The sequence below is a fragment of the Anarhichas minor genome, unplaced genomic scaffold (genome assembly GCF_050575085.1).
Source record: "Anarhichas minor isolate MPS153535 unplaced genomic scaffold, ASM5057508v1 ptg000155l, whole genome shotgun sequence".
NCBI lineage: Eukaryota > Metazoa > Chordata > Actinopteri > Perciformes > Anarhichadidae > Anarhichas > Anarhichas minor.
Window position 1 is genome coordinate 2585311 of NW_027466601.1, and position 72089 is coordinate 2657399.

General features: G+C 46.0%; 1 protein-coding gene across 3 annotated transcripts; it reads left to right on the forward strand.

The window, feature by feature from the left end:
- The first annotated feature begins 6503 nt into the window (after nucleotides 1-6503).
- arhgap12b (Rho GTPase activating protein 12b) lies at nucleotides 6504-56593 on the forward strand. Of its 3 annotated transcripts, none has more exons than XM_076085445.1 (17): nucleotides 6504-7178; nucleotides 41748-42020; nucleotides 43190-43330; nucleotides 43464-43544; nucleotides 43996-44118; nucleotides 46448-46528; nucleotides 46910-46980; nucleotides 47067-47148; nucleotides 48663-48764; nucleotides 48857-48955; nucleotides 51759-51861; nucleotides 51949-52068; nucleotides 52187-52285; nucleotides 53308-53385; nucleotides 53564-53698; nucleotides 53827-53932; nucleotides 55030-56593. In XM_076085445.1, the coding sequence occupies exons 1-17, from the start codon at nucleotides 6504-6506 to the stop codon at nucleotides 55202-55204; spliced, it is 2544 nt and encodes an 847-aa protein (XP_075941560.1). In that variant the 3' UTR covers nucleotides 55205-56593. The 3 variants fall into 3 exon arrangements, with proteins under 3 accessions (XP_075941560.1, XP_075941558.1, XP_075941561.1); XM_076085443.1 differs by having other exon boundaries at nucleotides 46448-46522; nucleotides 46919-46980; XM_076085446.1 differs by lacking the exon at nucleotides 46448-46528 and having other exon boundaries at nucleotides 46919-46980.
- Nucleotides 56594-72089: the final 15496 nt, after the last annotated feature.

Consider the following 72089-nt stretch of genomic DNA (forward strand, 5'->3'; position numbering starts at 1 on the left):
ACCGTTGTGTTTGGCTCCGGGTTTGTTTAGCGGCGGGGTAACATTCCACGTGACAGCATCAGTCTCTGTGTGGCACGCACCTACAGATATGGTGGAGCTTATGTTTTCTCGCGGTGTGTTTTGGGCGATATTGGTCCCCCGTTCGGAGGGTCGGCGCTGTCTCCGGGTAAGGAGCGTCCCTGCCCTGCCCTTGCTCCTGGGAATCCTCCGCGGTGTCGACTCGGAGTCCCTTTGTTGTGAATGCGCATGGATTAAACTCCTTTTGTGTTGTATATTGTGTCCGTGGGGCTGGAAGGGACCCTGCCCCCCACCTATGCCCCCCCCCCCCCCCTCCCCCCTTTCACCGTCACCCACCCAAGGCATGCTCTCACCGCTCAGCCCCGCCTCCCTCGATTTATAGACCCAAGCAGCTTGTTGGCAGGGCTTTTCTATCGCATAATTACAAAAGAATGGCATTTTTCATGCAATGCACATCCACGCATGCAGCAGACAACCCCGCATAGATGGAGAGAACTGCATCAGCACATGTTGGAGTGGATGCTGCTCGGCCACATCTGTTTTGAATGAAGCACAGGGGACAAAGGCAGTGCGGGTCTCAGGGTGTTCTGCTGCTGGTCTGCAGATGTAGACGCAGACAAAAGCACAGGTCGTGATCTCTGTGTTGACGCATACCACCTTCTTTCTCTGCCAGCTACACATCCCGATTGAGTGCTATGTGACAGTGCTTTGCCATGATGCCATTTAAACACAAGCATGTTATGAACTGAATGACACGTGATTTCAACACGTCGCTGTCATGAGGATCAAGGGGCTCAGACATTGTTAAATTAGCATTTTCTTCACCATTAGGACGTTTCCTCGGGAACCACTTCTGTCATCACATGTTTGGTTACTGGTTGAGGTTTTAAGGATTGCACATCTGTCTCCACAGGTAAAATAGAATCACATCTGGAAACGACTTTACACAACAATCAATATCATGACGAATCAGGTGCAGTCGTTTTAAAAAGTTGATTTGAAGATTCTGATGAACAAATGAGGCAAGAACATGCTGTACAGTAAAACCTGATGGTTATCATGAACTGATTGTCATTGTCTCCTTGGGCCCCACTTTGAAAACTACTCATCGATTCCTGAATAGTAGAAAAGAAAAGTAAAAAGGGACAGTGGGGCTTTGTTCCATGTAAACAGATGGACAGTCGTCGTTCAGTCTCAGGGCGGTGCTGAGCGGTGCCAACCTTTTTTTTTTTTTCTACACACGATCGTCATCCTTTGAATCTCTGCAGCGCAACAAGTTGGCCCACACTCTCCCCGGAGACTTCACTTGACCCTGACACCATGCGGCGACAGGCCATTCTATTGCAGCAGAATTTACTCTCTCGTGTCCTCCTGCCAGGACCCCGAGACGCCACAGCAGTTCAGAGAGAGGGAGGGGGGAGGGACAGAAGGGGGAGTGTAGCTGTACATTTCTGCTGTATTGTGCTTGAGGAGCCAGTTTCAAATGGTGTTTGTGAAAAGGTGAGTGATGTCGCGCTCGATCTCCAGAGAGACAATCAAAGCTCGATTATTTAATGTCACACGCTTGCTTTGCCTGTCTAGTAAGCAGCTCTTTGGTGCTGTGGGGACTGTGGAGTGGCTTGGTCATACACTGGTGTATATTTGGGGGCCTTTATCTTTTTGGATAAGTGTCTCCAACTCCGAATGCTAACGATATGAAGAGGACAGTTGCTGCAGATAGAGTTATCTTTGGACGGACTTAACAGCGTGACATTCTCACTCTCCGGCAGCGTCATGTCACTTACTGCAGGTTTTTAACCTTTATCTTTAGAATGCGGCGCACACAGCTTCAACACACCGGAAACACGGCCTGTATTTACTCCAGCGCTGCAGTCTTCATGCAGCATCGGTGATAGCGGGCCGCTATCGTGTGCGTGACCGGGAGCTCCGACAGACTACATCTCTGGCACCTCTGGGGATGGTGTGAGCATTAGATTGTGATCGTGTGGCGTTACACGAGGACTTGTAACTCGCCACACAAACTAAATCAGACTGTAACGGATCCTTGAGAGACAGTCATTCACAAAGGCTTGGGCTGGACATGCGTGTGTGTGTTTACATCATGGCTGAAGCTGGTATTGGGGCAGGTTTGGACTGGCCTGCTGTCAGGCACACACACACACACACACACACACACACACACACACACACACACACACACACACACACACACACACACTAAAAGCCCTGGCGTGATGCAACACTGTTTCATGGTGTTGAAACAGTTTAAGTCCATTATGAAAAAGCAGCCCATCTCTCATGGGCCCAGACGGCTCTCGCCACCGTAGATCTATTCTGGGTGTGTAGCTGTCAGTCTGAGCTCCAGAGCCTGTGTACATATTCCTTTACGTAAGGGCGGACCCCTTATAGATTCAGCGGCGTGTTCTAACGCCTCACTAAAAGCACCTGCTTTTATGTCAGTCCACGGCGGTGGCGCCGGGGGCGGCAGCTATTTCAGGGAGGAAGAGGGAGAATTTGATATGAGGGGAGCTCGGTAGCAGCTCTTCTGCCATGGGAGCGCCCCGGTATTTATTTAGGCTAATCGGTGATGGGAGACTCTCTGGAAGACGGATCAATGACAGGCCTCGTTCTGGGACAAACCCTCCAGGAATGGCGAGGGCCACAGCTGTCCCCTGACACGGGATAACTCAAAGCTTTTTACAGGTTTCTAAATTGCATCTGCATTAATGAGTAATGATGCCAAACTGCAGAGCCGAACTCCACAAAAAGACACGCACTTTTATTTTTGGAAGCATTCTCTGACGGAGTGCAAGCTCCGGGGAGTCATTGTAGTCGGTGGATTGCGTGCAGGATCTTGGGGGTCACGTTGTCATCAGCTTCAGCTCTGCGGAGGGCGATCAGGTTACGGGCTGGATATCCTTAGCAGTGGTGTCGTTTACCAGAGCACTCAGGGTTGACTGTCTGTTTTGGTTTTGGGTGATCACAGGGAGGGTTAGTCATTTGGTGGTCTTTATTCGACTCACCAATGACTGTCTGGTGGGGGATCGTGTCATAATGAGCGTGTTACAGCAGTAGCACTTTGCGGTTGTGGTAATCGGGTGAGTAATGGGTCATTGACAAATAAGGCTTCTAAAAAGGTAATTTTAAAAATTATCTTCAAAATGGATGTAATGCATATTTTTGTGTCTGGAAAAATGTGTTGAAACAAGTCTAAGTTGTGAACCAACTTTTCATAGTATTTTAAATAGTTTTTAACAGTATTTTTTTAACTTCACAGGCTAAAAAATGTCAGGTGGCACAACCACATATTTATAAAAAATATATATTTTCCTAATATTTATTCAAACTGAAATTTTTGACAAGTATCCCTTAGAGCACACGTGTCAAACTCAAGGCCCGCGGGCCGAATCCGGCCATCCGGTCATTTTATGTGGCCCGCGAATCCACCAGCAAAAAAAACAAAAAACTTATTTTTTTTTTTTTTTGAAAAAAAAAATTTAAGTTAGACTTGAAAATAAAAATATCCCCATGGTCGAAATTATGAGATAGAAAGTTGAAATTATGAGATAGCATGTTGTCTGTGTACCGACATTAAAACTATCACAACAGGTGGACAGGAGAGGGAACAGCCCGTAAAGAGGTTTTCCAACAAGTGATTGAGTTGAAAAAGATCGACAAATAATCCCAAAATGTCCACGAAGAGAAAAATTGATGCAGAGGGAAGAAGATGTAATTTAAGATGGAAAGCGAATACATGTCTGTGCTTCAAGGAGAAAAACGGGTCTGTCTTCTGTGTTATGATGCGTGTCGGTGATGAAGGATACAATTCACGTCGGCATTTTGACACCAAACATGGAGCTAAATTTAGCCTCCAAGAAAAACATCAAATTGTCCAAGAATTAAAAGGCAGAGTGCAATCACAGCAGAATATATTTACAGAAGCTACAGCCCAGTGCTGCTAAAGGTATGTGAGCAGGTGAGCTCCGACCAGATACAGACTTTTACAAATGTCAGTTTGTGAAGAAACACCATCGCAGACCGAGTTCAGGAACTAGCAGCAATCTAACAACACAGCTAGCTAAGAGACGAGATACATCATCTATCAGTGTTTGTAAGAGGCTCAAGGCAGACCTGACTGTCAGTGAGGAGCTCTTGGATGTAGCTGCCATGCACGGGACGACGGCAGGGACATTAGTGATGCAGAGAGGTGACAAAAATAGCTTTGAACAAAGTTAATGTAATAACTTGTGTTTGATGATATTTGTCTTTGTTATTTTCTTTAAAAGTTTGATCTTTGATAGAGTAATGTGGGTTTCTTAACCCTAAATTAAAATGATTTATGTTATAATAACAGAAATGTGCTTAAATATCATTTTACATTTATATAACTGCATGTACAATATTTTTACACTTGAATAAACAATAATCAAAAGCAGAGAGAGTTATTTAACAATATGTTAGGAGTAGTTACAGTTATACAGTCTTACAGTTACAACCGGCCCTTTGAGGGAAACATGATGCTGATGTGGCCCGGAGTGAAAATGAGTTTGACACCCCTGCCTTAGAGTGTCTACTGTGTCTAACGCATCGTATTTTGTATTTTTCGTATTTAGTATATTTAACTTTTGATTTGACATTTAAACAGAGAAACATAATAATACAAATATTCAAATGAATACATTCAATACAATAGTTCTTCACATCATATTAAGCAAATTCACTTTAACCTATTATTTATTGCTTTAAATTAATATTTTACCTGGTCGCACCACCATGACATTTATCAGTTGTGCCACCTGACAATATTAGTAATCACAGCAAATATGCAGAAAATTTGCATTTTTGTTTTCAAATACAACAACATGCTTTTAGTCAACAGTCTCTTTTTAAGTAAAAGTAGTAAATATTTCATAGTAATCATGTTTAGCACATAACTGGAACAGGCAAAATCACAGTCTCTTCCGCCTGCGTGTTGCAGCTTCTACCTCATTGTAGCAGCGGTTTGCACACACTCCATACATGACTTGTTGTCTGCTCCCTGCGTCCTGCTGGTTTTTCTTTACTTCACAGTGGCATCCTTAATAGTTAAACAATATTCATTAATATCATGAAAAATAGTTTGAAAGTGTATAATATTGTTAACTTAACACTGTGAAACTTTAGAATTTTTTTTTATGTAATGTTAGAGCTTTAAATATAATATCATAGAGTGACATTCTCTGCAGTTGCACCACCTGCCTTACTGGTTGCACCACCTGACATTTGCAACTGATTTCAAATTAAACAGGCATCTACTAGGACACGAGCATTAGCTTTTGTTCTTGCTAACAACTTCATACATATACATTTAAAATAGAATAAAGACATTTATGATAAAATAACATTGTTCTAGTTTTACATTGGTTGTACCGCCCTGACATGGAAAGTGAACCACTCTACCTATAAGTTGAAAGTAGCTGTTTTTATCAATATTCAAAAGAGATATAAAAACATTTTCACTCTGCTATAAAGGTCAGTTGAGGTCCTCTTGATGATGCAATAACCTGTTTACTGTTTTCCACTTTCATTTCATAATAAAAGTCCCATCTTTACAGCTGTGCCACCCTGACATTTGAGAACATTCAAATTGCTGGACAAAAGTTTTTAAATTATCGCAACAGCTTTAAAACTATTGGTATTTGTAAAAATTTGGTTTATTTGAATCGTTACAACAATAAAAGCATGCCATAGTATTTTATTTTGAATTTATTATCATTTAAATACCTTTTTTAATACTTTTCTTAGTCCGTTCATCTGCTAGGACAGGTGCACCGCCTGACATTTTCATTACATTACATTACAGTCATTTAGCAGACGCTTTTATCCAAAGCGACTTACAATTCAGAGTCTATCACATTTCTACACCGTAGGTACAACTACGGGAGAAATTTTGGGGTTAAGTGTCTTGCTCAAGGACACATCGATATGCGACTAGCAGAGCCGGAGCCGGCCCTCTGATTGAAAGGCGGCCCTGCTATCCCCTTAGCCACAGTCGCCCCTATGAGAAGCCAAAACATAAAATAATATATATTATTTGATTGTACTGAAAATGTATCAAAACTGGATAGGTTTTATAGAATGAAATGATATATGTCACGAATTGATACAATTATTTTAAAAGGAAATGGTGGACTCGGACACAAAAATATGCATGTCATGTCATTGACCCTAATACCTCGGGGTGTGACCCGCTGGGAGGTTTGTAGGATGAAATGTAAGCATGTTGATGTGGTTTCTGCGGGTGAATGGGCATGTGTCGAAGCTTGCTGAAGGTCTTGCGCCTTTAAAAAAAAAAAATAAATAAAGCTTGTGACATTTAACAGTCTGTCTTGTCTCCCACAGCCCAGCAGTCCCCCCCCCCCCCCCCCCAGTCAGACATGAGGAGTCCCCCGGGCCTGGGTCGCTGAGCAGCTGAGGTCAGAGTTCAAGTGCGTGTTCCGGCAGCCATGGCCGACAGGGAGGGGCCGCCCATCGCCCCGGGTCAGATCTACATCGAGGTGGAGTACGACTATGAGTACAATGCCAAAGACAAGATGGTGGCCATCCGCCAGGGAGAGTGCTACATGCTGGTGAAGAAGACCAATGAGGACTGGTGGCAGGTGAGGAAGGAGGAGGGCATGAAGGCCTTTTACGTGCCGGCGCAGTACGTCCGGGAGGTGCGCCGGGCGCTCATGCCCCCCCAGAAGCCCACTTTGAGGGCCAAGCCCACCGTTTTGGATATCTGCCGGGCGTCCAACGAAAACCTCAACAGACCCCAGCCGGAAATGTCAAGCTTTGGGCGCCCGTCGCCTTCCTCCACCCCGTCGCCATCCTCTGATCGCGTTACGCCGCCGGTCCTGTCCAAGGACGCCAACCATAACGTGGGGAGTCCCCTGCACTGCAAGGTGGTGGCCGAACTGGTGCTTCTTCACAACAACAACAACCATCACCCCGCCAACAATTCCACGTTGCCAAGGACTCGGGCAGACTCGCCCCCGCTCAAAGTGAACAACCACGACAAAAGTCTGGACAGCGCTAAGGCCTCCCCGCCAGCCGACCTGCCGGGAGATCGGCTGAACAAGCTCCATAACGACTCGGAGTCTGGGGATGAGCTGAGCAGCAGCTCAACAGAACACATGCAGGTAAGGTGCTACTTAAATCCTTTTAGAAATGGCGTCCTGGTAGAATAGATATCATGCAGAGACCACTTTATTTTTAGCTTTCGGTCTAAAGGACCTTCATCAGAGCATGCATGGTTCAGCCGAAATGGCAGGTGTAGAAGCAAACAAATCACATCCTACAAGGATCTGCTTCATTTGATGCATTTGTAAGCTTTTGCTTTTTCGTGCATTCTTTAGTAGTTTAAGAGAATAATCTGCACACAAATCGGTCAATGCATGGCAGCTCCTTGGAGACAGGAAATTTGGAGTACAGGCTCTCTTGAGCACCGATGGTTTTGTTCCTCTTTGTGCATTCCTTTCCTTTCTTCCATTCTCCCCGATTCATTTCCCACCATGTGCTCATTTTTTCCCCTCTTCGGTCGGCTGCAGATAACCGCCCCTGTCCCCATCAGATTCTGCCATATTGGGTGCGTAGAGATTGCACGCTCTTCTCTCTTCGTCTCTTACCGAGCTGCATTCATTCATCAGCCCCTACACCGCTCTACCTCCAAACAATTTGTGTGCCTCATTTGCCAGATTTGACGAAAGTGGCAACAGTTGCAGGTCCTTATTAAAATGCTTCTGTTGCCCTTGAAGCGTATTTCGTCTGGCTTGTACAGATGTGCATATTTTTTGGGGGGTGGGCCGTTGCACTTGGGTCATTACAGACTAAACAGTGTGTTCCCAGCTTCACTGTTAAATGGAGGGTTCTGTAATTGAGTCTTCAGGTACATTTAGTCCAAGGAAATGCCACAAACTCAACTGCTTGGATGTGTAGTTTTGTAGCGCTACAAGAATGCGTTCAAAGGTATCATCACACCAAAAACGAATGCTTTGTGGTAGATAATCTCTGCAAGGGGTGTGGTATCTGTATCAAGTGACTAAGCGCTATGCAGGGTACCGAACTTCCTGTCCGTCCCTGATGAAAACGGCCAATAAATCCTCTCCCTGTCCCTGCAGTCCCCAGGTTGATAACTCGGGCCTCCTCCCACCCTCCGTGATATCTGTCTCATCACTCAGAGCCAGGAGAATGGAGGGCTGCAGGTTTATCCTCCCTCGTCTGCAGCGGAGGTAGATCAGAGTAGAAAAAGGAGCCACCGCTCTTCCCGGGGCCATTTTTGGGGCGCCTGTAGCTAGGCAGGGTCAGCTTGTTTCGAAGGCTGCTTGTGTTCTTTGTTCCACAGGCTGCAGCAGCCTTCCTCCACCACCACCACCACCACCACGGAGTGAACAAAGAGAGACGGGCTTGAATGGAAAGTAGGTCATATCTGCTGAGGATCAGTCTGTAGCCCCCGGTCGCCCCGCTGTGGGGACCACTGCGCTTAGTGTGAATGCCATGTGTGATGTGCCACGTGAGGGAAAAGATAAGTGAGAATGGAAGCACACCAACACAGTTCACAACTTCAGAGCCCCCACATGCGGGACGGCTAAATGGTTTATGGGTCGGAATTGACAGACCTCCAAAAGCCCCCCCCCCCCAATGAAGGAGAGAAAAGGGTTGTTTTCCGTGTTACCGCCCGCCTCTGCCGACCTTTTTTTAAATTAATTTCACGCTTGTCAAATCACACGGGCCAAAATAAACACACATTTCACTCTCGGCCATTAACATTTGCATGGGCAGCTCTTTGGGGTGTCTTTTTATTCGGCTACAGTCGTGCTGGAGGGGCGGATAAGAAACAGACAGCAGACAGGATTCAGCCTAAAACTCCCCGTCAAGCTCAGCGCCGTCTGTGGTCGCCGGGGCAGGTGGAACCGACTCCCTCGCTCTTTGCGATGTTGTTTTAGTTTGTCCTGTTTGGCCTGTTGCCAGGCAAGTGTTAAAAAAACATCACTTTCTTTTATCTCCCCTACTTCCACTGGTTCCTGTCATTGCAGGGGTGCAGACAAACTGGGCCTGAGAGAGGAGAGAGTAGGGCTGGTCATTTCATATCTTGATAATGATATATATCACAATATAGCATGTTTAAGGTGAGGTCAATAAATAAATAGTCTATATGAAATAACCACATGACCACAGTAATGTAGTGCAAAATAAATATGTTGTAAGTGAAATTACAGAGAAACAAATACACAAGCCATACACTGACCGTTTACATGCACAGACATACAGAGTAATACCGTTTGATTTAACTGAGTTTAATCAGATTTTTGAAGAAAGTTGAGTTGTATGTGCTTGTATCAATGAATACTAGATTCAAGAGCCAAGAACATCTGATTCATCGGTTGTCTTTTTAACAAAACTGTATCTACAGAAAGATGAATGAGAATCCCCTAAATGAAAGTATTGGGTAAGTGTGAACAAGATTCAGTAAGTAATTCAGAGTAGGACTGAGCGCACAACTGGGCTGAGTAGAGGCTCTTTGTGACAATAAACTGAACCTGATGCGTCAAATAGTTCCCTCATAACGTCATGAAACAAAGATTCATGTTGCCATCTTCCCCGTTATCCATCCACCAGGACAGGCCATCTTCAGCCTCCCCTCCACAGATGCATTGAGCTGTGAGTGAACGTGCATATGGCTAGATGGATGGATCTGTGAGGAGGGATTTGTCGCTGACATGCTTCCTCTCGAGTGCCAGCTGGCCCCCCTCTTAATTGATTAGATCTGATCCCGGGGTGTCGATTAACGCCTCTGCGTCCCTCCGTGTGTAATTCGCTTATCTCAGGGGCTGCGGCGGCAGCGAAGCGCGACGGTCCGCTCCCCCCCCGCCTCCCCGGCACCTCGACAGGCTGCTTTGGTTTGTGGTCACACAGCCGTCCTCCTGAATCTTACTTAGTTACCCCCCCTCTCCTCTAAGAGCACTATGCTCTTAAGGGATTGGCAAAATAAACCTCTTTTCCTCACTTCTCAAGAACCTGGCAGTGGCGGAGAGTGTTTATTTTCTTGAAAGAACGTGGCAAACCATATGATTTAGAAGGCTGTTTTTCACCCAGGCATAGTGGCTTTCTCTGCGGCCGTTCGGGTTTTTTAAGACGCTGCCTTGTTGCCTATTTTCAAATTCAACAGCAAAACATGACCACACAGATCCCCAGTCGCCACAAAGACGGTTATTTTTAAGTCTTTGGGAATACTCGCGTCTTCTTTAGAGCGGGGAGAGTCGCGACTTGTAACGGCCGCCGTTACTTTCCCAAAGCGCAGTGACTTAACGAGCAGATGAAGGCTGCTCTGTGGGATTGTGTGAGAGGCCAGATTGTTGTCTCTCTCTGAGCTGTGTGTGTCACCGAGGGGGGAAGATGTGGCGAGGGCCCCCGGACGCGTTTGCGTCTGTGGCTTCGTGTCCACGGAGCCAGCGAAGGGCCGCCCTGTGCTCACTCACTCTCTGATTAGAAAGACCTTGAGAGGCCTTCACCGTTTTCACACCATCACACTCCAAACAAGGTATCAGCCACCAAGGAGGACCCACCCCCGCCCTTTCTTTCACAACTCCAGACACATTTATCTTGTTAAGTAACTCCTCGTAGCACTAACGCGCGGCGCTCCGTGTTAATAATAAAAACCAGTAATTCCCCCGGAGATTACAAGCTGGATCAGTCGCTCCCCCGAAAATAAGCTGCCTTCCTTTCCTGTTTCACAGAAAATGTCCTGGTGAGGTCGGCTTTAAGGATGCCCGCAGTCACAATGACATAACCGGCTCGTAAATGCATCTGCACGGATCCTCGAAGGGTTTGGAAAACAAAAGGAAACAGCTGAGTGGAGGCCAGAGTCTGTCTGCCTTCAACCTGCTGTGTGGTCGTCCTGCTAGCTGGCGAGGAGGAGGAGGGGGGGGCGCAGCTAGACAGGGACAAAGTGCCAGGACCCTGAGCCCTGACAGAGCCACGGTAGTCCCCGTGGGACGGCAGAGACCTGGGGACAGGAGGCCAGACAGATATGTTGTCATTTTTGGGTGAATGCGGAGAAAAAACACCGGACGGCCGCCACGAGCGAGACGAAAGACTTGAGAGGGCGACGTTACAAGGCCGCCATGGATCGCTCATCCTTCCTTTCATGCGTGTGCTCTTTGTCTTTTGCTAAGTTGTGTGTTTGCGGACTTGTGCAACAGAGCAAAGGCTGAGAAAGTGCACAGGGGGGGGGGCTCCAGCAGAGCGTTGAAATAGACTGCTGCGTGGGCGTGGCTGGGACTCCTAAGGGCACTTTGAATATGTATTCACTCCTAGAGAGGTTTGATGGAATGAACTGCTGCTATTTTGGGGCGGTGAATCAGATCTTTATTGTCCAGTGACGCGGGTTTTCTCCCACGTGACGCAGAATGTGTGTATTGTTAATTTGAAGGACAGCGCGGTGGCTGTTGAGGGAGCCTTTCTCTCGCACTTGAGCGTCTCGGGAAAGCTCTTAAGTTTACAGGGCAGAAACGACCTCCTGTTCCCGAACATCCCAACGCCGCAATAACCGGCTAATTACATGTCGTGCTAAATGCATTCTTTGCCCGCGGAGGCCAAAATATTTAGCTGCAGAGCAATTTCCAAATAAGCTGAGATCCCTTTGAAGTTAGAAGGTCCGTGCTCCTATTACATAATGGCCCAGTAAATACCACCGAGTGTGAGCAGTGCTGTAAAGTGCAACCGGGTCCCGTGTGCCGTGCCCTGTAATTCTGGAGCTGCGCCGAGAGTCTTGCTCCCGGACCGGCTGAAGAGGAGGCCCCCCCCTTGTTTTCCAGTGCATGCTCGACATTCCTGCCTCAGTGCCTGCACACTCGCACACAGTGAGGCAACAGGCGAGTAAGCTAAGTCAATGAGCGCCCGCTTTCCCCTCCAAAGCGAAGCGCCGAACCCTGTCAGTAATTTGATATTAAACTCCAGCAAGTTGTGCATCCATGTGAGAGTCTGCTACCTCTCTTCTCTTTCCTCTGTCTGCGCCTTTTAGTTTCTCTTCAACTTTTTCCTGCTCGCTCTCGCTCTTGTCTCTCTTTTTTGTTTTTGTTTTGCTTCCTCTTCCTTTGATGGCCTCGTATTCACCTCTCCTCTGTCTCTCTGAATCATGTTGTCAGATGTGGTCCAACTAGCTCCTCATCCAACCTGTGACCACCATTTTTTTTTTATTCTTGTCTTCCCCACATCCATCCTGATCCTCTGTGACACAACAAGAGGATTAAACCCCCTCCCCTATCCGAGGGGCTGAGCCTTCGAGACAAACCACAAGAGCTGATGTTGACAAATCAGGCTCGGGGGGGGGGGTTATGGAGACTCATGTCTGTTGTGTAGGGTGCAGGATATTTAACCCTTTAATTCTTCCCATGAAGTGCTGGCTGAAGGTGAGCCACGTGAAATGGTTCACGTCCAGGATCAAGGCGTAGATTTCTTAGATTTCTGAGGCGAGTAATTTTGGATTGAAGCAGCCAGCGATGCCAACAACATGTAATGAAATATTCAGTGTTTACCTCCGAATTCTATTCTTGGCATGTGGTTGAAAGTGGGCAGTGAAACAGAATCAGATCATCATATGATACTCCAATACCGATGAAACGGTCGGAGTAGCAGCGACTTAATGCTGCAGCAGGCAGGTCACAAATCCCCTCCTAGCTGCAATGATTACTCTGGCCTTCTGACATGAAGCTAATATTTAATCACTACCAGATATGTGTGTTGAAGGACTCTGACACACCAGCATTTCTACAGAACATGTACATTACAGACTGAAATCACTTCATCTCAATGGAATCGCTGTGATGAGTGGATCAGCTTGTTGAGAATTAATCTTTAAGCTGTAACAAATGTGTTGAATGCATTTTCTTCTTCTTAAAGCTTTGGCAAAGCTGTTTTTTTTTTTTTTTTTTAACCCAGCATTGTTTATATCCATGTCTTCTTCACTGCCTTTGCTGGCACATTGCAGCATATCCTTGTGCGGAATGAGTACCACGTCAAGTCCTGGTGCACAAGAAAACAATAAAAAGGGGGGGTGGGGCAACTTGTAGAAAAACAGCTCCATAGTGCTACTAGACATGTAAAGCGCCACATGCAATCTTTGAGTAAATGCGCGTCGGCTTTGAATAGAAAACATTTTTAAAAGCATATTTGCGCCATTGACCAAGTACATCCTGACGGCGCTGACCTTTTTGGGGAATAAAGAGAACCAGAGAGTCCAAAATACAGAAAGCTGTCATAGATAGAAGGGTTACATGCGTATACACACAAGGAAGTGAATATAAAGGGCAATTCAGTTCGGTGGTACCGATACCGGCATCAGAAATGCCTCCGATACGGCCTGAAATGCTGGATCAGGGACTGCACATGTGCAAAATAGCACTGCACACCTGTGGTTGAACACTCTCGTCCAGCCTATTTTTTTACCCTGATAACGCTACATTGCTAACAACAAATCAGTGTTGACATCGGCAGGAGCAGAGCTAGTTAGCATTAGCTGTTAGCAGCCAGTGGACAGCACATTCCTGCTTGGCTAAATAACGGAGTTAACGGAGGTTACATTGAGTTGCACTGTGATTTGTTCATGATCTGTTCGGGAAAAATCAGTATTGGGCGAAGGTAGATGATAACGTTATCATGATGAGTTCAAGTGTAATTAGTGACCTGAATAAATCCAGTTATTTGAGTGATATGTTGTCACAGCAGTATAAAGTAGAGTTTAGAGAGTGCATTATGACCTGTTTAACTTCCTCTAAGCAGCTTATGGTGCATCATCAAAATGACCAACGTCAAGATTTGTCAACCGTTTTTCACGTAGATTTACGGGTCTTCCCCGAACTACACAATTGTCGAGAACACAGACATGCATTTAAGGTGGAAAAGCCTGTCACGTGATTTCTTTGAGAGCCCAATCTGCAGCAGTGTTCATGTAACTGAAGAACACAGTTTGACAGATGAGACTTTCCTCTCTCTCTCTCTACCTTGTTGGTTGTAGTTCTCTGCGCTCCAGTGTCCATAGAGCCGCTCTCCCTGTCAGCCCGTGAAGCAGCATGATGACGGGGGGGGCACATCACCTATTTCATTTGCACACTCCCCCCCCCCCCCCTCCTCTCCTCACGCCTCACTCCATTGCTCGCTGTGGTTCACTCAGTCCCTGCCCCGTCGTCTCCTGTCCCTCTCTCTCTTTCTCTGGGCCTGCCTCGCCGCTGTAGCTCGGTGCACTGCGACATCATGTACCCAGAGAAGGTAAGAACCTCTAGTCGGCCTGTTTCTTCTCTTTTTCTTGACGGCACCAGTGATTTATTTCCCCCTTGCTTCCCTCGCTCTACATCCAGCATCCTCCCTGCATCCTCCCCTGCTGTTTGGGACATTTTCGCTTCCAGTGTGATTCCTCTCTCACCACCCTTTCCCCCATTCCACTTAAAACATTCAGACCGACAGCACCAACGTGTGTGTGTGTGTGTGTGTGTGTGTGTGTGTGTGTGTGTGTGTGTGTGTGTGTGTGTGTGTGTGTGTGTGTGTGTGTGTGTGTGTGTGTGTGTGTGTGTGTGTGTGTGTGTGTGTGTGTGTGTGTGTGTGTGTGTGTGTGTGTGTGTGTGTGTGCGCGTGTGTGCGCTATTATGTGGGGGCACACGTTGGCTTTCTTATGTGGGATATATTTAGCAAGTAAATTTACAGACCCCCCCACTCCTGCTGTGTTGTCTCTGTAAGATGCATGTGGCTATTAGCACGATGCCGCTGAAGTCATTTCGATATTTTTTTTGTGTGTGGTGTACCGCGCTTCCGATTTCTCCTATTACCTCTGAATCGGGGATCGGAGTGAGCAGAGCGCAAAAGTGGAGACCCGTCCCTCCTCGCTGTGCTGGGCTTTGTGGTTATGTCTCTCTTCTTGTTTTCGCCCACACTGGTGTTCCTCTCACATAGGGACTGACATTTAGAAGTTGCATCAAAACATGCCTTTAAAGATGAAAATCCCTCTGATCTGTGCAGAACTTTTGCATCTTTTCTATCCGAAACACAGAACGCAACTAATGTGTTTGAGGTGATCCTGTGCAGCTTGTTCTCTCTTATGGAAGAAATCAAACTGTATTCAGCAGGGGGGGTGGGGGGGTGCGTTCTTCCTAATCATGTGTTTTGGCTGCTCTTTGACTTGTTACATTCTGTCGTTCTGTAATACAGCTTGTCTCTCAGGGATTTTAATGTAATAACGCGGCACATCCCTGTAGATGAAAAAGACAGTATCTGTGAGTCATCCAGCGCTTCTCTGCTCTCACCGCTATCCTCAGGAAATAGCCAGCTGCCGGCGCCTTTTTGAGCATCAAGGTTCACGTATCATCTCCGTCTCATGCCCGCTGGTATCCGCCAGGGACGAAAGACCAGCTGGGAATCGATCAGCACTGAAATGGTTCCGTTAGCCGCTGTCCTAACGGTGGTCTTTTATTGTGAAAGGGAGATTTGAATTGGTCCGTCGCCATCATGTAACAGCTGTACCAGTTGTGGGGAAGGTGTGGAGGAGCTACTGAGGTGTGGTGTGTGTGTGTTTAAACTTATTCTGTTGATGACCTTGTGCTGCTCAGTTTATTGATCTTCCATCAGTGGAGTTTGCTCTACTGTTTATCAGTTTGGGTTTTTGTAGGTCATTTGTGCGCCAGTAGTTAAGGTCTGTGCTGCTCCTACAGTCCTGCTGAATTGACTTTCCAGAAAGTCCGTGTTTTTGTCCTCCAAACCGTCCACCAGCAGCTGTCGCTGAACAGAGACACGACGGTGGAAAACAAAAGGGGGATGCAGAGAGAGTGCACTCTATACCGCTCTGGATCAGTCTGGATCCTTCTGCCAGCTTTACAGCTCCGTACCCAAACAGTCATTACAAATGGCGAATCCAATTTTAACACAGCAGCAACACACGTCCTATAATTGCACTCGGATGGGCTTTAGGCCCAGCGGGGAGTCTGCCAAACCCAAGCGCTGCCTTTTGGGGATACAGTCCATGTCTCTGTGCATTTCCTCAAAGCGGGACAGAAATAGCTCACAGATAAAAACCGAGAGACACTAGCAGGCTGATCAGTGTCCTCTCTGGTACACAGGGGAGGCGTCCAAGGCCAGCAGGCTTTCAGTGGCCTCGTATTTGATGGCGTACATCAGTGTAATGGATACGCCAGCGGTAACGGATGTCTCGGTGTTCCCGTCATGCTCCGTCGGCTCCGGAACACCGTCAACTGGTTTGATCGCCTCTTTGTGCGGCTGATTGACAGCTTGTTGATTATTCTGTCACGGAGGGATTACAGTAAATATATAGAACACCTAGCATCTAATGCAGAGGAGAAAGGAGGAACTCCTAAAACCTTGCAGTATTCAGAAAACATGCTGTGAATCAAATAAGGGAGCCGTTTTATAGGAGCTCTTTGTTCCATATTTGTAACTCCACCATCGCCCTTCACAGCACGATATCTTGTTTGCCTCTCATTCGTGATGGACCTTGGTCGGGTCAGCATTATCTTGCCTGAGTAGAAGCAAAACAAACGCACCCCTCTCTGTTGACATAACCCAGCAGTTCCATTTTCTTTTGCAGTGTTCGCGCACCAGTTCTTTAAACCATCAACTCAGAAATTGGACCAAAATGCGTGCGGTGACGCTCGCGTTTCGAATTAAATTGTGTCAATATCACAGTTGTATTAATGAGAAAATCCTTGAAATTGTGTCTTTTTAAACTGGCTGGTCTCGGATTAGCACACCTAATCCCTGACATGCCAATTTTTACATAACCTGCTTACAAAAAGACAAACATGCTAATTCAATCTACGCGAACAAGTACTAATGAAACGCAATCAAACCATGATTATCATACAATAGGCTAAGTGTGTTTCCCTTCTCCTGTCTCCGCTGGGGACCAGGCAGTGATTGTTTACGACGGATGGAGGTTACATACACCAAATCCATTCAGCTAATGTTTCCAAAGTGAAGGGGCACCAGATAGTTGAGCTCATTTGACCTCTGGCGCCGCTAACCATCTGCTCAGACGAGCACAACGTGTTAATGCTTGTTTACATCTTTGCACTACATATAATCTGACCATTCTGACTGGCCTTAAGATTCATTCACTATGTGACTGTGTGGCGTATATACACAGATGCTGTTTGTTTTCCAGTGAAATGCTACTCGAACAGTGTTTTTGTACGGATTAAACCACAGAGACAGACCAGGCCAAAGCGCCATACTCGTCTAAAAAGAGTGTTACTGGGTGAGCTTCATGCACCGGCAACTGTGGAACAGAGGGGCTTACAGGTCAGCCCTATCCCGGACAGACTGACCCCCCCCTACCCACACATACACACACTAGAATGCAATCTTCTTACATATCTGGATTAAGAGGTTGTGTACAGTGCATTCCTGGGTTAAACCCCCTCCGTCCCCCCTCAAACCCCATGTTCATCCCGCACCAACATGTTCCAGCATTTTCTCATCTTGTCGAACAATGCGCTCATTTCCTCTGTGGTGCCGGTCCTGACCCCTATAGCAAAACCCCTCCAGTCCAGAAACCAAGTGTGCCACACACTCGATTCCCAAAGACTGTTTTCGAGAGGGTATTCGCTGCTTAGTTGAAGATCTCCGTTGTTCGCCTAATTCTCTAATTCATTCTCCTCACTTGTGTCTCTCGCTCAATGCCCTCGGTGTCAATTGATTGCGAGTAATCTGTCTTTCTGAGAGCTTGGGGTTATGTTGCTGCTCTGTGGCCCGGGGCCAGGACCCCCTCCCGGTGGCCAGTAGAGAGGTTTGTTGTTGATCTGCCAGCCAATCCGCCAGGCTCTTGAGCCCCCAATTGATCTGAAATGAGTGGGCGTTTGCAACCATGGTGACACATTCAAATCAGGCAGCAGCCACTCTAGTGCCCATTGGGTTGCGGTGCGAGATATCAAAGAGAAAACCGCTACCCCACACAAAGAGCCTTTTAATTAGGGAATAATTAACAGGGAATAAGAGGGGGACCATTGTTATTCATTATCAATGTAATAAAAAGAAGATCGACGTCAGAATAGATCTGCATATGAGCTAAATGTGCACAATATAAGGGTCGCCTGCATCCTGATCAAAGAGAAGGTAGGCCTAAATGTAAGTGAAAGCTACAATTGGCCATTGATTGAAGTTGGCAAAGATGCCCAATCCATCCAAAATTGACCCAGAATCTGAAAACAATCTACTCTGTTCTCTAAAAAGCACATTCAGTATTCCTGTTGATTGTTAGCGCAGCACATAACAGTCCTTTGAGCTCAGGTGTGCTACCTGTCAGTCACCTAACATTGTTTAAAGGAATACTCACCACAAGTTAACTTTGACTTCTTGAAAAAAGCAGAATGGGGAATTCGGAAACGGACGAAAACGGAATAAATCTGTGATGAATTGAAGCAAATTAGCTCCAGGTTCAAGAGGGGTTTTCCTTTTAGGCAGAAAATGAACATGACTTTTACTTTTTAGTTCATGAAATGCCCGAAATAATTCCTGTTTCAGCCATTACCAAGCTTACTTTTTACAATCCTGACTTCATAAAGTAGCTGTCCAGTCCAGGAAATGGAAACAGGTCTCATCCCAAATCCTCAAAACCATCTCTGTGCCCATTTGGGCCCCGATCCAGTATCCCTTTGTTACTTTGAAGCAAACCCACCGACCCTGTTTGCTCCAACCCAGCAGCACGACTCAGCAGGAGAGGACCGCCTCGTGGCTCAAGGTTACCGAGTCCGGCAGTCCCTGCCCACCCCGGTGCACATTCTGTCAATGGACCGTGGACAATTTGGCAAACACAGTTGCCTTTACGTGCCACTGCCGGCTCGACAAAACAATAGCACCATTCTCGCTAACGTGGCAAGACATGCCTAGTGGAAATTGAGTTGCTTACTACAGAGGCAGCCCTGTGACGATCAATTACCCAACCAAGACCTTTTTATGGGTCACCCAGAGGACGAAAGGCAACAAGGCCGTTCGCTTGGATACATTAGAGCCTGGGAAAGTGGGGCTGTATGGGACAGCTGGTTCTGTGATGGTACTTTGGAGCAGCATGATTATTTAGCAGGATTTGATGTGTTCTTCCAGGAAAAAAATGTTTTCTTAAGCCAACAGTTATTATTTCTTTACCCAAATTTAGGCACGGGATTCTGTCAAATCTGAGAGGAAGGGCTCGTTGCAGCAGGTATCGCAGGGCAGGCGTCAGGTCGCCAAGAATATGTTGACGTGTAAATCGGAGTGTAAATCCAGAGTTCAGGACGTGGGCATGTTTTCAGTGCGACACGCAGAACCAGTGACCAGCCGATGATGCAGTTCATTTCTCTACAGCATGTGACTGAGCAGCACAGATGACAAGGCAGCCCTCTCTCTGACAGGGACGCCACACAACAATGGCTTTACAGTGGCTACTGGAACTTTTCTCTGGATGGATGTAGAGCGCTACAAGGGGGGCACGGAGAGGGGAGCGCTGGCCGGCCTGGCAGTCTCTGGGTAGTGGGCAGAGCGACCCATGACCTATACGAATGGGACACAATCCACCTTTCTGTCACTGTACGTCCACCGCCAACACACACACACTCACACAGAGAGGCTCAAACACCCTGAGTCATGGTGGTATGTGGGCCAATGGGAAGATGGGCTGGAGATTTAAATGTGCCCTTTTAATGGCGTGTAGCCCAGTAGCCCACACGGTCATTATTATTCATTAATCTACAACGACAAATGCCCGTCACAAGTAACCAGAGCCCGGAGCAATGTCTACTTACATAAGAAAACAAATGTGAGAACAAATAACCAATGCATGTTTGGTATTCTTACCTGATACATGACCTAAATATTATTAGAAATTCATGTTCTGTTTCATAACCAGTGAGGTGGTCACAGACTTAAACATATGATCTCTGATTATAATGTGCAGTGCAGACGCACACAGCCCCGAGTGCTTGGTGGGAACCATGTAACCACAAGAACATTTTTTATCCCATATCGATATGTTTAGGGTTGCAATTTACATAATCAATTCAACTGGAGATTATTTTTAGAGCTGAAACTGTTTGTCAATTAAAGGGCCAGTGCGTAGTGGTGTGGGGTATCTATTAGCAGTTTACAATCACCTGAAATTACAAATCGCCGTGTTTCCGTCAGCTTAGAATGAGTCCTTCATATCTACACAGGAAGCGGGTCCTTTTCACGGTGTCCGCCGTGTTGCACCGATATGTTTCTACAGTAGCCCAGGATGGACGAACTAAACACTGGCTCTAGGGAGGGCCTTACGTGTTCTTACGTTACCTGAAGGCCGCCGTAGTTCTACAACACGCTTGTGAAACTGTGGTAACGTGAGCTGCAGAGTGTGAAAGGTGGGTGCTGTGAGCCACCGTCTGACTTCCCCTGCTCAAAGTAGTGTTATTATGGTGAGGCTGAAATAATCAGTCAGATGTTGATCAGAGTCCTGTTATTTCATTATTGCATACCCTGTACCAACACCAACTGCATGCCACCCACCTAGTTTGTCCTGCTAGGCCTCGTTCAGTAATAATTTGCAAAATTATCCATATGTCTGAGTGTCGTATGAGTGGTGTGATTATCTTTTACTGCCAGAACAGAAATCTGTGTTGCTGTAAATATGCAGTTTTTGTTGTTCCTCGAAGTCTCCTCCTGTTTCTGAGGCGGAGGAGCGGAATGAGTTGTTCAAACCGCTTTTTGGCTCCGGCTCTGCTCAGGTAATTCCATTTCCTCATCGTGGATTTTGCCGTGAATGCAGCCACCCCCCCACCCCCCCCCCGGCTGTCGGTCTTTACGTTGCTGTCTGCCGGCCACTAAAGAAAAAAGCCGCCCCTCCATTACGTATCTCCCGTCTTTCTCCTCTTCACCCTCCTTCCTGAGGGCTTCCTCTCTCCCTCCCTCCTCTTTCAGCGCTGATGTCTCACTACTCTGTGAATGCCACCATTGCTGTGACTCTTGTCTCTCATAATCCTTCACAATTTAAAGAAAAAGACATCTTTTGTTTCTGCTCGTGAAATATGGTGATCAGTTAAACCTACAGGTCCTGTGTCGTATTTGAATGGAAAGATGCTGTCCTTAGCAACCACAAAAAAACCACATAGCAACTACGCATTTTCATCCTGTTTGCTGGAATACATTTGAGATTAATTTAGGAACTATTTCCTTTCAACCATACTTCCTACTTGAAACTGCTCACAACAAGGTCTGTGGATCATCTTGAGGAACCAGGTCATGATTTCTGGAGAGATTCATGGCTGTTGAGTTTGTATTAGATGTATTGTTTTGGCTCTTTGAGCACCACCAGGCTGAGTGTCATTTAACCCAATATCACTGCATCTCTACGGACAATACTTACAAAAGCAGGCATCTCACACCAAAACTATCCCGGTAAAATGTAAAAGGGGAACATATGTTTGTATTTTAATTTAGGGTGAACGGGAGGCATGAATATCTCAGCCCGCATGCTAACGTGCACGCCTGCACACACACGCAGAGTCTTATATCTCTATAACGCGCCATGCATGCTCTACGTTGGGTTAAAGGGTCATGTTGGAGTGTGGCAGCAGAGGAGGAGAGAGATGTGTGGAATTATGCCACTTGAACCTCCGGGGCGGCTGCGTGGCGCTTATGTGGGTCACATTCTGGAGAGGACGATCATTCAATTTGGAGCATTAGAAAATCGGCTACAAGAGAGCAGACACACACCAATGCATATGCATGGCTCGAACACTGCAGGGAGTACGCAATCTTTTTCTTCATTTCATCGCCACACCCAAAGCCGAAATGGAAATTGAGATAAAAGCACTCTCTGCCGCGTGTTTGATTTTCATTTAACCTGATTCACCGGGGTTAATACCCCCGATGCACCACAACCGAGGCGCTCCCACTCTTCTTCTTACCAGTAATGAGTCATCATCTCTTCGAGCACGTACGGACACACTCGTCTTTGTCTCTGCCATGGGCGTTCGGAGAGGAAATAAAGCAGAAAGACTAATGAACACATCAGCAAGCCTGCTATGGTTGCATATTTGGTCCATCGTTGATGTTTTGTTTTGTGTGTTATTGGGGATATGTTACTTGTATAATGGGCAGTGTCTGGGGATCTCAGCATTTGACTTCATGTCCACAAACAAATATTCATGAACACAACAGAATTGGCAGCGCTCATGACGTCTATTGAGTGACAGAAATCAGCCCTTCACTCGGATGATATTTTGAGCCTTGTCTAGAGAAAGCCAGGGATGCCAGAGCATCCCTTCCAAAAGCAGTTCATAGTGCTAATCACACTTCACGTACTTCTGCTTACGTCCCCTGGTCAATCTGCTGTAGTGCTGATATATGGGAAGTCACCCTGGACTTGTGACGGGCATTTTTACTTTTACCTGTCATCTTATCTATTAAAGCCAAAAATGAAACATATGATTTATATGGAGAATAATAGTTAATTTCATTAAGCTTATATCATACACACCAAAATAATTGTTTAATATTGTCATAACACAAACAGTCCAAATAAATGGACAAAATGAATATACAATTACCATAGACTCTTTGCAAGAAGTGGTCTTAGTCACTGTGAAGTTTGTGGACTACAGTCAAGTTTGGTAGTTTGGCCGTTGCAACCAGAAGCGACAGGAGACGGTGGAACCAAGTACAATCCAACACTGAATAAGACATTTTTAGGCGACAAAATGTTACAATTAACTGTCGTGAAATAAAAACACACTGAAAGGGTTAAAGTTGTCGGACTAAAACACCCAGACAACACTGTGGTTGCGACCTGTCAATCACAAGGTAGCCCCGCCCTAAAGCATAGTCTTTATGTGACTCTAAATGGACCATAATGTACTAAATGAACATCATGCTGTATTGAAGAAGACTTGAAACTAGAGATTGAGACCATAAACTCATGTTTACAATGTTTACTGAGGTAATAAATCAAGAGAGAAGTAGAGTCATTTTCTCATAGACTTCTATACAACCAGAGGAGTCACCCCCTGGTGGACATTAGAGAGAATGCAGGTCAGAAGCACGACAGACAACTCCTCCCACCAATCTGCCACTCGACTAACGAGGTAGATGTCTCTAATCTGTCATCCTGCTCATTATTCAGCGTTCTGGCTGACCTCTTTACTGACAGCCTGGCAGGAAGCAGTGAAAGGGGGCCGCTGGGGATCAGCTGCGATCACTTTGTTTTCACACACACAGCTGGTGGCAGACTTACCCACAACTCCAAAATCTAATCTAGATAATCTTTCCTCCGACACTCGACAAAGGAAAGAAAACTCGGTGGGGTTGTTTTTTGTTTTTGGCAATTTGGTGATTGCAGCTTGTCGGATGTCATTTGCTGCGTCGAAATTGGGTTAGAAAACGCTTTTGTTGTAGCTGTGTTTGTGTCGCTCAGACGTGGCTGAGAACGGGTTGTTTTTGGCTTATCGCTCAGTTACATCCAGAGCAGCGTCTGTCTGTGTGACTGGAGCGTGTGAACCACACACTTTATGACCCCGGGACCGCGAACTCTGACCTTTTATAGCCCGTCGGGTGAACTTTGAGCATGGCCACCCGTCAAGCAATCCACTCAGTCTCTTTCTCTCTTTGCCCTCCTTCATCTGCTCTCTCTTTCTCTCTCTCTCTCTGTGTGTCTCAGAGAGGCTCAGGTCACTCAGCTAATGAGTGCTCCTATTTAAGGCGAGCAGAAAGGGCCTAAATAGATCTCAAGATCCTTTAATCGGCCACCGAGGCCTCTTCTGTTCAGTGTGACGACAGCCTGGATGCAGTGAAGCCTTTATAGTAGCTGAGACATCCGTATACCTCAGGCTCGGGACCCCCGCCAGGCCCCTACTGGACTCCCTCTTTTTTTTTTTTGGACCATGTTTTCATACCTGAGGAGCCCACACTACATCGTGAGTATCTGTCGCTCCGCACTGTCCACAAGCTTAGTGAATGTGTTGGGTGAGTAGCAGCGTCGAGGCTTAGGCTACTTGGCTGAGGGCGAAGTAGAGCAGGTGTTAGTGGGTCTTGGTCTCTGGTAACGACCACAGAGCTTCACTCAGGAACTGTGTTTGTCATTCAGTCGTGTTCATTGGGTATTGTCAGAGCTGGAAATTGGCCAAGGACATCGTGACAGCTTATTCAAGGTCATTTACAGTTCTAGAGATAAAACAGCGTGCTGAAAACAAGTAAAGTCACATTTTCAAGGTTAATATATGGCACTCGTTTTTCGTCATTGTTACCTAGAGAGTTGGACTTTCAGGTCAGACAAAACAAACCATTTAAAGATGTCGCCCTGGGCTCTTGAAACATTTAGATTTGTACATTTTCACAACTTTTCTTTTTTACATTTTGTACCGAGAATGTAATCTGCACATTAATCGAACCGAAAAGGGAGATTTCCTGATTTGAATATGTAACTTTTTCCGCCCATTGCTTCTGTGATTCATGCAGTTTTGTGTCACAAAAACAACTCCTCGTTAGCTCTCAGTCATCCTGCTGTTTCTCACTACACGCTCTGTGACCTACAGTCTCTAGACAGCTATTATAATTAGCTCCACATTGACCAGCTACACCACATCTTGATACATCAGTAATTATAATCCAGTAATATGTATCATAACATATCATATCATGCTGTTTCGTCTTGGTACAAACATTGTAGTAACTGTTGGTGTACTGATGCTAGTTGTACATAGGGTATTTTTAAAGTGGTTGGAGTAGATTGCCCTCAGGAGTCCTGGCAAACCTCGGCCGTCTATTGTGGAGCGTTCTGGTTGCATAAGAGAGGAAGAGGCCTGATGGTTGTTTCCAGTGTCCTCTTTCAGCATCAAAAGGAGTCCATAACTGATGCGCAGAGAGAGCACAAAGAGGGGCCGACCTTCACTTAACTGCAGGGCAAACGCAGTTCAGCGTGAATGGCTGTCTGATGAGGACGGAGCCCGTCAGCGCACAGAGCTGATGCTGCGAGACGTGGCGGCGGCGCCGCAAGGTGGAGCGCGTGGGCGCACACAGGGCGATCGTGACTTCTTCGACATGGAGTGGTTTTTATCTCCTCGGCCCTGACACACACACACACACACACACACACACACACACACACACACACACCTGTCCTCCCGTAAAGGCCGAGAAAAAGCTTGAGCCGCGTTGGCTTTACTCTCTCTCCGCCCACCACCACACTCCATGGTAACCACAGCTGTCAAGTAGCCCCCGCTGTGTCTTCATTATTCTCCCCAGGACCTTTCTGTGTCACAGTGTTCGGGCCCGCTCCCTCCCTCCTGGAGAAGCCAACCCCGTGTGACTCTCTACACCTCTCTTTACCCCCCCAACTCTCCTCCTTACATTGTCAGCTGCTCTGCTGTAGTGACTGAAGGCTGACTGGCCATTGCCTTCCTCTGTACCAAGAGCCCCTGTGTCCCGCGCTGTCACCGCACTTCATGTGCTACGGCACCAACAGACCTCAGGCTGCTGCAACCAGGCATGTTCGCCAGCAATACAGCCCAACACGCCCTCTCACCTGGACCGGAACTATCTTTTATGGAATACACCTGCTCGTGGATGTATGAGAGCCATGCAGTGGTGACAACAGGGATGGTGATGTAAAAGCACATGCAAAGGTGCCATGTGTTTTCCTCTCTGTACAGCGACATTACACATCATATAGTTGTGATACTTTACAGTGTCATAAAACAGTGAAGAAGGCCCAGTGTAATGCTGCGTTCCGAGCGTTCCAGGTCCAAACAACCCCACCGCTGACCGCTGACTGATGCTTCTTTAGCAAGCGTACACACAATTTAACACTCTGACTTTTTTTTAAACAGTTTTCTGGATTAACTTTTATGCAGAGAAGATCACTTTCAGCGTTTGTTTACTTTAATGTACATGCAGAACAGGTTTTACTATGTGATGGTGTGTATTATTTTGATTGAATACAGGCAAATATACTTAACGTTACCTGTTAGTGGATGACTTTCTATTTACAATGTGCGCTTCCGTTGTTGTGTCACACAGCTGCTTCTCAAGGTAGCTGGGTTTGCTCCGCATTCCATAGTATTTTTAGAGTTGTCTGTACACAGGACAGTGAAGGGTATACTTATTTTTTAAATCTTTTCCTGACATTTACGGGTCTGATTTTGCTTTTCCCCATGACGTCTCTGCCATAAGCTTTAAGGCACATGCATGATTATCTGTAGGCAGCCTCTAGCAAATCCTTGGTCACAACAGGTGCTTAGGCCTTTCCCAGTATAGTGTATTCTTTCCCAGCAGACACACAACACACCAATACCCATACTACCGTACTGTTTAGTATATCAGAAGTACATTTAGTACGCCCCGATGCATAGTAAGTCCAATGCAGTATGCTAAAAATACCCGGATGTTCACCTGCATCCGGTCGCTCTTTGCAGTATGCAGGTCAGCGTGCTTTTCTGGCTATTCTATAGATTTCACCACGTGATGCCTCAAGAGAGTTTGACCCCTGACCTCCCCGCAGAGAGCAGCAAGACGTCTGTCCAGAGTGGATCAATACGAGTGCATTGATCCTTCAGTGTCTCCAAACTGATTGAGGCGGTCTGTGTTGGATAGGATGAACAGGTGTAATCTGTGTGCTATCAGCAGAAACGTAGCCTTTAGTAATCTGTGGAATAGTTGCCAGCACTGAAGAGATGCTCCTGCGTAGCGGCAAGTCTCTGTTATCTAACATTGTTGATATCTCCGCTGTGCTGCAGTCCACTCTTGATATCTTTGGCCTTTGCACGGTGATGACAGTAACTCCATCTGTATTTGTTCATTGAGTTATTAGCCGTTTCATCCTCTCATCTACTCCACTGATACCAGCTTGAAATGTAACATTAGTTTTAGATCAGTGGGCCATGCAATCACACTGGCAGTGGACACACATGACACATCCGCTTATTTTCCTCTCCGCTGCTCGGGATTCACAGAAAAGTGATTCATTCAATCTCCAGTAGCTGCAGAGGGTAGAATGTGCTTCCATCGCTGCATGAGACGTAATGATATCAGCGATATGTTGACGGCGGACATTAATTCATCTGTCCAACACAGAAACTTCACAGCTGCACGTAATCTGCTTCTCCTGAAACCTAATCCGCTAAAACAGGAAGTACTGAGAGCTCTTTGTTTCCCGGCATTAGTGCTGTTTTCCCTTTACATGACGGGGCTTACATGCTTTCAGTGGTCTTATGAGACACGTGGAGGGTGTGAATGCTGCAGCTTTGTTGCGCTGCTGAGTGGAAGTAGCCTCCAGGTCAGGTTCACTTGATGTGAAAACGCACCTCGTGATGAACGTGAACACACACACACACACACACACAGGTAGACATACTCTGATTATTACAATATGGAAAGGACTGACCGTCGGCAGTAATTGCGGTGTACTTGTTGGACCAATATAGACTTTGGAAGTCTGATATGTGGAATGTAATTCACACGTTTTAATGGTAGTAATTCTCCAATACATACTGAGCATGATAACAGTGTGGCATTAATATGCATCACACTGAAGATTGCTGCTCTGTTGAGATGCATGCTGTCTCTGTGGTTGTTATAGTTTAGCTAGCTGTAAGTGCAAGCCTGTCACATCTATGGGCCATATCTGATCGTTTGAGGGCCTCTTGTGCTGAAAATATCTGTGTGATGTGGTTTACTGTTTCAACATAACTTAACATATCATTTGCATGATCTATTTATCTATTATTTTCTGTCTGTAAAATGGGAGAAAATGGTGACAAATGTCCAAAGATGACGTCTTCAAATGTCTTGTTTATTCCAACCAACAGTTACAAGATATTCAATTGTAGAAGTGCAAAAATAAATCTATCACAGAACCTAAGAGTTCTGACTTATTTCTTGAATGTTTTATCTCTTTATTGATTAACCGGCTGTAAACATGACAATGCGTGTACAGTTTCACCTCAAAGATGGAACAATCTCTGCTGTATTCAAAGCTGGCTTTAACGTTCTGTGAACTCTTTTATGATCATTTAAGATGTTTTGGTGTGAGAGGAGATTCTGTGGTGGAGCTGAGGGAAATCTCTCTCCTGGCCTCTGCCAGCTCTCAGAAAACCCTGCCGAGTATCTCTATCTGTTTCCACATAGAGCAAGCAGATTAGCAGGAAGATTTAAGGGAATATTAATAAGCTGCTGTAAACCACAGACCCCGGCTAGAGACGGAGAGGGACGAATATGAGCTGGTTCCAAACTATAATGAGCTGTCACAAAGTGATTACGCACTTTCATGATATAGTCTGCGCTGCTCAGTAAGGCATGGCATCCAATGTCAAGTTACGTTTTACTGTAAAAGAAGAAGAAAGAGGGCTGTGGGTTGACCCATGTAGGCTTCTGGTAAAGATCCTGAGACACTCCGTTCTGTATGGTGTCAGAGCTGAATTCTTCTGCTTGTGCCTCTTCATATAGGACCATCATGTTTGTAAAATAGTGAATGAAGTAGAAACCCTTCTGCTTTCAATGGCTGCATCTAAACTAGCTTTGGCGTGATGCTGACCCTGTGGTCGAAGCTGTATATAGTTCATACCTTTTACATCGGAAATCTTCACGGATCCTAACTTTAGAGTCTGGCTTGGTGCCTTTGTCGTATCTCTTTCTGTTGGTTCCTGTTATCTCTCTTGTTGCTGGTCTCTTTAAGCCAGGAAAGGCCCACAATAATAGATATATAAATATATGTATAAACTATTTTTGAAAGAATAAAAACTAACATGTAATTTATTCACGTAGCCTGATTGTGAAATATGTCGGGGGACTTGTCATGGTGCTGTTGTTGGTTGACCAGCTAACGGCTGACGTCACATTCGCCTTAAAAACCGGAACTGTGTGAAACCAACTGTAATGCAACATGCATGAATTCAGTCAGAACCAGTCCAGAATAGAGCCAAGCAGAATACACCCCATCAAAGATTAGGTCCACCAAGACACCAACACTTTACTGACACTCTTTGTCTCCACGAAAAAACCAAACTTATTTTACGACGCCCCAGGTAATAAAGATCTGATAGTGGGTCCACTATGGCCGTATTGACACACAGACCCTGAGCCAGCAGCAGCAGAGCACCATATACCCAACCACACTTATTAGGACCCAACTCATGTTCAGGTGTCAGATTGTAGAAAGCGAGTGGACCCATGAAGTAAGGCTGCAACCAACACTTATTTTCACTCTTAATTAATTAAGATTCCAATTGTTTCCTTTATTAATTCATGAATCATTCAGTCGAGAGCAGTGATTTTCAACCGCTGTGCCGCGGTGAGAGATCGTCCGGTGTGCCGTGGGAAAAGGTCCAATCAAATATTATTTAGTTGCTGCAAATACTTTGCCATTGTTGAGCGTCTGATTCTGGAACATAGTGGCTGGCTAAGTAATAAATACTCTTCCATGCCAGTGGGTGGCAGTAGGTAGCGCAGTAATGACCGTGTTCATTTAAGACTGTAGAATGAAATGACGCGCGGGAGAAGTTGCGGTGACAAGACGAACAGCGATGGAGAAATATTTAAAAGTAAAAATGAGCTGGACAACATAACCCAGATGAAAAGCCTTGTAAGGATCAACACATTGAGAGACTTGTCATTAAATTGTCAGCATATATCCGGCCCTCGGTACAACGGCCCGCCAGAAAATATCATGTTTATCATAACTGGCACCACCGCAGAGCTCCGGGACCAAAAGTGGCGATGTGAGCTGACTTTATGTGCAACATAACGAAGCATCTCACTGCGCTAACGCTCCAGCTTCAGGGACGGGGACGCGTGATCAGAGGCGCAGCTTGGCCTTCCAAGCTGCGCCTCTGGGAGACTCGGGCGCAGAAAGGAAACTTGGGTCACTGTCCGTGTTTCCAAACCGTGTCTCCACCGCTGTGTTCCCGACTGCGCATGTTGCTGATAAACTGGGCGCACTTGGCACAGAGTTCACTCTGCGATTTTCCGACTTTGCAGCTCAGAAATTTAAATTTGAACTGCTCGGCAAACAGTTTGCAGTTGACGTGGAAAGAGCACCTGTGGAGCTGATAGAGCTCCAGTGTAATGACACTCAAGGCAAAGTGTGACTCTGAGGACGCTGCGCAGTTTACAAGCTTCATCGCCGAAACGATGCCTTAACTCCGCCTACATGCTGCTCATCAAGCTCTGCATGTTTAGAAGCACATACCTGTGTGAGCAGCTTTTCTCTGTGATGAAGATGAACACAAACCCACACAGGAGTCTCACTGATGCACCTTCACTCCATCTTGAGGGTTTCCACAGCACAGAACCTAACTCCAGACATTAATGACCTGGCAGCCAAGAGAAGATGCCAAACATCTGGCTCTGGCACATATGCATAAAAGAATGTAGCCTATTTATTTTTGCACTTTGTCCAATATCCCTTCTGTCCTGTTTATTAAATGGTGACTCTATTTGGCCCTCAACGTAGTCCCGATTTTTAATTGTGGCCCTCCCTGTGATTGAGTCTGAATATCTGCTGTATTATGCTAAAAGGTGTCATTTTGTAACTTTTTTTGGTTGTTGGTGTGCCGCGGGATCTTTTTAATGTTAAAAATGTGCCGCGGCTCAGAACCATCAAATATTCAGTCAGATAGATTTTTTTAAAGATTGTTGATGGTCAGTCAATCACATTTCCTGCTGCACCTTGAAGGCCACCGCCGTCCACACTGCATTTCCCTCAGCCCGCCCCTCCGACCAGCCATTCAGCAGCCAGGGAAGCGAGCTAGCGTAATTAGCTCGACCCAATCACGCTGGAGGCATGAGGGCCGGATTAGTCATTAACCGGGGGCTTAGCTGTCAGCTGTCAACCACGCAGGAATGCTGCTAAGTCTCTCAGTGCTCCCTGCCACCAAGAAACAGAGAGAAATAATAATTCCGGGAGCAAAAATAGTTCTTAAAATACAGTGGCGCTGCCTGCTGTTCTGTTAATAGCCAGAGCCACGGGGGGGATGGATCAGACACCAGCTGTAAATGTCTCTGTCGAATATGCAGCCTGCTGGTTTCATGTCCGGAACATGATATTAATGTGCTTATTGCTGAAAAACTGACCTGAAATCAGTCTGCAGTGGCACTAATCAGGCAAGTTTTCACAGTCCCAAAGTGTGATATTTAGTGGTGTCAGCACTCTGCTTGTTTTGGCCCTGCAGTGGGAGAAAACCCGATGGTTTGAACACAGAGAGTCTTTGTTCGAAGTGAGTAATAAGAGAGATTTGGCAATGCCGGTTCCATTAAAGAAATTGAATTTTCCTTCTGTGTGTCGTCGATATTCTCCCTGCTCCTCTGCTCACTGGAATCTGCTAACTGACCATTAGCAAGCTTGTTAGCTTGGAGAGCTTTTTTATGGAACCAAATGATGGCCATTAGAGAGAATGCAAGTTCGAAGGCACTTCAGAATTGGCTTGATTTTTCAGAACCAGAGGTTGGTGCCTAATTCCAGGCTGTGTGCCCAGCCCGCACTGATCTGATGATCACACAGACAGAAAAGAGACGCACACCTAAGGACACGAGACCAAGCACGCCCAGGTGCTGCAGGTGGCGCCGCCTCAAGCCGCTCGTTGCACAAATCATATCATGCACGCTGGCGGTGAGCAGCATGATGCCATCACACACACGCTCTCCGGTTCTGTGTCTCGCAAGCGTGCATCTTTACACACACACACACACACACACACACACACACACACACACACACAAACGGCAGCAGCTGTATGCGGATATTTGAGATGCACACCCAGACATTTTTTTTAAATACTCCAGGAATATCTCCATAGCTTTAAAGAGAGGAACCGGATTGTGAAGGAGGCGTCTGATTCTGGCTAATGTGTTTATTTTAGCTTAGCCCCAAAAATAGAAGCCAAACCCTGCGATCCATCGGGGCGCCTATAAAATAACCATGGACGTGTTGTCCCAGATACGAGTTGTTTGAATCCCCTCGCTCCAGTTAAGCTCGCTCACTGGCAGCCTCGTACTGCAGCCCAGTACGACGGACTGGTTTCTGGCCGATGCCGGCGTCTCCCCATATGCACACGGGACTGCGGGCTTCCCCCGTCCTCGATCCGCTCTCTCCCTCCTCGCTCATTAACATTTCAAGAGGAAAACGGGATTGGAGAGGCACAGTAAAGCCCCTCTGTAACTCACACAGAAGACATGTTATGTAAAGCAGATACTTTTTGACACACAAATGCTACGTGAGCTTGTTTTCTACACGATGAATCCATTCTGTGCTCTAATCTACCAAAGTGCCCTTTTTCTGCAGCCGCGGAGCTTTTTTGTCTGCAGCTGTGTCTATGAGACCAGTTATTCTCCGCTGGAAGTTCATCACAAGCAGCTATATTTCCACAGATACTAACTGACATTTTGTCCGAAGCACTATCAGCCCGGGTCCAACAAAGGTTAATTGCTCTCGTCGCCGTCAGGTTGCGAGGCTCGCCGAGTCCTCCGGTCCGTGAAATGAAAGTAGCTGTCGTCATCCCGATGAGACGAAAGATGCTGACTCACTTTCATCTCAGGCTTTCAATGCATTGTTTGTTGTTGTTGTGCTTTTTTCCACTCGCAAGCCACCGTCCGTGTTTTGCTGAGCCATGTACGTTATTTAAACACAACGCCTTCCTGAACTACTGTGTGTGTGTGTGTGTGTGTGTGTGTGTGTGTGTGTGTGTGTGTGTGTGTGTGTGTGTGTGTGTGTGTGTGTGTGTGTGTGTGTGTGTGTGTGTGTGTGTGTGTGTGTGTGTGTGTGTGTGTGTGTGTGTGTGTGTGTGTGTGTGTGTGAGATGGAGGTGGGAGGAGGTCGGCGGATGAGAGGACGGAGGACAAAAGAACAGAGGGAGGAGAGTGGATTGATGCTCCAGCTCCCCTCTAACCCCTGCGGCCGGTCTTCCAACACTCTGCCGTGCGACTATTGCCATGGCCACGGATGCAGCATTTCCTTTAACATGCTTTCATCTCATTCAATTACACAATCGCATTACGTAACGCGGTTCAGGGGAAGCGCACACGCCACGCTCCGAGGTGCCACGTCCGAGGTGCCACGCTCCGAGGTGCCACGTCCGTGACGGAAAGCGGAGCGGAGTCATTATTTTGGCGTCACTGGGATATCGTCCCCATCACACACTCTTTCTAGTGTTAGCTCTGTTTGTGTCTGCGCCCTTCAACATGACATGCAGTCACCTTTAGATGAGATCTGTGTTTGAACGATGCTTCCACATGTATTTGACAGGCTGTTTATTTATTTACTACGCCTCCGGCTGAGGCAAGTGTTGTACAACCGTTTGAACTACAAACGGAACAATCAAGACACGTTTAAATCAGAGAGGATGTCACATACGATATTTATTTGGGGGGGTATTAAATAGAATGCAAAAGAATATATATGACGCATAGACATCCACTGTGACTGCGAGATTATGAAGTACAGCTAATAATCTGCCCTCATTGATGTGCTGTAAACCTCAATATAATGCAATCAACAGCAGCACAGACTGCAGCCTCCACGATGTGCTTCTGTTCAGTCAGCACCTCTCTAAAGCAGTGAGCTTTTTTCTTTTATCTCGGTGTACCGAATACACTAAACTTGTTTTTAGCGGCACCGACCTTTAGCAGCAGCACGCATGCCGGGTCTCCAAGATCTAAACGTTACTGTGTGCTTAAAACGTATTCTCAAGCACCATTAACAGTGTCTTAAAGTATCTGAAATGGGTCGGGGATAAGGCATTTCACAATGTCCGTCTAATCGTTCCCACTTAACGCGTGGTTGTGAAGGTGGCCGGGTTGAACCTCTCTTTGAACCCTCTATATTTGTTCAATTCTTCGCACAACTACTTCTTTAGTTGATGTCAACCCAGAGCAACACAGTGACTGTCAGTCCAAAGGTGTGCGCTGTTATTGTCATTTCAATTTTAAATTCTCTTCAATCTGAAGGGGAGGAGGCAAGCTTTTAATTGTGCCCGTTTTGCTTGAGATGTGGTCAAATGACTTGTTGGTGAACCCTTAAGAGGCTTGGCAGTTTCATATTGTACCAGCAGGTCAGTTATACGTACATCTCAAGGCTCGGCCATTCAGTGATGTGTGTATACCGTTAGTTCTAACATTTGTGTATTCCTCGACAAACGAGAAGCCAGTGTGAGGTCTGGAGAGCTGATGTAATGTGTTCTACTGACAGCAGCAGCAGATTCTGAATCAGCTGCAGCAACATGACCGAATGTGTCCAAAGCGCATGAGCTGCTCAGATACTACTGATGTCTCAGAGTGCGGCGCGGCGATGCTGCAGAGCCGGTTGCCATGTGTGCTCCGAGAGAAAGCCCCTCCCCACCCCACTCACGCTACTCCCCTCATGTCCAGATGCATTTGACAGGAGGCTCCCGCCCACTCCCCGTACCCGTCCCGACGGAGACACCTAGGGGACTCAGGGTGCAACTACAGCCCCGCATCCCCACTGCTGCCCTCACCCCGACCTGCGCTCCTTTACACACACACAGAATAATTTATGGCATTTTCCGGTGATTGTACATGCCCAGTGGGATGGGAGGCTGGAGCAGGGGGGGGGGAGACATGGAGTAGTAGTCCCAACACGGCTGTAAACACGAGGGCTACAGTAAGCCGTGTTCCACGCAAGCCAGTCTAATCTCCATCAGCGAGCCAGTTCTCATCAGTTCCATGAGTTGAATCAAATCGCACGTCTCCGTGTTGGGCAACACTCTCTCTCCAGGCTGCATGATGCAGTCAGTCTGTGGTGGTTCTGTACTGCGCCGGCCCGCAGTCTGAGGCGCATTCATCACGGCCATGCAGACAGGCTGCTGCTGCTAAGATTTGTTCTGCATTCAACGACACACCTCTCTCTCCTGCACTCTCTCACTCCATCCATCCATCCCCCCCCCCCCCCCAGGTCCTTTCTTTTTTTTTTATTACCCGTCAGAGTCTCGACCCCCACTGACCCCCAGTTGTGAATATGTAAAAGTTGAATTTTTTCATTGTTGATTGCTGTGAGTCCATGTGCTGATAATATCTATGAGCAGCCAGATCTTTAGCTCATAACAGATCAGATATCAGTGTCTCTGCTGCTGTTGGTCAACATAAGAAACAGCAGTAAAGGACCTTATTGTAGCTCGTTCTATGACGCCATGTCTATCATGCACTATAAACATACTTATATGTGTTATAATCTGCTTATAGCGCTGTATAATCATAGCTATAAACACCCATAAACATTCATAATGCTTTATGATAATAATCATAACACATTATAAAACATTCTGAGGTCAAGTATCATAACACTTCATAGTGGATAATGAGTTGAAGGGCATATATATACAGTTGTGTGAAAAAGTGTTTGCCCCCTTCCTGATTTCTTATTTATTTGCATGTTTGTCACACTTAAATGTTTCAGATCATCAAACAAATTTAAATATTAGACAAAGATAACACAAGTAAACACAAAATGCAGTTTTTAAATGAAGGTTTTTATTATTAAGGGGGAAAAAAATCCAAACCTACATGGCCCTGTGTGAAAAAGTGATTGCCCCCCCCTGTTAAAACATAAATTAACTGTGGTTTATCACGTCTTTGGAAAGCTGAGTTCAATTTCTCTAGCCACACCCAGGCCTGATTACTGCCACACCTGTTCTCAATCAAGAAATCACTTAAATAGGACCTGCCTGACAAAATGAGGTAGACCAAAAGATCCTCAAAAGCTAGACATCATGCTGCGATCCAAAGAAATTCAGGAACAAATGAGAAACAAAGTAATTGAGATCTATCAGTCTGGAAAAGGTTACAAAGCCATTTCTAAAGCTTTGGGACTCCAGCGAACCACAGTGAGAGCCATTATCCACAAATGGCGAAAACATGGAACAGTGGTGAACCTTCCCAGGAGTGGCCGGCCGACCAAAATTACCCCAAGAGCGCAGCGAAGACTCATCCAAGAGGTCACAAAAGACCCCAGAACAACATCCAAAGAACTGCAGGCCTCACTTGCCTCAATTAAGGTCAGTGTTCATGACTCCACCATAAGAAAGAGACTGGGCAAAAATGGCCTGCATGGCAGAGTTCCAAGACGAAAACCACTGCTGAGCAAAAAGAACATAAAGGCTCGTCTCAGTTTTGCCAGAAAACATCTTGATGATCCCCAAGACTTTTGGGAAAATACTCTGTGGACTGACGAGACAAAAGTTGAACTTTTTGGAAGGTGTATGTCCCATTACATCTGGCGTAAAAGTAACACGGCATTTCAGAAAAGGAACATCATACCAACAGTAAAATATGGTGGTGGTAGTGTGATGGTCTGGGGCTGTTTTGCTGCTTCAGGACCTGGAAGACTTGCTGTGGTAAATGGAACCATGAATTCTGCTGTCTACCAAAAAATCCTGAAGGAGAATGACCGGCCATCTGTTTGTGACCTCAAGCTGAAGCGCACTTGGGTTCTGCAGCAGGACAATGATCCAAAACACACCAGCAAGTCCACCTCTGAATGGCTTAAGAAAAACAAAATGAAGACTTTGGAGTGGCCTAGTCAAAGTCCCGACCTGAATCCGATTGAGATGCTGTGGCATGACCTTAAAAAGGCGGTTCATGCTCGAAAACCCTCCAATGTGGCTGAATTACAACAATTCTGCAAAGATGAGTGGGCCAAAATTCCTCTACAGCGCTGTGAAAGACTCATTGCCAGTTATCGCAAACGCTTGACTGCAGTTGTTGCTGCTAAGGGTGGCCCAACCAGTTATTAGGTTTAGGGGGCAATCACTTTTTCACACAGGGCCATGTAGGTTTGGATTTTTTTTTGTTTTCTTAATAATAAAAACCTTCATTTAAAAACTGCATTTTGTGTTTACTTGTGTTATCTTTGTCTAATATTTAAATTTGTTTGATGATCTGAAACATTTAAGTGTGACAAACATGCAAAAAAATAAGAAATCAGGAAGGGGGCAAACACTTTTTCACACAACTGTGTATATATATATATATAAGGATATATAGCTGAATATACATACAGTATAAGATATATTTATCAGACCTCAGAAAGTCAGTATCAACAAGGCGCTAATGCAGAAATGCCTCATACCGATACTGTCTGCAACCTGACGGTATCGGTATGTTCAAAGATAAAAGCCTAAAAATATAGCATTCAAAATTATTTTTCTAAATACAAAAAGATCCGATTTGTCGTTCAAAACGTGTGTTTTAAAGACGAGTAAATCAAGCGCTGTATTGTTGAAAGAGCTGCATTACAAAATGTATTGCAGACATGTTGAGGGAAGTGTTGACGCTGATAACAGACACCAGCGTACTAATATATAGCTCATCACTTCCTTATCTCACTTCCTTGCCACATCCCTTTCTGTCTTCCTTCCTCTTGCCGTCTACTTCCCCACCGCTGCTCCTCAAACTAGGCAACGACTTTGCCGATACCCTGTTACGCAATCGATCCTCTCCCTCGCACTCATCTGTTCAGGTGAGAGATGCTCAGTGATCCCTTCGAGGACTGTCTGAACTGCCAGTGTGTCGGTCAGCACTGTCTGCCGGTGCCCCGGTTTGACTCCAACACACAGAAGCACGCTTCTGATAGAGGAAGCTCTGACTTGTTCAACACCGTTTCCTGTTGTGTCAGATGAGTTTGTGCGCTGCACTCCGTGTTTTGTGAGGCAGACGGATCCGGTTCCCCCATCTCGCCTCTTGTCACACAGTCGGTCTCAAGTTCCCCTCCTACCTTCACAACCGGACCGTTGACACAGCAGGAGGACGGTGGGAGAGGGAAGAAGAAGAGAAAAATGGAGCTTCTGTGCCTCGGAGGGAGGTGAAGTGTCTCCCGTCACACTTGATGGTCGCCGTGCATCGCCATGCGTCGTGCGTTCAGTACGTTCCGAGGTTACAGGAGAGCCGGGGAGGACGACGACGAGGTGTTTGTGAGCGGCCCCGGACACAAGGTGACAGCCGATAGGGACCCGAACCCAGAGACACAGGGGACATGAAAATATGTGGACTTTGTTTGTCTAAAGAAGGTGATATTTGAATCATGACCGGTGTCTTTGCACTGCGTCCATTCTTAATATAGAATCTGCTTTGCCAACAGATTGGATCTCATGTCCCCTAACAATTCATCTCCATGGTGTTTGTTCCTCAAAGTATCCGCTTGTAGTTTGAGGACTTTCCGCCGTGGCCAGCCCTGTTCTGTTTAAACTGTTCAATTGATTTCCAGGCAGCGTTAATGAGTTTGCCTGTCTGAAGAGCAGCCCACGCTCACTGACTGCTCTCTGCCAGGAGAACACTTGATGTTGAGTTCAGTTCATCATCTTCTGTCTCCTGCTGTTCCAGGCATGTGTTGGAACTCCTCTCTCAGCATATGCTGCACACTGCATGAGGCGCTTCAGTCCAACACAGAACAGGCCAGGAAGGCACCTATTGTGTCCTGACTTCACTTCTATTTTTAGATTCAAGGGAGCCGTTAGTCACCTGTCTCTATAAAGACAGCCATGAGATATAGATGGATGTTTTTAAGCTCATTTTGATTTATCTGCATATTTTTCAACAGTTAAAGCTTCAGTTTATGACTTATTAATTCACTTTTTGTCATATTTGCTCAAACTGTCACTATATCCTGACAGCAGTACACGAGACAGATAAGCGGTGGAAAAGGAAGGAAAACAGCCAATCAGAGCCGAGGACGCAGTTGTCAGTCACTGCTCCTGAATTCTGATGAAACTTTGAATCTAGGCAGCACTCATTAGATATGAATCTCTCAACATTTCTCGTGTTTAATAGTTTCCTCCGGTCGGTCGGCGGGGCTTGGTTTTGGCCCCATTGTTGTCATCTTGACTGCCGGGTCACAGACGGATGTTCTCATTTGACAGCTAAGCAGTTCACTTAAATATGTCTCTGAAATCATTTGAACATGTTTCAACTCCATCACAGTTTCTTAATAAGCAAGTTTAAAGGATAAATTTTAAATGTTGAAGCATGACTCATGTTGTGTGTCTGTATCGGAGGTCTTGCATAAAGACGGTCATGTTAATTACGGTCTTTTTTTTATTGCATTGTGGTCAGCATCCTCCAACACTGGTGAGTGTTCCCCCTCTTTCCCATCCTCACTGTGGAGGTCTAAGCTGAGACCTGACCTTTTACTTTTGTCTGAAGTAAAGGTACCGTGTGATTCACAGTGTCTTCTGTGTGTACACTTGAGATGTAAACATGTGGAATGTATTTCCCTCCTCTTAAAACATTTTCATTATTTAAAACCTGCATTGTTTTCTTCTTTTCTATCATTGTTGGTACATTGCAGCCTTTCGTGGCACTTTACCTCCACCTACGGTGCAATAGTGCGACACTGTTGGCAGGACTGTGTATCGGTACACTTGAGGTCAAAACCTGCACAAAGAGGGGGTCGTTTCAGACTGGGTCTGACTGTCCTCTGTCATGTTTGGATCGGGTCTCTGACATTGCCTTACCTAGAGCCGTGCTGTGTGTGTGTGTTGCATTATGGGAAATGTTTGACGGAGGGTTTATGGAGATTGAGCCGTAAGAGTTGAGATAACTCTGCGTCCCTCAGTCCCAGCCTCACACCTTTAGGCCTCACTCAATCGTCAGCATTTCGGCTCGATCTTTGCAACATTATTCCCTAAAAACCCAATTAGAAACCCCGCGCTCAGCCCAACCGCCACCTGTCTGCGGTGTGACTCCACTGCTGGAGCACTCGGCGTGCGTTGGCCTGACACTGAGACGCAGCGAATGAAACCTAACTGAAAACAGCCGGACGCGGCTGAAGCCTTTGCTCTGCTCCGGAATGTGTGCAGGATATTAAATGATCATTTCTGTGAAAAATATTCCTGTTATTCCCCCCCAACAAAACGTCAGGAAGTCCCATCTGTTCAAATCCTCTGACTGAAGTGCCCCCCCCTCCACATTCCTCACCTGTAACTAACAGAAGGGGGGGTGCTGGGGGGGCCTCTGATATTAACTCTTTGGTGGTCGGCCGTCTATCCGCCCTGTGTTACAGACTGTTTGGTGCTGCAGAGACACAACGCTGGCTTCAGTCTAAAACATTTAGTTTTTCCAGAACAACGTTAACTGCTCTGAGCCGTAGCCATGGTAATGTAGTGGCCTTCGGATGCTGCCAGGTTTCCAGAGACACACTGTTTGAACCGTGTCTGAAGTGCGTCCACTCCGACACTGCGGGGCCACATTGGTCATGAAGTTTGCCGGCTGCGGTAAGCGAGTCCAGTCAGACGTGTTGTGAAATCACCACATCCTGTCGGAGTGCTGAGCCTCCTCTCCTCTCTGCAGGTGTCCAGCAGCTTGTCAGACACATTTCAACCAGAGGCACTTCCTTTAGTTATTACAGAGGATTGTACCTTATCCACTGTGAATTATTCATTTGTGATTCCCAACACAAATGTGAAATCAGTGCTTCTCAGTCCCCCTTTATCCAAATAGTGAATTCTTGCTTCAGCCTCAACGGCTGTAAAGCTGCGTTCAGGAACCCCGGGTTAAAGAAAGACATGTCTTTCTTTTGGAGCAGGTGAGGCCATCACCGTGTCATCAGGACAAACAGTTCAACCTGGCTCAACTTTTGGCGAGACGCTGCTTTGGCCAATCAAATACTGTACATGTACAAGCGCACATTTCTGGAAGATTACCTCATTGATATTGCAATCGTCACAAAAAGCCCTGACTGAGTATTACAGAGTGTTGTGCAGTGTTTCAGCATCTGATGGGCCTTTACAGACTGTCACACAGACTTCCTGGATCGTATTGCTGGACTGTTTTTTCTTCTTCTATCTGAATTCCCACAAACACTTTGATCATCTTCCTCAGTACGTCTTCTCCAGCTCAGCTCTGGCCGGTCCAGAGCTCTGCAGCAGGCTTTTAATAAAAGCTAGGTTCAGATCACTCAAGTTTGAGCGTCTCTGTTTTGTCGCTTATAGAATTGATTTAAAAGTTGACATAAAAGACATCCATGGTCTCTAGCAGAGGTAGCCAACACGGTCCATGTGAGTCGCCCGTAAGGCATGTTCTAAAAATAGCACTAGTCCCCATGGAGCTCCGTCTATGTGAACCGTTAACCGAAGGTGATCACAAATCCCGCATGGTCTCCGATTAGCCAAACGGGCGGCCATCTTTAAAAAGCATCTTGAAATCCATTTGCTTTCCTTGGCTTTTCATCACTTTTTATTTTCTCTTATGTGTTCTACACTTAATTGTGCTTCTTTTCACATATTGCCTTCTCCGTCTCTTCTGTCTCACTCTTATACTTTTCTTTTTAACTTCTGTTTTGAGAAGTGCTACATACGTTAGCGGCCCCATGCTAATACCAGCAGCCTTTTATGTCCACAGCATTTGTGTCGGGTCTCAGAGTAGACCGATAAATTATTGTTAGTGTGCCCAATCCACCCGTTCAGAGGACCTGATCAGAATCTGACCGATGTGTTTAACAAATTTGCGAGCCACATGTGGCGTGTGATTTGATCAGCAGCTGCATCCTGCCGTGCAGACTGTGAGAGAGACTCGTAACTCTCTGCTCTAAGAAAGAGAAGTTGGGCTTCTGGAGGGATTTGGGTTGCGGAATTTCTGCAATGTCATTGAATTTGTAGAGGACACTTCTCTGGAGAAGTTAGGGGGAAAACTTAAAGTTCAGATCTTTATTAGAAGCCTGAGGAGTTGCATAGAATTGTTGATGATCTGACCTCACCTCTCCTTTCCTCCACCAGACAACATCACCCACGGGTCAGGGCCGGTCCGACTCGCCCGTCTACACCAACCTCCAGGAGCTGAAGCTCTCGCAGTCCAGCCTGCCGCCCGTCCCCTCCAGCTCCCCTCTCCACGTCCTGGGCGACTGGGAGACCCACAAAGACCTGAGTGGTAGGCATTTCTACTACAACCGAGCCACCGGGGAGCGGACCTGGAAGCCGCCGCGCACCAGGGACGCCAGCGGCAGCACCAGCAGCATCCGAGGAGACAGCCAGGGCACGGCGGAGAGCGAGGTGAGGGGACGCTTGGATCAAGTTGATCCGTTGAATCGATAAAGTAGTTCAAAGTAATTTAATTGTGAGACTATTCGACTTCTGTTAAAAAGCTTCTAATTGGGCATACGGAAGCCCTGAGAGGCAGGGGAGATTCATCTATCTGGTGATCCATGTTTTACGTCTGATCTTAATTGTTTTCTCTTCAAAACAGATGTTTTGCCAGGATACTCTTTCTCAGTTACTTTTTTTTTTTGGCAGGTAACTAAAAAATAATTAAAATTACTATAATATTAAAAACATCCAGTTCACCCGTTTATTAGTCCTAAACACTGGAGAGAAAACAACTCTTTTTCCCACACTTCCCTCTCAGGGCTTCCGTAGCAGCATGGACACAACATCACTCCTGTTTAGACCCCCAGGGGACGCAACATTAACTATCCAACACTGCCCCCATGTGGTGGTTTGCTGTATGGTCTTATGTTAGGGAGAGAAAGGTGGTAATAATATATACTTTGTATGTAGTATTGTTGGAGTATAATCAGTGGTGAATTGATCAGTCAATCAACATAAATGAATCAACGTAAATGTCGAATTGCTTAAGCTGCTTTCAGGATTTCCTTGTATTTCCTTATATCATTGTAAACTGAATATATTTGCATTTTTGCATTTTTTTTTGCTTTTTTTGCATTTCATTGACCAACAAATTCATCAATTTATCACATACACACGTTAATCAGCAATAACTGGTAATAATCATTCGTAGCAGCTTAATTATTACAGATACGGTTTTGAAAGCAACATTTTATTGTTGCTTTCAAAGACGCAACATTGAGTCATTTAACTCTTTTTATGAATGTTTGGATGTTTTGTGAAATGCTCTTATTTGCTTCATGGTGAGAGTTTACAGCAGCATGTTAGCTTAGCTTAGCACGGCTGTAAAAAGGAAGAAACCGATTTTAAATAATGTGTCTACCAGCAAATCTACAGCTCCCAGACTAACACATGATACTGTATGTTAGCCAGGGTAACTGTTACCGCTAAGCTGACCGGCTGCTAAACCCCCCCATACTCTTAAGTTTTTAAAATGTTTTTAATGTCTTCATGGTGTATTTGTTGTGTCTACTAATGAACCACATAAAAAACGTGTATCATAAAGCCGTCCGTCTCTCGTCCTCTGTCCTCCACAGCCGCTGTCCTCGGAGGAGAACTGTCACAGCACCCACTCGAGTCTGTCTGACAGCCAGTACGGGTCGCCCCCTAGAGGCTGGTCCGAGGAGCTGGATGAACACGGACACACGCTCTACATCTCCGAATACACACAGGAGAAGGTGCGGTTCATTGATTAAACTTGTCCAGGGACGACGGTGTCATTTGATATCCACCCCTGCACATGCCATCTGCATCACATATGCAGATATTTTCCCCTTTTTCCTGGATGCTGACTGGTGTTTGTGTTGGCAGTGGATAAAACATTTGGATGAACAAGGCCGGCCCTACTACTACAGCTCTGACGGGTCCAGGTCCGAATGGGAACTGCCCAAGGTAAGACTATCCTCTGAACATTAGCTGTCCTTTGTCTTCCTGTTACATCCAACACACCCCATTCTAAAGCGACTGGACAGTTCCCTCATATTACATCACCCAGTGACACACTTTGTGTGACTCCTCCCGCTGTGTATGCTTAAGACTGGTCCTGTTAATGTAAGTGGATGACCGTCTGACGGGCTCCAGCTTTAAGTTGAACCCCGGGTGACGGGACTATTACTGGCCCGTTAGCTGCTAATCTGAATAGAGCGGTCCATGAGTGGACAGTAGCGCGGACATGGGTGCCTTCAGCGGACGGTCGCAGACGATGCCTGGGATGTAAGGAGAAGTCCCTTTGTCCAATGGTGCTGTGGACAGTGAGAGGAGAGGTAGGGCAGAGGACAGGTACCGAAGGGGTGCGCTAAAGGAGCTCCGTGACGTCTTAAAGCTGTCCTCTCTGTCTCCGCAGTACAACATCTCCCCTCAGTCCGGCGAGGTCCCCAAGAGTCGCAGTCTGGAGAGGAAGCAGCAGGACCCCATCGTGCTCACCAAGTGGAGACACAGCACCTACGTGTTGGACCTCAACGACAAGGTAAGACGATGGGATTGGAAATGTGAGAGCTGATGAGGTAACGCAGACCGTTGGGTCCGATCAACGTGGAGACGGACGTTCTTGTTTTTCTGGCAGGCTGTCTGCTCTTTCCGTTACCCGTGTTATTGGCAGTCAGTGTAATCCCCCAGTGCCGTTGACGCGTTCAGGAACAGGCTCACACTGGATTTCTCTCTTTTATCTTTGGAATATTGACAAAGCATGGTGCACTAACCAGGTTCATGTAAGTGCCTGTGCTGTAAGCTAACGTGTTGTTTTAAATGTTGACATCAGACACTGACTTCAGGTTCTCTGTTCTGCATTGATCACAGCTAGTGTCTGTGTAGATTTAGGTTAGAGATAAGTTCCACAGGACACGGTGATCCATTCCAGCAGACACGGTGTTCTATGAGTGCTATAGTGAGTTAGTATTGTACTCCTGTAGAGCTGTGGCCCTTAAGAGACACATCATGAGAAGAATGCCACTTCTAGTCCCTGAAACAGCGGATCCTACGTTTACATAATGCAACCAGACGCATGTTCCTGCTCGCCCCTCCCAGCGTTATAGACACATATGAACCAATATATTTAACTGTAAAATATCTTTCAAATATTAACCAATAGTTGACATTTTCACACATCTAATGTATATAAACAATAAGGCGACAGGTACTCAGGCTAAATGCACATTCACTCATCTGCGCACAATCAAAATATGAAGTTATTTCTATTATTATATTGGCCTGTCACCTGGCTGTGTGTAGTTTGCGTATGTGTCTAACTGAGCAGCATGAGCCACTTGGGTTAGACTTTGGAGATCCAGACTTAGCCTGTGAAACCAGAAGGTGTTCTGTGTGACTGCCCTCACAGTGAGGTGGGTTGTATGAGGTCAAAGCAATGTGCTGCTATCGACGGGGACACCAACAAGAACTTATTTAAGACCCCTAAAAAACCATCAATATCAGTTTAAGTGTACGCTGAGTATAGAATATTTCCAATTGGGAACTTAAGATGCTATCTTTGCTCACTTCAAAGACACAAGACTACTTTGAGAGAAACAGTGATTTGACTCCTGTGTTTCAGAGGGTTAGTTGAGATTCACAATGACACAAACATGCTGACCGATGGAGGCAGCGGTAGACCAGCAGCTCCTGTGTTCTACGAGGTAAATGTACTGTTTCTGTCAAAGGAGTCTTGTGGTTGTGAAGAGAGCTTATATAACGACTTCAGGGCCTCACCAAATGACTGATCAAAGTAAAGCGCTGAACATATTCTAAATACATAGTACGCTTAAACCGGTATCTATTATTTCGGTGTCTAAAGTACGTCCACAGCAGTACATTGCTTTGCTCCTGTCTGTTCTACTGCAGTAACACACGGACTATGAGAAGAGCCCCATTCAACCACACTACCAAACATCTGGACTGTCCCTTAAAGCACACACAGTGTGTTTAATGTTCTGTTCTATTTATTCATGGAACATTTTTGAGCACACAATTTATTAATGTGTACCCACAGATTATTCACACGGTCTCATAAATGGCCGCGTGTGTGAAACACCGTGCCCTCAGTTTGTACAGCAGGCCCAGCTGTTATCACACACTTGACTTGTAAGATTAGTGGAGTCAGATTTATCTTTGATATCCAATTTTTACCACATTTACCGTTTTATTAACAAGGTGCACCGTACGTCATGCACTGTCAATGACCTGACCCGCCCCCATGAAGAGTTCATCTTTAAAGCCTTACAAACATCACCTCCATATTTTATTTTGGAAAGGTTAATAAGCACTGTGGCATACTGTTCCAGTTTGTTGGGGACCTTCAGACTAGAAGTGTAAAGAGAGAGGCTGACTCTGTGGCGCTTTCCTTGCAGTTCTCGCTCAAACTCTGGCGGTTTCCCAAGAGGAGATTCCGTCTCTCTCTCTGCCGTGATAAAGTTGGTACCACACAGAGCCTCTCCTCTAATCAACAGACAATCCGTGTTGATTCCCGTAGAACGGCTTGTTAAATAGCTGTGCTAATCGTTGACAATCAAAGTCGTGTGTTGACTCAATCAGCTGAGAATCGTGGAAAAACAGGAAGGAAAGCAGCCTCTTGATATGAATCTCTAACTCTGAATTCACTTCCATCCAAAATCTCAAAACGCATGCTGTAAATCCTAACTCTCCTTCCCTTGTTGACCGCCCTAGTCCAACATGATCTTGTGATTTCCTCTCCAGGCTCCTGATCCGTCCTCTCCTCCTCACTAACCTCAGACTTTGTCTCCATGTGTGTCGTAGTCCGCCCGGTAGTTGTTAGCCACTCATCATGTTGTGCCTCTTGTTGGTAGGAGTGTGCTCCGGCGCCCAAGCAGAGTTCTCCAGACTCTGACTCCTGCCCCTCATCTCCTAAGCACCCCTCGACCGTTAGTATCCCAGCTTGCACTGCAACGCATCGCACTCACCACCACCATCGTCATAGTCCAACTTTTCACCTGCCTATGAATGAAAACACATCTTTCTCTCCACTGCATATGCTTCCTCTCATCTGCCACATCTAACTCCTACCACAACACCTCGCACCTCCACGTGCAGAAATTCACTTTGCGGTGGTGTTAGGGCGCCCTCTGCTGGTGACATTTGGACACAACATCAAGTCCCATTTGCTTCTCAAGCTTGTGTGTGTGTGTGTGTGTGTGTGTGTGTGTGTGTGTGTGTGTGTGTGTGTGTGTGTGTGTGTGTGTGTGTGTGTGTGTGTGTGTGTGTGTGTGTGTGTGTGTGTGTGTTCCGGCGGCTTCTTACCTGCATCTGTGTCTCCTCAGCCCTCAGAGAAGTGCGGCGTCCTCAATGTCACCAAAATCACAGAGAATGGCAAGAAAGTCAGGTGAGAAGCGTACTTTATCCAAAGTCCAGAGACTCGTCTCAAACCCGACACCCTGTAATGCGATGTGTTTCTACTGTGACATACAGAAAGAACTGGACGTCCTCGTGGACAGTGCTGCAGGGTTCCTCCCTGCTCTTCGCAAAGGGCCAAGGGGGCAGCACCAGCTGGGTACGTATCCCATCAGCCCCGGGACGCTCATGTTCCTGTGACGTTTCTGAGCTTTATTTTCTTTTTAGCATTTCCGTTCATCTCCGTGTTAGTTCTCTCTCTTCCTCGTTTGCCACCTGCGCTGTGAAATTTGTCCACCTCTGTTCATTGCTTCTCCTCCTCTCCTCTCCTCTCCTCCTGAAGTCTTACTACCGCAGCGGCTCCATCCCCGAGCTGCTCCTCACTCTCCTTAGCAGCTGGAAGCGCTCGGTCAAGCCCCGTCCTGCTGTCTCCTATGTGAACTGTCGGCCTGTGCAGGCTGCCGCAGTATGTTCCCTCTCTGCATGTGTGTGCCGCTCCTCCTGCCTGTCTTTCATGTCTTTCATGTCTTTCATTCACTCCTGCTTTAACTGACCGGGACTCTGGTGTGTGTGTGTGTGTGTGTGTGTGTGTGGCTTGTTTTAGCTGATCAGAATGTAAAATAAGCTGCACTAATCTATATTTCTTTAATAACAAGTGGATCAAATGATGATGTATAATGTAAACCAGACTTTGCGGTTCCCTACCTACCTCACTACCCGCTCAGAACCAAACAGCAGACAGAAACCAGTTTGTTAGGAGCGGGTACAGTGAGCAAAGTGGAGCTCAGGCTAAGCTAAGGAGCCCTCAGTAGCTGGTAGAGACCATCTCAGCTATAAGGAGAGTGAATGCTGGACTAACCTCAACGAGGCTCTGTGTCTGCTGTGTGTGTAAATAGGCAACAGTTAGCTAACGTGTTCGCCATAACAACTTTATAACGTAATGATGTGTGTGAGTGTTTACAGCTTGTTTCAGCTCCCCAACAAGTTGCAAACAAATCACTTAATGCAGGTTTAAGTTGGATGGAAGGATTAAATTAGGCTATGAAGTCCTTTAAAAGGTTGTGAAGTAGAATTCACAATTCACAAGTAGAATTTTGACTTATTTTCTTGATTTAGCAAGAACACGTGTCAAACATCCCTGAGTTGTAGGCTGTTTCTGTTAGAGAGATGACAGGAGAGACAGATGGGGAGAGACGGTGCTAACCAGCGTCCTGCTCTGTGTGATAACCTGAGAGAATAGCAGCTCGCTGGTCTGAAGTCAGCCTCACCAACAGCAATCGTAGTATCATTTCTGATGACATGACACCATAATTATGAGGCTAACAAAATGATCCTATTTAGGTGTTTTTTATTTTCACAATCCCTCATAAAGTTTTGGTAATAATGTTTAAATTCAACTACAACAAGGACATCACAAAGGTCTTACATTCTGTGTATTATTAAGAGTCTAACCAAAAGCGAATCAAGATGTGCAATGTTTAACAACCAGTAACAGTGTTTGTGTAACTAATACTGAAGATGTGTGTGACGCCTGCTGTTACACACACATGTCGGTGGATATTCACTTCACAAATAGTTTCTTGCTTTTAACACAAAACTCCCCCGAAACAACAAGGTGTTCCTGTTGTACCGTCTCTGTGTCAGACTCTCACACTGTTTCGTTGATTCCAGAAGTTCGGGGGCAACCAGTCGAAGCCCGAGTTCACCGTTGATCTGCGGGGGGGGGCGGTGGATTGGGCCTCCAAGGACAAGTCGAGCAAGAAACACGTCATCGAGGTACTGAACCACGGCTGATCTGTAGATCAACCTGCGCTCTGTGTTGTTCTTTAATGGTGTCAAAAAAGTAACGCTGACTTCTTCTCCCGCAGCTGAAGACCCGTCAAGGGACGGAGCTGCTGATCCAGTCAGAGATCGACAGCGTCATCAACGACTGGTACCGGGCCCTCACGGAGACCATCAACACACACGTGAGGGTCTTTCATCAGAAGCATCTTGACACAAGTGTTTATCTGCTGTCCTTCAGCTTCACCTCTTCATTGCTGCTGCAAGCTTGGTTTGAGCTAATGGGCCTGAGAGTGTGGCTGTATGAGGTACTTCTCCATCGTCAGTGTATTACTACCAACCAAGTACCAACACGGGAGCACAGCAACGTACGACTGTGGACTATTTTACACTCCTAAGAGAATCAGTTGAAGTGAACTCTATATTTAGAATATGTTGGCTGCTCCACCTTGCTGTCAGACAGACCTTTCCGAGGGAACTGAAGCCGTTATCTGAGCTCTCTTCAAAGCCTCCAGACTCCTTTTGTCATTTGACCTCCCAGAACACAGGAGCTGTTGGTTTATCACTGCCTCTATCTGTTAGTTGTGTTGTGTGACTGGTGAATCCCAACTAACTCTTTTAAACAGCAGAGTCACACAACAACACAGACAAGATAACCCTCAGAGGCAGCAGTAGACCAGCTACTCCTGTGTTCTACCAGGTCAAATTACTTTTTGGCAAAGGAGTCTTGTGGCTTTGAAGAGCGCCTGGATGGATATATTGGCTTCAGTTGCCGGTCACAAAGGGCTGTCTGACGGGAAGATAAAGCGCTGAACATATTCTAAATAGAGCAAACACTTAAACTGATATTGATTCTTTTACTGTAAGTGTCTAGAATACGTCCACAGCAGTGCACTGCTCTGCTCCTGTGCTGGTACTCCTGCTTCTCCAAATTCCATCTACTTCAGGAAATACAGACGATGGAGAAGTACCTCATACAACCCCACTCCACAAAATCCAAACTATCCCTTTTAAAAATAGATTTCAGGGTTCGTACAGTCATGGAAAACCTGGAAAAGTCATGGAATTTTAAAATGGTTATTTCCAAGCCTGGAAAAGTGCTTGAAAAAAATAAAATCTCAAAAGTTTTGGAAAAGTCATGGAAATGTGTTATATTCATATTTTCATGTCGTTCATTTACGCTGAGTTGCCAGCCAGCGTTTCTCAGATTGGAGTGAGACGAGGAGAAAAGGTGATGTCGTGATCTTCGCAATAGAACATCTTTGATGTGTCGAGTCTTGGCCAATCAGCGTCCAGATGTGTACAGTGTCTTCATTTCCCTCCGTTAAAGTTTCAGTTACGTTATGTTCCGTTGCCGTTCAGACTTGCTGGGTTAAGTTAACGTCCACTGCATGCGGAACTTTGTCGACTGTTAACGTTCGTCATTATCACGATTTAGGAGGGAAAAAACGTAACGTGATGAAACATGCAGCCCCCCCCGTGTTCCGGTTCAGTTCACGCGCTCACTCATTAACGTTAAACCGGAACACTGGCGCATCTGGTTGCAGGTTGTTTGTTTTAACTCAAAGTAGAATGAGGATGATTTCGTGGTCAGAATAACTTTCATGACCACGAAACATGAGGCCCAGATACTGATGAGATGATGAGGTCAAAGAGCTTCAGGAAGAGGAGGCTGGTTATGTAGCGAGCTGTGAGTGGAGCTGGGCCTGGATAAAGGTGGAGGTGGGCCTGGATAAAGGTGGAGCTGAGCCTGGATAAAGGTGGAGGTGGGCCTGGATAAAGGTGGAGGTGGGCCTGGATAAAGGTGGAGGTGGGCCTGGATAAAGGTGGAGCTGGGCCTGGATAAAGGTGGAGCTGAGCCTGGATAAAGGTGGAGCTGGGCCTGGATAAAGGTGGAGCTGGGCTTGGATAAAGTTGGAGGTGGGCCTGGATAAAGGTGGAGGTGGGCCTGGATAAAGGTGGAGGTGGGCCTGGATAAAGGTGGAGCTGGGCCTGGATAAAGGTGGAGCTGGGCTTGGATAAAGTTGGAGGTGGGCCTGGATAAAGGTGGAGGTGGGCCTGGATAAAGGTGGAGCTGGGCCTGGATAAAGGTGGAGGTGGGCCTGGATAAAGGTGGAGCTGGGCCTGGATAAAGGTGGAGCTGGGCCTGGATAAAGGTGGAGGTCTAAACAGACGCGAGTACAGCTTCCTGCTGTCACAGTGTTTTAAATACATTGATAAGGCAGGCTATGCTACATGCAGCCTCTGCTCCATGAGATGAACTACAGCAACAAGGGCTCACATGTCCTCTCATCACACTGTTCACTGTGATGACCACAGCCAGTGGACCAACAGTCCCACGTTGCTCTCAAGAACCCTGAAGTAATGAGAGGGTTAAGGTGCCTGTACCTTCATTTCAGCAGGTTGCTAATACAGAGGTGTGTATAGATCACAGCTATTATTTTACTCTTGATAAGGTACCTTAGCCAGAGTAGATTATCATTTTAATTTAAATAATTGAACTGGATTGAATGCATATTAATTGCAAATAGAAGATAGGCCACAATTCTACCGGCTGTACAGTAACAGTGGAAGTTAATATGAAGCCATACAGTAACAGGGTTCAATTAAAACTGTGCACGACAAAAGGGAAAGCAATGTGTGCACTAGCTGGATGCTACTACCTACTAAAGCTCTTATTGATGTGTCAGTGTCAACCAGAGTATATTTATAAATGTTTATTCTTTTAATCAAACTATTGTCTCTCATTCGTTTGTGTCATTTAAGGTTTACTGTATGCTTTGAATTCTCATTGTTAGTTTAAATTTTCTCACTTTTTCATGTATACACCGAGATTTCACAAAATGTTTGGTCATGGAAATTTGGTTTAAAGTCATGGAAAAGTCATGGAAATCCATTGGTCAAAATGTGTATGAACCCTGAGATTTAGTCTGCGCTGACTGGAATCAGAGTGTATCTAACAGCACACGTGTGTCTCCTCCTATCCAGGCCTGGGAGTCAGATGAGGCCATCGAGGAGGACATGCCTGAGTCTCCAGGAGCTGAGAAACAGGACAAGGAGAAAGACCACCGGGACTCCAAGAAGAGCAGGGGTGAGGCCGAAGGAGAAAACGTACCGTCACGCTGTTTATTGTTAGTGTCTGTAAGAAATACACTCACGTCCTGCTCCTCTTCCTCAGTGATGAAGACCTCTGTGAGTATGGACTCATCAGACCAGAAGAAAACCCGGCTGAAGCTCAAGAAGTTCCTGACGCGTCGACCCACCTACCAGGCCGTCCGGGACAAGGGGTACATCAAAGGTATTCAGACGGAACACATGGGCCACTGCGTCCCACATGTGGAGACGTGTCACTGTTTGAACTGGTACCAGCAGACGCATGACAAGCTAGAGACGGCCGTGTGTTTGGTGGTTCACAGATCAGGTGTTCGGCTGCAGTCTCACCAGTCTGTGCCAGCGGGAGACCACGTCAGTACCTAACTTTGTCACAACGTGTATCGACCATGTGGAGAACACAGGTATGAGCAGCACCCAGGACAGAAATGTTTTGATTTGTCCCGCCTCAATAACTAGAGTAGAGCTTTAGTGCTGTCTTAGAGGTGGGAGTTACCAAACACTCGGTATGGTTCATGTTGTTTGATGCATCACCTTTTAAACACACATCATCATTCATAAGGCTCTGTGACATCGTGCTCGTTCTGTTGGCTTTGAGCCAGCTAGTGGCAGGCAGGCAGACAGGCAGGCAGGCAGGCAGACAGACAGACAGACAGACAGACAGGCAGGCAGGCAGACAGGCAGACAGGCAGACAGGCAGACAGGCAGGCAGGCAGGCAGGCAGGCAGACAGGCAGGCAGGCAGGCAGACAGACAGACAGACAGACAGACAGGCAGGCAGGCAGACAGGCAGACAGGCAGACAGGCAGACAGGCAGGCAGGCAGGCAGGCAGGCAGACAGGCAGGCAGGCAGACAGACAGACAGACAGACAGGCAGGCAGACAGACAGACTCAAATTTTGTGTTTTGAAACCTCCCGATAATCCTCTCTGGTGAGGTTAGACTAAAAGAACTACTGACTGACTTAAACATTGCTTTCCTAGCTTTAATAATGTTGGTTATTCATTATTAAAATATTCAATCATGCACCAGCAACTTGGTAAAACAACCTTGAAATTAACTAAGAACTACAATTCAAGTGTAGAGATTTTTATTGCAGCAAATAACTTGTCAAAACTTAAAGAGGAATTAAAATTCCAGTATATGATGTATATAGTATAGAAATTCAGAATTGAATTCAGTAGATTGGCACCATAGTCAACGATATCAGAGTCGGTATCGGCCCCCCTTCATTAAATCCAGAATTACTGCAGCAGCATCATCTAAAGAGCTAGACCTGCTGTGAACACGCAGATCACTGTGTGTGTAATATGTTTTTAGTCTGATGTTTCTCATTATTTGAACACGTTAGGTTACTTTAGGACTCTGGGAAGCGTTCTTTAAATAAGATGCATCATTATTACCCCTCTTCTCATGCTTCCCCTGCAGGTCTCAGTGTCGACGGCTTATACAGAGTGAGCGGGAACCTGGCGGTGATCCAGAAGCTCCGCTTTGCTGTGAACCACGGTAGGACTCCTGAGCCCCGGTCTGCCCTCTGACCACAAGCATGCCTCCAAACACTGCCCCTCACATGGGAAGATAACGTTCACACTGGTGGGTCACATGCTGACCTCTCACACACTTTGTAACATTCCTCTTTTCTCCGTCACCCTGTCTTTGTTTGGCTCCCCCCCCCCTCCGTCAGATGAGAAGGTGGATCTGAATGACAGCAAGTGGGAGGACATCCACGTCACCACCGGAGCTCTCAAGATGTTCTTCAGGGAGCTCACCGAGCCCCTCTTCACGTACGGGTCCTTCGAAGACTTCGTAGAGGCCATCAGTGAGTGACTTGATTCATATGTCACAGGACCATCATGAAGACACACTTATCCCTGTCTGTCCCTACTTTGGCCACAAGATGGTGCTCTGCACACATGCGTTCACTGACCGTCTGTTTCTCTGCTGCAGAATGCTCCGACTACAAGCAGCGAGTCAACTCCATCAAAGACTTAATAAAGAAGTTGCCAAAACCCAACCACGACACAATGCAAGGCCTCTTCAAACACCTGCGGAGGTAAGAGAGAGCAGACAACTTTACACACTGTGATCGTACCTCGTGATTCCACTGAGGGCTGCGTATTGAACTTACAAACTCAAATGTGTATTTATCGATTCATCTTTAAAGTGAATTTTTAGGCTTCTGTTATGTACAGACTTCCTGATCCTAATCTTTCTTTGTGTTGTGTAGGTGGTTCTTTTACATTTACATTGATGTATTTCATTGAATAAAAAAAAGGATTAAAATGTTTAAAATTCTGGAACATTTTAAAATACCCTGAATAGGCAGCAGGAAGCTACATTCATACACACACACACACATGTGTGTGTAAAGTCTACAGAAAGGCCTTCACATCATGATGTGACGTAACCAAACAACCACGGTTAAAATAACATTAAGACCAAAGAAAATACTTGTTTTCCATCCATGAGCAGAATGACACCGGTTACATGAGACACCTGTTCAGAACCTAAAGGAGACTGTTGGACAACACCAAGGAAGTTACTCTCTCTGTGTCTGCTCTACCTCCACAACAAGTGTGACTGCTGGGTTTGACCCTTGACCCCTACCGTCCCATGCACTCGGAGCACCGATGGCTGCCGGCTGACTCTCTGTTTACCTTTCCTCAGCTTGTACGGCAAACAAAGCTACAGGTTCCCCGTGTATTCTCAGCCCGCTGCAGCCAGCGGCAGCATCATACGTTCACCATGACATTTGCCTCGCTTTCCCATTTGCATTTATATGGCGCTGTGTTTGCTGTAATTCAGTACCTATGAAGTGCTGTTTCTCCAGGAAATTTATAGCGTGACATTCAGTGTATGGAGCTCTACGTGGATTTAATCTCTATTTTTCCTCCCTTCCATGAATATGTTATTGTTTTGTGCATCTGCATGCAAGGATGTAGATTCTATTTAAAAAGGCTATTATGCTCTAGCCTGAAGTGTGTGCGTGTGCGCGTGCGTGCGTGCGTGCGTATCAGGGCTCCATCTCAGGCTCTAAAGATGTGTGCGAGATGAAAACCTGAGTTGACAAACAAACATCACCTAAAGCCATTTGTGAGACATTCCATCTTTAAATCTCTCCATGTTCTACCCCCCCCCCCCCCCCCTCAGGGTGATTGACCACGGGGAGGCCAACCGCATGACCACCCAGAGCGTGGCCATCGTGTTCGGACCCACGCTGCTGCGGCCCGAGACCGAGACGGGCAACATCGCGGTCCACATGGTCTACCAGAACCAGATAGTGGAGCTCATACTGCTCGAGTACGAGAACATCTTCGGCAGGTAGAGGCGCCGGCTCACGACAGGACGCCGGGCCCCCTCCCCCCCCCCTCCCTCTTCCTTTTCTTTGACTGAACTGAACATTGCTGTGGACCAAGCATATTGAAGAAAACTAAATCCAATTTACCTTCATTAACAGTTTATGAAAAAGTGTTGCACTTACAGAGGAGAAGAATAAAAATAAAGAAAAAGATTATAAAAAGGTGTACAGATTTCACCCGCTCCTCCAGTGTCCATCCTCTGCTGCGAGTAGCGGGGCCGGACACACATGGACAGTGTTTGAGAGTGATGGCGTGGTGACGCGTGTACGTCCGTGTGATGTGCTGGATTCCAGTATTCAGGTGTTTGTTTCTTTCCCACATACACTGGATCCCTGTGGCCAGTAATTGGAACGGTGGTAACCTGTGGGGGGGGGGGGGGTAGGTGTGTGACATTAATAGCCAAACCGGCGACCTAATCACCTCGCTGAAGGAGTGAGCAGAATCTGAACTGGATCAGGTTTTTCTGTGTTTTTTGTCTGTGATGTGGTTTCAGATCAGCTGGAACAAAAACTAAAAACCAGTGTTACGTTAACATACTCCCATCCTGGCACTTGGATCAACTTGAGTTACAGACCGTGTCCCCCGAACTTACCTTAGCGACACCATCACACACCCCTTCCTCCTTTCACGCCCACTTTCCCCTTCCAACCAGTGTTAACCATTAACCCTGTGACCTGAGGACTTGAACGACAGAGGACCAATCGTCTGTCTGTCTGTCTGTCTGAGTGAATTAACCTAAGTGGAGCAAACCTGAGCAGAAGCGTCTTTGTCTGCTTACTTTGTACAAACTGTGTGTTGTGTCGTCTTACGTGCTGTGGTGAGGTTTCCGTTAAAGCTGCCGGGGGGGGGGGATGCTCCTTCATCTCAGAGCTCCTGGTGTTACTGGAAAACAGCAAAGTGGATTTCTTGGGACTGCAGCGCTGCCACGTTCTACATGAATTTGTCTCCGCCCGTCGGCTTGACGCCCCTTCTCTTCCTCGCCCGAGCTGATATTAAAGTATTCAGGAGGAGGAGCGGTACGGAGGACGTGTGGGAGCCTTTAAGAAACCCTTTCAGAAGCTTATGTACAGTGACAGTGACAGAAACTAGTTGTCCAAATGTGTTATAGTGACTGAGGTATGTATGCATTGATGGTGAACTAGTGAAAGATGATTTGTAAATTTGAAGTGCAACATGACACACAGGTGAAGAAAAAACACAAAACAAAGACGTGAGCGACTATTCCTGTCCTCTGGAGGTGTGTCTGGAGTGTTTGCATGGTCCGCTACATTCTGAATGTCATTTTCAGGCTAACTGCTGTTTGTGAAACTGCTATGTCTAATAAAAGAGACAAACTAAATGTTTGGGACCCTGAAGTGTGACTTCTCTGTTAAACGTGGAGCTAAGCGGTGGCGGGCGAGCGGAGGCGATAAAGAGAGAGAGAGGGGAGTCTGCTGTTTAACCTTCAATCAACTAAAGCTTCACCTTTCCCTCACATTTAATTACTGAATTGAATTAATCTACTCGATGCCGATATCCTGCTTATTGAATTGAGTGATTAAGCTTTCACGTCTCAATCAATTATATTCCTACCTGTTAATTATGAAATGAGCCGCAGTATATTTCTGCAGATTTCTCTGCTGCAGCGCAGCCTCTCCGCTCCGCTTCCATTAATCTCATTCCTCCGTTCTTTGAAGGCATTTTTTGTCATTACTTCGCGGGTCAGACCGGCTGCAGACCTGAAGGCTGTGGATTAATTGATGTCTAATTAGGTAATTGCCACGGTGCCAGTTTTGATTAAGAAGCGCGAGGCGGAGTGAGTGCTGAGCAGAGCTGCAGGCTGCACTTAGAGAAAGCCTCCATTTGGTTTCTTGTGTGTTCTACACTGCAGCGTGTGTTTGTGTGTTGGGATATCTGCTTTAGCATCTCCTAGCATATGGAGAGTGACGGTCGAATGACAGGAATAAAGGCTGACATTAGGACAACGTTAGACATTTTTAACGGCTTTAGTCAAATGTATGGAACACAAGTTCAGTATTATAAGATAGTTGGTCAAAATGTTCCTTAAGTCAATATGAGGAGAGTCAACATTTTGAGTCCTAAGCCTAAATAGTTATAGGTGGAAAGTTTGATCCTTAAATACACATCTTCACCAAAAGAACTGGAAATGTACTCCATCAAACCTGAACCCTCGCAGAACTAAGACATGTTAGACCCAGACCCGGCCAGGAGACACAGACCCGATCAGCACACATTTCACAGCTGATTGCTATTAGCAAATTAACAAAAGCCAAACTTTGTGTCTCTCCTGATGTAACGTAGGCGGCCTTCTCCCCTGTGCCTGGCCGTGACGCATATAATCAAGCCTCTGCCAAGAAAGTTGGTAAAATACATCCAGGTTTTCTGTCAGAGCTGCTGATTGGAGCCGCGTGGTTAATCCTCGTGTTATTTCAGCTTAAATGTTAAACTTGCTGTTTCGTGGCAGATGACAAACGCTTCTCATTTAGAATCAGCTGTGCAGTTTTGAATAGAACGGCACCCTAATGAACCATGAACTGTGGATCTGAACCCGTGAACACCTCGACCCTCCAAGTCAAACCAATAACACCAAGAACATCAATAACACCAAGAACATCAATAACACCAAGAACATCAATAACACCAAGAACATCAACACCAAGAACCTCAATAACACCAAGAACATCAATAACACCAAGAACATCAAGAACATCAATAACACCAAGAACATCAATAACATCAAGAACACCAATAACATCAATAACACCAAGAACATCAACACCAAGAACATCAATAACACCAAGAACATCAATAGTGATGCTGAGAGAAGCTGAAATAGTTTTTCAGAGTTTTGATTTATTGTCGTATTGTCTATAATTTTGACGAACCTTCCATCTCATAATTGAATCATTTGTCATTTTGATTTAACGCCATTGTTTTGACTTCGTTTTTCTGAATTTTGACCTTTTTATGTCCTGGATTATGAAGTTATATCGGTTAGTTAGTTACGAGTTGTTGCTCCTTCAAACAAACCAATCAGACCAAACTAATAAAACTCACAACTGAACTCAGAAAATCAAACGTTTGACTTGGTATCATTTTCATTTACCGCAAGTATATTACTTTCTTTATCGCTAGCTTCATATTGGTCAGGGTTTTGACTTGTTATCTCATAATTCTAAGTCCTGGATACATTTGACCTGATGAATATCTACCGGTGTGTGAAAGGTGCCGGATCCTTTGGCTTCTCAACAATGAAGGGTTTTCCATTGAACACACTCAAGAATTTTGACATGTAGTCATCATAATGTTGACTAAGTAGCTCACAGTATTCCCCTCTCATGAGTATTTTGCTTTCGTCATACCTAACCTTTCAACCCTTTTCTTGGTATTAGTAGGCTTCCATAGGTTCTCTGAGATCCAGGAAGTCTTCATCCAATCCCCAGGTTTGATTCATGTGTATTTACCACCACATGTGCCCTCCACAACCATTACTCTTTGAAGTCACACTCAACCCCCTCCATTCTCTTGCCTACGTGTTAATTTACAGCAACAGGTTTGACTATCAGGATGAACCTCAGCCCGGCTCTGTTCTGACAGGATGGACCACCTTGGATTCAACAAACTTGTCGGAGGTAGGCAGCACTGAATCATGTGCCCCGTTGGAAACCACAGGCCGTTAAAATTGAGACGCAGAGAGGAGGGCCCCTAGTATTTCCAAATGAGAAAACAATTAGATCATTTCTATAATTCATGGGTGCGACCACAGCTCGGGCCCAGCGAGGCTCTGAGTGTTTGAAGTGCTCCATATGCTCACGGTGGTTTCCAGGCCTGATCTGCTCAGTGCTGGCCCGGCCTGCTCCGAGGAGGCTGAGGTGTGGGCAGGTAATTTGAACAAGCCATTATGGAGCATAAAAGATGTATGGGTCTTCAGTGCTTCCCCCCCTACTTTATTTGCAGGTGGGCTGTCTGCAAAGTGGCTGGAAGGGGAACAAAATGGTTGGAGGTTTTTGCCACTCCGGTACAGACCCCGTACTTTACCCGCTGCTTTTTACTCCTAGCTCAGTGAGCACATGGCTGCTCATCCCAGAGGTGGTGCTAATAGTTTGTGATTATGAAACGGTTATAGTGCAGAGCTGGCGTTTTGGAAGACTCAAACCAGCTTGTTAGTAGTTACAGAGCAACATTAGCCGTCATTTGGAGTCAACTCCTGTGAAAAAGGTCTGCCTCTTTAGCTGCTAAATGCTCCACTATGTTCACCAGCTAGTGTCTCACTTTGTAAGTTATCTCTGCTGTTTCATGCTGAGCAGATAGGACACAGTCAGTTTATCAGAGATTTGTTTTGGCCGCGGCTGCAAACAAGGTTTATAAGAGTGGTGAGACTGAACCAAAAGGTTGTAACCCCCAAAACAATGAGCCAAAAGATGGTAAAACACTCAGTGTCGCGAAAGGGAACGTACCTTTCACATTATACGTTGTCATTTTCGCCATTGTTAATATAAAGTATTGATTAGAGCAGCTTTAAACAGATCAAGTTTCACTGTTTACATTTTCACAAAGAGACGGTACAACCTGACGATGACAAATTATCTAGTATTTGTCTGAGATGCTAACAAAGCCTTTGTGTTGTGGGAGAGGCTACATGTGATGTTTCATTTGACACATTAACAGCACAACATACAGTTTTTAACACCCAGAGCATCTGTGGATGCCCCCACCCAACCTCCAATCCAAACAAACTGTTGTAAGGCCTTTTGTTACACCGCTGCTACCTTCTGGTCTTGGTCTCCGATGGCGACTGGGCCCCACCGTGAACCTCATTGGCTTAGCCGGCTGATGTGCCATCAACCTGTAGGCAACAGATGCAGAGAGGGCCTTAGCTGATTGTGTGTGTGAGAGTCGACTGGTTACGATCCATGCACGCTGTTCTGTGCAGCAAGAGCGTTTCAGCAACCTTGGAAGGGCCTTTCACCAAAATACAATCAAGTCATATTTTTTCAGCCATGTAGGGTGGTTTTGGTTCCCCCTATGAACAATGCTGACGTATTACTCCACGCCCCGAGCTCATATAACAGGCTGTCTGTCAAAAATTCAAGCTCTCAAGCCTAATCTGAGATAAGCATGTTGACATCATCAGAGGTATTTCCTTGCACATTAAAAAAGCTCCTCCGCTGCTTTGGAAGGCATACGACTATCCTCACAGATAAGTTCTACTCCTTGTGACGTGTAAGCTGCTCTCCTTTACATGCTTCACAAACAATGAAGGTGAATGGAATTCCAGTTGCGATTTCATTCACCTCTATTTTTGAGGTTAAAGTAGAAATCTCAGTCACGCATCTCAAAACTTTGGACACAAAACCAGAACTATCTCGTGTCTGCACACCATTCGAGGTGTATGCTCTTTATTCGTTTGTGTGAACTGCTCCGTTCAGGCTAACCGTAACAATTGAGTGCTAGTGTGCTACTCATGCTAACATGATGGTAAGATTCAGGGTAATGAAGCTGTTTCTGCAAACACACTTTCCTACACTCTCCTCTCCGCATGATCAAAGACGGCGTGAGCACTTACGAGCCTAACGTCATGCGCGAGAAGAAGAACCGGCTCCAGTTGCAAAAAATAACTCACTCGCCTGGCGCGCTTTAATTCACCGCCATCCTTTCTTTCCCCCCCAAATGTGCTGTCATAGCTGCGGCGCATGGCAGACCGGGCTCTCGCAGGCACGGCAATGCTAAGTAAGCGTGTAAGTATTCCAAATGTCAGCCCGGCTCATCGTTGTTATTAATGGGCTTCAGGCGGCAGGAGTGGATCATTTTCCATGGAAATTCAATGCATTTTAAATAGCAGTGGATCAACATTCCAGCCCAGGATTTACATAAGGTAATTGCAGGATGGTGGAAGTACCTTGTTGCTAGCAATGGATTTTTTTTTCTTCCCCTCCTTACCTTCAGTAATACAATCAAGTCCATTAAGTAGGCAATAAATACAAGGCAAGGCTGTATGAGCGCTCCATGACAGATAATGGCCCCTCTCCAGAATATCTATTTACCCTTGGACAGTTACAGCTGCTGTTGTAGCAGCTCTATCGTCGGAGTAGGCATCCTTTTCTTCTTCACCCGCTAAAGAAGATGTGACAACCTCAGTCCTGTGTGGTTTTGTTTCCCGCCATGATCGAGTATTGGAACGGGCTGGCGCGTTAGCAAAGGAGGGACGTGTAGGAGAAGTGAGAGACGGGGCCCCGTGTTACACCTCTCCGAGGTCTACCTGCGGCAGCTGCTATGGGGGTCTGGGGAAATTAACTGTAGGCAGAGAGTGAGGGCACAAAGATAACAGTACCATGCTGAATGTATGCGGGGGGGGGGGGGGGACTTCAATCACCTGAACACATTTTCTTCTTTGGCTTTGTTCAACTGGTGGTTATGACATCTTTCCCCTCCAGGCTGGAATATTAACATCAAATACACTCTCTGCCTTTCCCCCCCATGCAGTGGAGTGCTAGGGCCTTAGGTGGTAGTTAGCCTCTGTCGGTCTCTGACACGGCCTGCTCAGCAGCTCATTAGAGAAATGGGCTGAGCTGGCTGACTGCACCAAACACACCCTCTCCCCCCAGAGGACCCTGGGATTATGTGTTGGTGGCTTGTATTTTTTTTTCGGGGAGGGGGGGCATTAAGTGATGATTACACCCAGAAAGTGCTCTGTTTATTTCTTTTGATTGAGACCGATGGAGGTACGACGTGCAGCCGGCAGTAGTTTGGAAATAAGAGCGGCAGTGAAGCGATCCTCCAGCCTGGATGGAGATGTGAGGTTGAGGTTGGCCATGATAACATCTGACAGTGAGGCAGGAAGAACTAGGTGCTCTGATTAATGTGAAAGGGGGGGGGGGGGGGGTTACCTCTCGGTCTCATTAACACGGTTGGCTCCAGAATCTGTTAGCTAACAGCGCATGTATTCCCCTGGTGGAACCTTTCTCCGCCGAGGCTGTAATTAGGACATTTCTTGCACGGCCTTTTCAACACAGCTGTCTGATTGGAGGAAAGGCCCATGCGTAATTACAGAGGCCCCGGGCCCCCGACGCTGCCAGAGGGGAGGGGGGCGGGCACCCTAAACAAATCACAAACAAGAATTTAATTAAAAGGATCAACAGCCCCACACGTGGACGTCTACGTCCGCTCAGACGTTTCTCGATGGCGAGCATTTCTCAAGTCAAGAAGAAGTTTTTCTTTCCCTCGCCGCAGGTAGACCTTTTCCGAGGGAGGGCCGGACTACTTTGCCAGCTCTCTCTTAAGCTCATTGGATTTGCTCCCGTGCCAACGTCTTACTTAATTAGCCTGCACATTTTTACGGGCATAAATCGCTTTTACATCACTGCCAACGGAGCGCACCGCAAAGTGGGTCGATCATATATTATGTTGATCCTCCTTGGCGCGGTTAGAGCCATACATTACATTTGAATTTGTCGAGGAGCTGAGAGCCCCTGGCATAATTCTTCTTTGTTGTGCTGTCAGCGCTAATCTCTCCCCAGGGGTCTCGGCATCAGCTCTCTCTTTCTCTCCCGACGCTGCCCCCAGATCGGATGAGTAAAGGGACGCGGGGATTGAGGCGAGCCAGGAGGGCACCCACACATGTCTCCGTCACCCCACCCCCCCTCCCGTCATGTAAGCCTGCCTCCCACCTCCCTCACCAGCGAGCTTGGGGACCTCAACTTGTGATTCTGCACTCACAGACTGAAGATTTCACACACTTCGAAGCTGCACTAATCTTCACATGACACTATTTTTCTATAAACAATGGGTTAACTGAGCTCATTGTTTTGGTTTTACCTGCAACTTTAATATTTTCGTTGACTCTTACAGCTCTCATCAACCCTGTTTCTAGCAGTATCTGTTTGTACACTACATGCTCAGCACCAAACCTTTGTTTACCACCAACCTTTACAAAGGACCTTACTTTGCTGTACTTAAAGGGCCAGTGTGTAAGATTCAGTGGCATCTAGTGGTGAGGTTGCAGATTGCAACCCACTGATCACCTCTCCGCTCACACCTCCATTTACAAGCATGTAGAAAACTACGGTGGCCTTCAGGTAACGTAAAAACCAGGCGGCAACCGGTTCTGCCGAGTGAAGCCAATGCAGAAGTGTCTTAAAACCTGCATTCTCTCTAGTGTCCACCAGGGGGCGACTCCTCTGGTTGTATAGAAGTCTATGAGAAAATGACTCTACTTCTCTCTAGATTTATTACCTCAGTAAACATTGTAAACATGAGTTTATGGTCTCAATCCCTAGTTTCAAGTCTTCTTCAATACAGCATGATGTTCATTTAGTACATTATGGTCCATTTAGAGTCAAACAGACCATAAAGCAGGGGATGCTTTAGGGCGGGGCTTACTGTGATTGACAGGTCTCTACCGCTACCAGAGTCGGATACGACGTCACTACTCAGAATTCCAAATATGGTAACTTCTGTTTATCGGTTGCGAATAAAAACAACATGGCGACGACCGTAATCCAAGATGGTAAAAATAGCAGGCTTTAAAACAGCAGACCACAAACCAACAGGGGATGTCACGATGACTACGTCCATTTCTCCTATACAGTCTATGGTTAAAAAAACACTGAAGATTCTCTCTAACGTTTGGTTTGTCCGTTCTGGGCTCTTGTAGAAACAGGGCGGGTGCAACATGGCTAGGACCCTCTCTCTATGTAGATATACAGTAATACACACAAATTAAAGCATAGTTAAGAATGCAATATTCCACTGAGACTGGATGGAGTTGATCGAAGTAGTAATAAACTTGCGCCCGGAGCTGATATGAACATAACTGGGAGGGATGTAAATGAGGTTATTTTTGCCTATGGCTCTGAGAGTGCCGTGTGGATGGGCAAGCCTGTCTGTCACGATAGTCACCGAGTCGGGGAGAACTGCAGCTGAGGGGGTTAATGACCGGTATGGCCAGTAGGCCTAGAGGATAAGGAATAAGGAAGCGGCGCGAGAGCAAAAGCAGGCAGCGTGCTACAACTTAGCCAAGAGCATGTTGGATACTATTAGTGTTAAAACAAAAGGAGAGCACTCCTACAACAAATTTAAATTGTCAATGAAACCTACGTTGAGGGCCCTGCAGGCAGACCAAGTGTGGAGGCTGAGGACTCCGCTCAACCGTTGAGTGTGGGAGTTGGACCGATGATAAAAGCCGACATTCCACGACTGTTTATATAAGGAAGGTACGTTTTGTTCGTCAGCTCACAGTGAAGGAGGGATGTAATGTTTATTTAAACGTGAACTATGATTCTCCGAAGAAGAGTTGGGAGTGCCAGCAACAGACATGGCCACTTTAACCGGATGCAGGGAGCGTGGCTCCGGGTAAACGGTGTGTGGCTGCGTTGATGAAACGGATGTCCCTTCTCTTTGGTAGAGCGGCGAGCTCTGGTGCGAGAGGAGGGCTTAGGAGGAGATGGGGGCTGTGGGGCCTACTGGACGGCAGTTGAGATGGTTGCTGCGGAGATTCGGCTTCAGTTGACCTGTTGTAGTATTATCAGCAGTCCCTGTAGCGTTAGTTGGCTCCCAAAGCTCGCCGGCTGTCCGGTCTGTACGATTACGTAATGGCTTACATCAGAACGTTACTGCTAGCTACAACACATGGATTCAAACAAGCAGGATTTAAAGGTGTAGCGTAACATGTGGCTTAAAACTGGTCAAAAACAACAACTACCCAACAGTTCATTTTTAATTTTTTTAAATCGACCAGTTAACGCATCAATAGTACCAATCAAGTGACAAATGAGAGTTAAAGGGCCCATTGTACTTTTACTTTTGATACTTAGAGCACATGATACTAATGTACTTTTGCTTCAGTAAGAGTTTAATAAAAGACTTTTAGTATTTTTACATTCTGGTGTCAGTATTTCTACTCGTAGTGAATCCGAGTACTTCTTCCACCACAGCAGACACAATGATGACCTGGCTGCTGAACATATGGAGCATTGAGCTGTTAAACAGCAGGAGAACAAAACGGAGCTAAAAACATGTGAGTAAGTATTGGTTTCACACTCATCAGGTGGACACAAACACAAGAACTAATCAATGATCATGACTGCACGTCTACCACATCAACTTTATGAAGTGTTAATATATCAAAGTTGTGTTTACAACTTGTGCTTCCCCTGTGAAGTCTAAAATAAATGCAGTATTGTAAAAAAGCTTCTGCTGATTTACAATTTCAAATTGCAATTTAGGCAGTAAACAAAGAGATTTAAAACGTCATAATAATACTTCATTTTTGTTTTCCAAGATGTTCTTGGAGCCATGTCAACGTTTTCATTTTTCTTCCAGCTGTGAGTACTTCCTTTATGTCCTTTGTGCACGAATGTGGAACAATACAGTCCCATCAACAGCTCATTCAAATACCAGGCAAGTTCAGTGTGCCTGCTATCGTTGACTCCTTTATCCACCGTACTTTCTACATGATCAGGGACTTTTGCTTGTCTTTTATATACATTTTTTACATTTGAATGTATTTTTGTCCGTGAATACGCATCTGTAACCCCAATCAAACCAGGAGTTTCCTTCACATGAAGAGCCTTCTGATATACCGTGAGAGTGTCTCCTTGTCCAGCAGTAACTCTGTCCACCTTCCTCCCTGCTGTGTCCCTCCTCTCCCACTAGGGTGTAGTGAAGAACACGGATTCACCCTCCTCTCCGCGACCCAGATGCATACCTGCTCCAGGCTGCGCTGTTCATTCTCCTTGGATTAACATCCCCAAACGTCCACCCTCCTCCTCCTCATCCTCCTCCTCCTCCTCTCCCACCTCCACACAGTGAAGGGAAACAACTAGAGACACTTGGCTCTTCAGCACATGTTAAATCTGCTCTGACTGAGCTTGTACACACACACACACACACACACGCACACACACACACACACACACACACACACAAAATCAAGCTTTTGCCACTGTTCCTCTCCCGTCCCCTCTGCATTAGCATGGAAGTCATCCATATTGATGCTCCTTGATTCATGTGCTGCCAGCATCTTTTGTTCTTTTAGTTGTTGTTTTTCTTGCCTCCTCGCCCTCTTTACCCGGGCAAAGCTTTCTGGGGATCAGGGGGGTGATTAAGGCGAGGAGAGATGGAGGAGTGGACGACCGAGCACCCCGGGGTGGTGGGGGCGGAGGCGGGCAGGTTTGTAGCCCCGGTCCCTCCCGGTGATGAGGTGGAGTCTAATTGATTTGTCAATGTGGAGCCATCTGGCACAGAAAAGATGGGGCTCCAACCTGTTCTCCTTCCTGAGGGGGGGATGGGGGCATCAGGAGAGACGGTTTGGATTACACACATGACACACACACACACACACACACACACACACACACACACACACACACACACTCCTTGGGATTTTATGATATCTCCTTTCTCTTATATTTTTTTCCACTCACCTTGGTTGAGGACAAAGTGTGTCTTCCTCCGCGTCGTCTTCTTCTAGATCATTTACACCCATCCGGTGCACTGGTCCCCCCCCCGTGGCCCACAATGCCCCACACACCCAGTGACTGATGACGGGGACAGAAGGCATAGCAGAGCCTCCAGCCAGCCCAAAGAGGAACACACACACACACACACACACACACACACACACACACACACACATGTCTTCACCCTCACAGGGGCCCCGGCGGGGATCAGAAGGTCAGTGGTGCTGATGGACGCCGGCGCAGAAACGAAGCCTCCGGCGTCTTAATGAAAAGAGCTCGAGGAAATGGGGACAGACAGAGACAGAAGGAGAGACTGGATGCTGCCCGCACTGATTAGTATCCCTCCTCATCATCCTGCTAACCCCCCCCCCCTCTTCTTCACTTCATTTCCCTCTATCGCCCTTCCTCTGACTGGAAGCCTCATTTCTCGGGTCATTTTAAAGGTTATGATGTGAAAAACAAATGAAACGTGTCAGTATGATCAATACTCTGAGTCATGATTGAGTCACTTTAGTGTATTTTGAACACAAACATCAGAATGTGCTCTCTTTGATGTGTGGAAGCCTCATAATTCATAATTTGGCTTTTTTTCTCTTCATTTGAAGGAACGTGGTGAGAGGGGCCACCTTGGCGTCCCCGGGGCCAAGTGATGACGACTCAGTGAGATTTTACATCAAATATAGACTTTCAAACACACGACTGGCTGAAGATGGCCCCGGTGAGGGGGAAGTGAAGCAGAGGCAGAAACTGCTTTAAAAACAGAACCTTCGTTAGATGTACATTCGTAAATACTTAGTTTGAGTATTGGATTCTTTGAATGCCTCCTAACCTGCTGAATGATGTAGTTCTCTGCTCTGACGCTGGTGCTGCTTTAAAGCTGCACTGATCAATACGGGTTAAATCACTGTTTAATGTGGAAGACGTGGGTCGGAGTGATGAACAGTGCAAGTACATTTACTCAAGTACTGTACTATTAGAGGTACTTTCCATGCCACTGTCTACTTCTACTCCATTTCGGAGGGAATCCTTGTACTACAGTTATTTTACAGTTATTTTTGATTATGTGAGAAAGAAAGGCAATTCATTGATAAAATAATCTTCATTGCTTATTTATTCTTGTATGTAAACAAATAATCTTTCTTCAACATCAACACAAGAAGTTCCAAAATCTTTAAAATACATTTGCAGCTAAACAATTAGCTTTCATTTATTAGCCTGTTCTTATTAGTGGACTTTTTATTGCTAACGTTAGCTGCAGTGGTCGAGGACGGACGTCCGCTCGCCAAACAGTCGAAAACTTTTCATTTCTGCACATTGATGTTCTGCTTGTTCTGCAATCACCCCTTTACTTGAGGGTGAGGGCTTTATTGTGTTTGAGACAACTGTGTGTGTGTGTGTGTGTGTGTGTGTGTGTGTGTGTGTGTGTGTGTGTCAGTCAGAGTAAAGCACGACTCAGCCCCTCGTGTAACGACAGAGACAGTAAGGTTTGTAACGCAGCTATGTTTCGTGGAGATCTAACTCCGTAACTTCTAAAGTAGCGATAGCAGAACCGTTTCTCTGGGATTTTACTCATTTGGAACCGATTCCTGTTTAGAACCGAGTTTTGATGAGCATCCCTAATGATTAGTTCATGAAATGATATGTCAACTGACAGAAAATGAATAGAAAACTAATATTTAGTAATTTCTTTATGTACAAACATTTCATGGTTCGAGCTTCATAGATGTGAGGATTTGCTTCCTGTTTTAATTATTTTAATAATTTAGTTTCATCTTTAATATTTTATTTACAATTGGTTGGACAAAGGAGTCACTTTAGGTAAGAACAGTAAAACCCTGATTTTACATGAATGCGTGAGTAATGATACGTAACGACATAATGTACGCCTCACTAAGTACTTTTACTTTTAATACCATAAGCACATTCTCCTGATTTATGATTTTACTTCAGTAACATTTTCAATGCAGGACTTTTACTTGTGAGTATTTGTACCTGGAGGTATTAGTACTTTTACTCAAGTCAAGGTACTTCCTCCACCACTGGCGATGAACCCAGTGATTTTAGCGGCCCCTGTGGACGAAAGTGGTAGTGCGTCAGTGCGCCAGAGCACCTTTAGATAACATCAAATTTTACTGCAGCAGGGTGTGACTGTCTGACCCGCTCAGTCCTGGTTCTGGTTCTCCTGTGCCTCCCTTCCCTCCAGCAGCGTTTTGTCGTTGTTGGCTCCCAGCGGGGACCGGCGGAGCAGCGAGGTGAAGCTCTGCTCCCGGAGGAGGAGCTCTCTACCTCCCACTGCAGGTCCAAGGCTGCAGCGAGGCTGGATCTGGGTCTGTCCACGGTGGGCCGGTCGCTGGCCCCGCTGGAATGACTACATAGAAATTGTCAATCTTCTCTCTGATGGTCTCCTTTACTAATGTAGGTCATAAAGAGGCATCAGTATTAATTTGAGATGTTTCATAACCAGTTAAAAGTTTCTCACAGTAACTTTGAAGTAAATATTGAATGTGTGGACACACAAAGCTTCATAAGCCTACCTGGCAAAAAAATAATTCCATCTGTTCATCTGTTGTGTCTCACAACAGATGAACAGATCTGATTGATGATCGTTAAAAACTAGTGCACATCATTAATCATGCTGATTCATAACGTTCTTTTCTTTCTAAGTTACGACTTGAAGCTCGGATTGTTTTGCCTGCAGAGCAGTCTTCATGTGATCGAGCGAGTCAGCATCCGTCTTTGATCTGCTGCACGATAAAATTCAAAATGTGGATTAAGAAAAGCAAAATCGTCAATTCAACCAACAGTAATGATCACGACTACAATAAACCTCAGTCGTAAAAACAATCATCACCATCACAGGAGTGAGTTGCTCCAGGCCATACACCGTCTTACACATCATCACGCTGGCAATGCGGGGCAAGTTTCATGCAAACAGCTCCGATTCTGTGTCTGTTCTTGCTCAAACACCCTTAACCGCCCATACACTGTGTGGAGAGAGTGCAGGACGCACAACCAACTGGCTCAAATCGACACTTTTTTTCCCAAGTGGTGTGTGAGAACATTCTTCCATGATTTACCAAGACCGAGAAAACTCTTCCAAAAGCCACTTAACAATGCATCATCACCAAACATAAACCCTCTGTGGCTCTTCCATTATGACATTTATTGTTGTTGAAAGGTACTCGCCCAGAAGTGATGATATGAAATGATCACAAACTCTCGTAGTTTCTGTCTCTAATTAGTAAACACAGGCTCCTTTTCATTACCGGATTTGCACTTTTTTACACCGTTATGTAAAAATCTCTGGAGCCTCTTAGACACAACAGCCGGGGCTGTGAGGCCCTGCTGTTAGCAGAGGGGGGGAACAAAACTGTTGATAATCGCTGGATTCGAAACAACAGGTGCTGTGCAAGCCTCTCGGCCCGATTAACTGGAGGAGAAGCAGGACAACCACATATACAGTATGTGTGTGAGGAGGAGGAGGAGGAGGAGGAGGAGGAGTGAACGGATAAAGACTGTGAGGGAGGGAGCTGGCTGTGTAAGTACAGAGAGGCAAATGGAGGATAGAAGCTCAGGTATTGGTGGAAAGGGGGGAGGGGTCGTGTGGTGATGACCGAGGTGGCTAAAGAACGGAACATCCCCTCTGTTAACCTCTGCTCAAATGAAACGTGCGCATGCACACACATCGCCATCTCCCAGCGGAGTCAGACAAAGGCCAAGGTGAAAGGTCATCTCCACCGAGGCGTGTACACCGAGGGAGGTACCAAAGGTTGAGCACGGCGGGATGGACGTGGCGGACACGTTACTAATAGGAGCGATGGATGACGGAGAGACGGGCAGGAAGAGAACCCTCTCTGAGGCGAGGGCGACCTGAACGGGAGAGGGCCGAGAGCCGGTTCATCGGGAGCCGAGTGACTCACGACCCCCACATCTGAATGTTTGCGCCATGACTTCTCTCATCTCCGGCTGGTCAACACAGCACTTCTCCCCTCAGAGGCACGGCTGCTACAACGGTTTTAGAAAAGCTGAGGTCATAAGACCGAGCAGCCAGCTCGTTGGTTCATACCACAAACGCCTGCTTTGTTTTCCTGAATGATGGTCAAGCTTTGGCAAATGCAGCCTGGCCTGCCGACAATCTCTACGAGAGTAACAAGAGTCTAGAGCCGTGCTAGCACGCTGTGGCTCTGTACTCGAGCTGCCTGTAGGCTTCTTCAGAAGTGCTTGTAGGATGGTGGAGTAGCTTTGTGAGCTGTGCACGCTTAAACCTTTAGTCAAGTCTTGATGGGAGAGTTTGAAACACTTATTTTGGTGACTTCCTGGAGGCGGGACCATTGTTGCTGTGGTGTTTTCTTAGTCTGTTCCTGTCACTCAGTTCTTCTCTTCTGTACAAACTGCTGTTGGAGGAAACAAGAGAAATCCTTTTTCCTAAGAAAGACTTAATTGGTAATAATAAGGAAGTTGAATTGAGAACTGTCTATTAAGGTATGTGGGGCACTGGTGGGGGAGGTCCTTACTAGGGTGAAGATGGATTGTGTTAATCTGAAATGTGAGTGATACTGATAGATGAAGGACTGATGAATCTGTTCCTTTTTGTACTAATAAGTTGTAGTTATTTTAGATGATCAAATGTTCATATGGATCTGTTCTAACAGCATTCCTTAATGAGTGAACAAGACCAGCCACAACACAATTTATTTTACATTTTTTTACATTTCACATTATGAATTAACTTTTTATCGTGTACTTCCAATTCAACTGCTGTAACCGCGATGTTTACACGTCAAAATATTACATCAACAACAATGTCCTCTTGCATTCAGCACTAACTTGTTTTATTTCATGTTGTCATGAAGATGGATTCAATCATATATATAATATATGTCACTCCGTTGGTGTTGTAGTTTATATTGTGTGAGGTGAACTCTGTGTGGAATATTGTGACTAAATTGCAGTTTGTTGTTATGGGTAATTGGGTTATTGCAGATGTGCATGCTGGAGTTGCTATTGTTGGTGAAAGCAGTCTTTTCCCAAATTCAGAATTTTTTTGTTGTTGTGCTTTTTAATAATGCAGCGTAATTCAGAAGGAATAGCTCTGGCAGCTATGTGGAAATATTGATACCAAATGATTTAATGTTTGCTATTGTGAGAGGGAGTCTCTTTAGACACAGCATTCCAGTCTTGTAGAATTTTTTGATTCAGACTAGTTTATGGACTTGTGAGAAATGTTTGAGAATGTGGATACAACATCGAGGACTTCTGGAAGTGCTGGTGAGGGATTTGTTCGGTATAGCAGGATGTCATCTGCATACAAACACATTTTATTGTGAAAGTCTTCTATTACTGCGATACGAGTGTTCTGTTGAATGGCGGCTGCTCTGGCAGACCGTCATGG

Excerpts from the sequence above, each read along its gene's own strand:
- arhgap12b (XM_076085445.1), top strand. The coding sequence starts at position 6,504 with ATGGCCGACAGGGAGGGGCCGCCCATCGCCCCGGGTCAGATCTACATC. Across the intron at positions 48,956-51,758 it reads CGGAGACCATCAACACACAC|GCCTGGGAGTCAGATGAGGC; the intron begins GTGAGGGTCTTT and ends CCTCCTATCCAG. Across the intron at positions 51,862-51,948 it reads GGACTCCAAGAAGAGCAGGG|TGATGAAGACCTCTGTGAGT; the intron begins GTGAGGCCGAAG and ends CCTCTTCCTCAG.